The sequence below is a fragment of the Saimiri boliviensis genome, chromosome 7 (assembly GCF_048565385.1).
Source record: "Saimiri boliviensis isolate mSaiBol1 chromosome 7, mSaiBol1.pri, whole genome shotgun sequence".
NCBI lineage: Eukaryota > Metazoa > Chordata > Mammalia > Primates > Cebidae > Saimiri > Saimiri boliviensis.
The window spans coordinates 124,356,154-124,417,101 of NC_133455.1; the positions used below are offsets into that span (position 1 = coordinate 124,356,154).

A 60,948-nucleotide genomic window follows, 5' to 3' on the forward strand; every position below is an offset into this window, starting at 1 on the left:
TTCAAGAGCAGCCTGGCCAACATGATGAAACCCGTCTCTACTAAAAAATACAAAATTTAGCTGGGTGTAGTTGCACATGCCTGTAGTCCCAGCTACTTGGGAGGCTGAGGCAGGAGAATCGCTTGAACCCAGGAGGCAGAGGTTGCAGTGAGCCGAGATTGTGCCTCTGCCCTCCAGTCTGGGGAACAGAGCAAGACTCCATCTCAGAAAACCCCTCAAAACAAACAAACAACAACAACAACAAAAATAAACATAGGCATTATCTTTGGGAACTTGGACTTGGCAATGGATTCTTATATATGACACCAGAAAAAAACGAATAAATTAGACTTCATCAAATTAAAAACTTTTGTGCTTCAAATGATGCTGTCAAGAAAGTGAAAGGACAACTAAACTTTTCTGTAAACCTACAACTGCTCTAGAAAAATAAAGGGCATTACTTTTTTTAAATCCACAAAATGGAAGAAAATACAGCAAATCATATGCCTAACTAGGGACTTGCATTTTGAATATATAAATAACTCTTTAAAAATGAGCAAAGGATCTGCATAGCCATTTTTCAAAAGAAGATATCCGAATGGTCAACAGATACATGAAAAATGCTCAACATTCATTGATCATCTGGGAAATGCAAATCAAAACCACAATAGGATACCACTTCATACTCACTAGGATGGATATGTAGTAATTTTTTTTGAAAAGCAAAATAACAATTGTTGGTGATGATTTAGCGAATTTAGAACCCTAATACATTGCCGGTGGGAATGTAAAACAGTTCCTCTGAAAGTTAAAGGTAGGGTTACCGTATGACCCAGAAAGTCCACTCCTAGGAAGATAGATAGGGTTACCGTATGACCCAGAAATTCCACTCCTAGGTAGATAATGCAAGAGAAATAAGAACATGTCCACATAAAAATTTGTACATAAATGCTCATAGCAACATTATTTATAAAGGCCAAATGGTAGAAACAACCCAATTTTCTATCAAGTGATGAGTGGGTCAATAAAATGTGGCATATCCATACAACAGAATATTATTTGACAATGAAACAGAATGAAATCTTGATACTTGATGTAATACGCATGACACTTTAAAACATCACGATAAGTGAAAAAAGCCAGTCACAAAAGACCACATAGTATATGATTCCATTTATATGAAACATCCAGAATAGGCGAATCTATAGAGACAGAGAGTAGTTATTGCTTAGGGCTAGTGGGAAATGAGGAGGGCGTTTTGGGGGAGCTTTTGTGGGTGAAGGCTAGAGGGGTTTCTTTTGGAGGTAATGAAAATGTTCTAAGACTGTGGTGATGGTTGTACAACTCTTCACATACACTGAAAACACTGAACTTCATACTTTGAATGGGCAAATTGCATGGTGTGTGAATTACATCTCAGTAAAGCTGACAGCAAAAAAATACACGTTACGGCAGGGTGATAAGTGCTATGAGGAAGAATAAAACAGCAGCACAGGATAGGTGAGGTATATTATTTAGATAGAGTGATTAGGGAGAGCTTCTCCAAAGATGTGACATTCAAGTGGAGACCAGAAAGAAGTGAGGGAGCAAGTGATACAAACACATTGGAGGAAGAGTGCTCCAGGCTGAAGATACAAGTGTAAAAGGGGTTGGAGCCACAGAGAGTTTTCCCTGTTCAGGAATTCCCCAAAGGTTAGTGTGGCTAAAGCCGAGAAGGAGAGAGAAGTGTTAGCCAAGGAGGTCTCAGAGAAAGGCACTAGCCCAATTACATGAGGATAGTATGGGCCCAGGCTGAGAGTTTAGACTTGATATTTAGTGCAATGGGGTGGTGTCTTTGACTCGGCCAAATGATATATGTGGATTTATGTTTGTTTTTTTTTTAATCATTCTGCTTGTGGGTGGAGATTTGTCTTCTGGGGGTAGAGTGAGTGGTAATGTGGGTAAACCAGCTCTTTAGAGGGGAATAAGGCCTTGGTTTGTAATGTCTGCTAATTCCTGTGGTGTAAATGCTCCTAACATGGCCAATTTCAAACTACCAACAATTCAACCATGGTCTCTTCAAAGTCCTGAAAATACAAGCAGTCAGCTCTTGTGAGCCATCATGAGTCAGCTGCAGCACACTGCTGGCAGGAGACTAATCAAGAGACTTCCAGAGCAGCAGTAACGTGGTGAGAAAAAGTAATCAGATTTGGGGTATATTTTTAAAGCTTCCTCCTATTACGCATGAGGGTAAGTGATGTTCTTGCTTTATCTCACTTTTTCCTTGTACTAGTCCAGAGCCACCTTTTGCCTATAGAATATCTTCGTGCAAATCAGAACAAAGTGCTCCTTCCTCTAGGAGCAAGGAGCCTTGAACAGGGACACAATGGTGTAGGGTATGCAACGTGGGCCCCATTTTGCAGCCTCACGCTCGCCAGCTGCCCTGTGCAGGGCACAGCCTGTCAGATCCTAAAGTGGCAGCCCTGTAATAATGCTGGTGAAGATGCCACTGTGGCTCCCTTTTTAATGGATGAGAAGTTGGAAGCCCATATTAGTTAAGTAACTTTTCTGCAGTGGAGGAGATGTGATTTCAACCCAAGGGGCTCCATCTCGAAGTCTTCGATAGTTTTTCTTAAAACCCCTTTGAGATATTTCTTGTCAGTACCTCAGATGCATGCCAGCAGAGGCTCGGGTACTAAAGTTTATCTGCAAGCCTGAGCTGTCAGGTATGTCAGGCTGCAAGGGCAGGGAGGTGGAAAGGCAGAGAAAGAACGAAGAGACGCGGAGTCAAAGACTTTTATCTCTGGAGAGGTGGCAAGCCAAGGGGAAGAGAAAGGAACAAAACACCTTATGAAGTTCATGCTTAGTGAGAAGGATTTCAAATATCTTCACGTTAATTTAGGCAAAAAATTAGCATCACTTAAAAAAGAGCCTGAGAGAGGTTAAGGAGCATGCCCAGGGGCACACAGCTGATAGGTGGCATCTGGGGCAGTAGCCTGTGCTCTTTCCACATATCTCGATGGGCAGGAGAGCCCCACTCTTTTAGTGTCCACTCCTCCTCAGAAGATCATGGTCATGATTCTGGGAGCAATCAGGCCACTTCCTCCTGTATTTTAAGAACTTGACATCAAGGCAGTTGTATGGGGATCATTTTTATCATTCATTCAACAAACATAGATTGTGTATTATCTACCAGGCACCCCAGTTAGGCAATGGGGCTGTTGTGATGAATATGACGTTGTCTGTGACCTTATAAATTATGCAACACTCCTCTTTATGTTTCCTTTTACGATCTGGAGCTCACTTCCTCTTTGCTCACTCCCAGTCTATCCATGACTTGAAGGGAATCCAGGACGCTCACGTGGTTTGACCTTTCCCTAAGCAGCTGTGGGAAATGGAATCTGGACACAAGGAAGGGGTTAAAAATGGCAATTTCCCTTTCCTGTGCCCAAAACACGGCTTTGCTCTTTCCTCTGCCAACCTCTGAGCTGACGAATTTGGGACTGCCACCTGCAGCATTTCTGGACAGCATTAGGTCAGCCCTCCAACTGTACCCATTTATACATTCCTGGTCTTCCTGTTTCCGACCAGGGAGTGAGAACCTGTCTTGTGGGGATGTAGGGCACTTCCCTCGCACAGGGCCCCTTCTTGGCTTTGGGAAGGACCAGAGGATTAGGCTGGAAGTTTTTTTTTCATGGAAATGGAATTCAAATTGGAACCTTATGTCTGGTTTCTCTGGGCTGCAGAGCAGGGCTACAGCATGGCCTACATGCGCCAGACCTGGCCTCCTGAAGATCTGCTGACTCTCTGAGTAGACAAGCACGTGCTTTCTCCCCAAGGGAGAGGCTGCATGTACATCCTTTTCCTGTCAGAATGTTCTTCAGGTGAGGAGATACTTTGATACAATGCCCATGTACATCTGCATGAATATGTGTGTGTGTGTGCGTGTGCGTGTGCGTGTGTGTGTGTGTTAGTTCTGCATTCAGGAAAGCAGATGGATAGGTTAGCACTGGGCTGCTCTGAGCTCTCACACTGTATTCACTACCTAGGAGGCTGCTCATTATAGCTGCTTGGCTGGGTTTGAATCTCCACTCTGTGACTTACTATTTGAGTGACTTCCTGAGGGAACCAGTTATCTACCGCTGCATAACAAGATACCCAACACACAGTGGCTTAAAACAATAATTGATTATTATTATATTTCACAATTCTGTGATTCAGGAATTAAGTCGCAGTGGGACTGTTATGTATCGCTTTGTGATGTCTGAAGCCTCACGTGGGATGGACCGAATGGCTGAACACTGAAAGAGCTGGGGGCTGTTTGGGGACACTCTCTTTGTCTTCCTACATACATGCATGTGTATATCAGTCAGGGTTCTCTACAGGGACAGGATGTGTGTATATATATATATACACACACACACATATATATGTGTGTATATATATATATATATATATATATATATACAGGAATTTATTAAGTAGTATTAATTCACATGATCACAAGGTCCCATGATAGGCTGTCTGTATGATGAGGAGCAAGGAAGGCAGTCTGAGGTCCAAAGGTGAAGAATTTGGAATCTGTGTTCAAGGGCAGGAAGCATCCAGCACAGGAGAAAGATGTAGGCTGGCAGGCTGAGCCAGTCTAGCCTTTTCACATTTTTCTGCCTGCTTTGTATTCTAGCTGCGCTGGCACCTGATTAGATGGTGCCCACCCAGAGGTGGGTCTGCCTCTCCCAGCCCACTGATTCAAGTGTTCATCTCCTTTGGCAACACCCTCACAGACACACCCAGGATCAATGCTTTGCATCCTTCATTCCAATGAAGTAGACACTCGGTGTTAACCATCATGACGTGGAAGGGGTGATACGTGTCTGTGTGTGCGTATGTACATATGATGAGACAGACAATCGTTGGGGGCAGAGGCCGTGACTCTTTTGTTTCTCACTCTATACCCAGGGCCCAACACTGCACCTGGTCCACAGAAGATGCTTAAGGCATATTTATTAAATCAATGAACAGATTGCTCTCAAGTCTGCAGTATGTATGGTCAAAAGAAAGAAGGCAGTTATGACAAGAAAGAGTGAGGGTAAGAGAGGAAGCCCTCTCAAAGAGCCTTCTTTTTATTCTCTCCACATGCATAAATGTTGCTCAAGTCATCTCTGAAATAAGTGGAGAATTCCGTGTATTTTGCAGTTAATAAAGCCTGAGGCACTCAGGGCTCACAGATTCTTACCTACAAACTAGGATAATATAAAAGGCCTACATGAATTGATACAGGCTTCTCTGATTAATAGGTTCTGGGAATAAACGGTAGATACAGAGTCCTTTGAGATTTCTAGATGCCAAATCAGTTGGAAATGTCCTCCACTGTAATTTTTACCTCTCCATATTTTGGCTGTTAGTATAAGATCCTTCAGCTTCTGCCATCCTTCATTTTATCCTCAGAAATGGCACTTCCCAATATAGAAGGGTACAGGAATACTTTAGAATAGAGGGAAATGAGGAGAAATAGCACCGAAATGATGAGTGTGTTTGCGGCCTCCGTCTCTATGCCTCTGTGCTGTGTAGAATGCAGCTGGTAGCACATTTCCTCCCCCGCGCCCCCTCTGAGAATCAGGCCCGGCTCTGCGGGAGGGGTGCGTAAAGCCCACTCCTGGCCCGAAAGAAGGGCCTGGTTGTGATGTCTGCTGTCGCAGTGTCAGGCCAGACGGGAGCTAGGGGAAAACTGCCGTCATCAGGGAGGTGCTGCCACCGTTGTTCTTCGGAAAATGTGATTCTTTCTACCAAGCAATAGGCGGATGCCCAGAGACCCTCGGAATTGTGTATGCCTAGAATTTGGAGCACACATCCAGGCTCTGAGGCGTCTAGAACTAGGATTAAAACTTACATTGCACCTTAGTCCTCTTGTCTAAGCCCTTCTCGGTGCAAGAGGGGACACTGAGGCCCAGGGAAAATGTGTTGACACAGGTGAATCAGCAGCGCAGCCAGGCCCGTGAGTCAGGCTTTTGACTCCAACGTTAGTGTTCAAGGCTCCAGATGCGAACATCCCTTGTAAACTGTGAAGCACTCCAGAAGGAAGATCACTATTTATGTTGTTACATTCCTGTGTCCCTTGGTCATTTGGATGGGAAATGTAAATGAACAGGAGGTGGGGGTACATTTGAGAATCTCCCTCTCTTCAGAACAGCCATCACCTCATCCTCTTCTTCCCGAAACCTCTCCCACCCCACCCTCCACAAACTGATCCTCCCCTTCCCTGGACTCCGGCTGCTGCCCTGTTTCTGAAACCTGGGTTTGGCTGGAAACAACACTCAAATAAAAGAAAGGAGGATGCAGGGGTGGGGGAGAAGGTGGACTGCGAGGGGCTCAGGCCAGGCTTTCCCCTGCAAGAAGAAATGGATGACATGGATGTGCTCCAAAGAAGGGCAAGACGGGTCCCCTTCACCTTCTGCCTCACGTCACTCCTGGCCCCAATCCCCAAATGTCCCAGGAGGTCTATACGGAGTCCGTGTTCTCAGCCCATGGCAGCATCCTCACCCTCTCTGTTGTCAGGAGCCTGGCAGCCTCTGTAAATTGTGTCTGGGAGGAAATGAGACCCTTCTTACACAGGGCCATTTCCAGGCTTCCTGAACCACTGAGAGTGCTGGAGGAGGGGATGAATATTTTATAAAAGGCCATAAAACATAATTTGTTCCTTTGAGTGAATTAGAGACTGTAGTTAAAAAAAGAGAGAAGTTACCATCAGTGGACCAGGAGTTTTGCATTATTTAGCCCCAGCTATTTCATTACATCTGTAAAGCAGGAGAACCAGAACATTAAAATCACACCCTTTGCTCCTCAGGAAGGGAAACAGAATCTTAGAGACCCAAATGCCTGCAACATAGACTCACTAGGCAAGGAGCAGCGGCTCTCTGCCTGGAATGTGCTCACAGGGGTGACATAAATGCTTTGGATGGAAGCAGGCAACCAGCCTGTCCAGCTCACCACACTGCTCCCATCTAACTGCATCAAAGGGGGAAAGTTGAGACAGTGGACCTAGCAGGGTGTTCTTTTCCTGTTAGTATCTTCCCTAAGCTCCCCTTTCCTCCTCTCCTGAAGCAACTCCCTTTCCTTCTTCCAGACTGGAAGAGGAATTTGAGTCCGCAATAGAAAACAGCCTAAAAGCGGACATCAGATATCCCTGCTCTCCAGTCTCCGCATCCCATCAGGAATAGTGCCTTACAAGGAATGTCTTTGAAACCTTGCCTTCCCATCTTCTTCTGGGGACCTGTACTATTCAACAGATATTTAGTCTTCTCTAATTTCTTATCTTTTTCAACCACAGGCTTTTCCAAATTTCTGACTCTGGGAGAAAACTAATTTTTTTTTTTTTGATGCAAAGCAATTTAATTTCCTTTGCCTTAAGGTCTCCATCACAAACCATATCCTAGTCTTGGCCATTCTTAATAATAAAGTCCTTTAGTTTGTTTTCAGAACTAAAAATACCTTTTACCCCATGGATTCCACATCTACCAAAATAAGCAATAGATACGAATTTTAAAACTATGATTTCCTTAGCTGTGCCAGAGGTTCAAATCAATCTCTTGGGGAATTGTATTCAAAGAACTTGTGCTTCCTTCCAGTGGTAGAAGAGGCAGGCAAATATTTTCCCCATTTTTACAGAACATGCCCTGAAAGTCATGGCTTTTTTATTCTTCCATGGACTGGCGTTTGGTATTCCTTCCCTTTGTGCCTGCTATTTGGGGCAATTTCTGCAATTAGACATGGCTTTGTGTGTCTTTTTCAGCTCTCCTTCCATCACCCCACTCCTCCCCACTTCTCCACTTCTCTCTCTCTCTCTCTCTCTCTCACATTCTCTCTCTCTCTCTCTCTCTCTCTCTCTCTCTCACACACACACACACACACACACACACACACACGTGCAGCTGCACAGAATTTGCTTTTATTCCACCAGCGCCTTGAGAAGGATGGTGTTGCAGCTGAAAGGAGATCCTTTTGGACCTGTGTCATTCCTTATATCACTTGCGTAGTAACTGGTGCTCTCTGCACAGAAGCCACCTGGTCCTTTGTCTCTTCTTCCTGGTTGCTTGATCCTCCCTCTCTCCCTCATTGTTACTCATCAACTCACATTTATCAGGCACCTGCTTTGTGAAGGTTATTGTGCAAGGCCAGGCGAAGAAGGTATAATAACAGGGTCCTTGTTCTCAGGCTGCTTGGGGTCCATGAGAAACTTGTGATTCTCTCTGACCTGCCGCTTTGTCCTGGGAGAATTTGCTACTTATAACCTTCGGGGTAGAGTCCTGCTGAACATGAAATTAAGAGATCTGGATTTCAGTCATTATAGCCATTAAGACCATGGAAAAGTTATTTGCTCACTTTATACTCCTTTTCTGGCATCAGCAAAATTATGCAGTTGGTTGAGATGATTTTCACCCTCTCTCCTAATTCTTAATTTCTGTGATCTTATGTTCTTGTGTTCTATAACATACAAGTGCCTCAGAATGTGAGGCTTGGTGAGAAATGGGGTTTCGTGGTTAAATCCATTTGGGAAACATTGGGTTAAATAACGTTAAGGGATGTATCAGAGGCTTTACTATTCTAATGTCTATTGTGAACCTCTGAGACAAAGTGTAAGATTCTTAAGCTCATTTTATCGGGGTGGGTGTGTATACAAATCAAATCAATTTTTCATCAGACTAATTAATTTTCCTTCTGAGTTAAAGAATTTACATCTCTAGGCAGCTGGTTCTTTCATCGGGAATGGAACTACAGGGTGGAGCACTCTGTGTAAGTATCTATTAACATGGTGAGAACTAGAATTGTGTAGAATACAGTTTGGGAAGATGAAGAAAGAGCTTCCCACACGGGCTCTGGACTCAAGAATGTGCATTTTTTTGAAGTGTCTCACCATATCACCCAGGCTAGAGTACAGTGGCATGATCGTAGTCTTACTGCAGCCTCCAACCCCTCGACCAAAGCCATCCTCCTGCCTCAGTTTCCCATGCTGGGACTACAGGCATGTGTCACCATGCCTGGGTAACTTAAAACAAAATTTTTGTAGAATGGTTGCATTTGAAGCCTGCTCAGGTACTCACTGGCTCTGTGAGCTGGTAATTAAACTTCCTGTCCTTCTGTTCTCGTTTTTAAAAGGAGGCTAGGAAAATCTTCTACCTCACACCTCTTAGGAAAGTGCTTGGAATGCTGTATGCATTCACAAAATGCTTATCATTAGCTATTACTATCTTTAGTCAATATTTATTGAAAAGTTAATAAAGAAGGAAAATTACAACATTTTATCATGAACACTTAGCCACTGCCCATGACCCCTTTGGAGATGCAGATAGGACACCAGAGAGATAGCAGGTTGCTATCATTTCAGTGGTAGAGTTAGCTGAGAAAATGGACAAAAGTTCACACCAGTTCAATATAAACCAAGTGAAGATCTCTACAGAAAGCTGTGATAGGAGGAGAAGTAAGCAACAGGAAGAATGAAAAAGTTGGACAAAGGCTTTTGAACTTAATTTCATGATCCATGTTCAATTCTCTTTTCACAGCCATACTGTTGTATTTATCTTCCAAGTAGGAATGCAGGCAGGCATACTGGTCAGGAGAGACAGGGTTAGGCTACAGCAGCAAACAGTCCACAGAGCTTAGTGGGTTACAGCAAAGGACTATTTAATTCTCAGACTACATAGCCATTAATGGCATTCTTAGGGTTCTGCTCTATGTCTTTCTTTTTTCTTTTTGAGACGGAATCTCACTCTGTCACTCGGGCTGGAGTGTAATGGTGCAATCTCGGCTCACTACAACCTCTGCCTTCTGGGTTCAAGCAATTCTCCTGTCTCAGCCTCCCAAGGAGCTGGGATTACAGGCACCTGCCAGCATGCCTGGCTAACTTTTTGTATTTTTCGTAGAGATGGAGTTTCACTATGCTGGATTGTCTCTAACTCTTGACCTCGTGATCTGCCCGCCTCAGCCTCCCAAAGTGCTGGGATTACAGGTGTGAGCCACCCTGCCCAGCGTCTGTGTCTTTCAATCTGGGTTGTAGGCTGATGGTGTTACTACCTTCCCAAGTGCTATGGATCATTTCGGCGGAAGAAAAGAGCACTGGCAATTAAATGCTGCAGGCCAGATATGACACACAGCACAACTTATCAGCTGGGACCAGTCACGTGACCTTCACCCAACCATATGAAAACCAAGAAGGCTGCAATCTTACCATGCACCCTGAAGGTGAAAAGGCTGGAAATGTCTGTCAAATAGCAGCAATGGCTATCATTGTCTGGCATTAGGGTCACAAAATGTTTGTCTCCTCCAGGCAAAATACACTTAGGTACTCCCGAAAGAAGACAGCCTAAAAGTGCTACCCAGTCCTGGTGTCAAGCTGAAATGCTAGGGTCTCTTGTGGTGTGTAACAGTGTAGTTTTCACATTAGTGAGCCACATTTCTAATGTCCACATCAGCTGTGAATGTGGATAGTTTCCATGCTGAGACTTAAGCTCCAAAAAGATAAGTAATCTTTTCTCTCCTACAAGACAAGAAACGATTCATTCGAAGTGGGATAACTGCAATCGATATTCCCATTCAGGAATGGGGAAGACGGGCGAAGCACGGCAGGCACTGGTCTGTAACGATGCTGAAATCCTGTGAAACAGAATTCGACCCTCATTCGGCTGCCTGGGAGGAGATCCCAGCCCAGGGTTCTCTGCCCATGACTTCTCCCTCTGGAAGGTCTTCTTTCTGTTGCTTTCCTTGTTCCTATCAGAGATGGAAATTGCAGATGATATTGAGCAGGTTTATTGGACAGCTTCTTGTCCATAATAATTTAGGGGTTCAACGGTACTTTACATCTTGAAAAGTCATGAATGGTTTTGTCCAGGTCACAGTTTCTTTGGCAGGATGACTGTCTTAAAATCTTCTTCCTTAAGGACCTAGAAATAGAAATTCCATTTGACCCAGCAATCCCATTACTGGGTATATATCCAAAGGATTATAAATCATTCTACTATAAGGACACACGCACACGAATGTTCATTGCAGCACTGTTTACAATAGCAAAGACCTGGAACCAACCCAAATGCCCATCGATGATAGACTGGACAGGGAAAATGTGGCACATATACACCATGGAATATTATGCAGCCATCAAAAAAGATGAGTTCGTGTCCTTTGTGGGGACATGGATGAACCTGGAAACCATCATTCTCAGCAAACTGACACAAGAGCAGAGAATCAAACACCGCATGTTCTCACTCATAGGCGGATGTTGAACAATGAGAACACGTGGACACAGGGAGGGGAGCACTACACACTGGGGTCTGTTGGGGGAAAATGGGGGAAGAACAGGGGGGTGGGGAGGTGGGGAGAGATAGCATGGGGAGAAATGTCAGATATAGGTGAAGGGGAGGAAGGCAGCGAATCACACTGCCATGTGTGTACCTATGCAGCAATCTTGCATGTTCTTCACATGTACCCCAAAACCTAAAATGCAATAAAAAAGTCTTCCTAGGCTTTTTCTATGTGTTTAAGGCAGAACTACATGCTAGTAACCAGTAACCACACCCATGGTTACAGTTATCCCACAGTTATCCTATTCTAAATGAGCCTCTGTATGTTGTGCTATGGGATAGAGTCAGATAATTTGTCTTTTTTGTTTCTAAGTCTCTGAATTACAGAAATCCATATTCAAAACTGATGTAGAGACTAGAACATGTCACTCTTAAATATAAAAACATAAAAACTACAGGCTGGGTGCAGTGGCTCACACCGGTAATCCCAGCACTTTGGGAGGCCAAGGCAGGCGGATCACGAGGCCAGAAGTTCAAGATCAGCCTGGCCAATATGGTGAAACCCCATCTCTACTAATAATACAAAAAAAAATAGCCAGGCGTGGTGGCGCGTGCCTGTAATCCCAGCTACTCAGGAGGCTGAGGCAGGAGAATAGCTTGAACCTGGGAGGCAGAGGTTGCAGTGAGCTGAGATGGCGCCATTGCACTCCAGCCTGAGTGACAGAGGGAGACTACATCTCAAAACAACAACAACAACAACAAAAACAGTGACAAAACTACTGTACTAGTAGAGAACCTAGCATTTCAGCTTGATACTGAAACTGGGCAGGACTTTGGGGTTATCTTCCTTAGGGAATAAGTAAGTGTATTTTGCCTGTGGGAGCCATGGTTCTTCTCAATGTGAAACGAACAGCAGTAACTTGGATCTATATATCATCTGTGGGATGTTATAGCTTTAGACTTATTTTTTTCTCTCTCTTACCTGAGCCAATTTGCCCAGTTCATTAATTTTGGAAACAATAACTTCAATTAAACTTTTGCCCTAAGATGATTTATTCCATTCAGAGGAACTGATGATGGACATGACTGCCCTATGCTTGATTTGTTTCATGGCATGAGCGGAAGTACTCATCAATTTATCTTGTATAAAGAGCTTTTAAGTTTTGTTTACTTCTTTGTGGAATGAGAAGCAGCTGACTCTGTCTACCCTGAAAATCCCCACCTTTCTGAACTCTCTCCTGTCCATTTCATCTCTGCTTGCTAATTGGCCAGATCTTTTCTGAACTCATCAATATCTTGTACCACACTGTCACATGCAGCCAACAGTGGCCACCATACAATATAACAAGCTGTTTTTCAACCTTCTTCCTAGATACGCAAGATTTTAGGCATATCATCTGCCTTCTAAGTTATCACAGGTGACAGGTTTCCAAATTTTTTCCATTTGTAACATGGATTGCCTGCAATGGCCTCCTACAAAGTTTCTTCAATGTCTGTCATCCGGCCACAGAACCAATGTCACAAGTTTTAAGCTTTTACTTTCAGTAGCTACTTACTTCAGTTTGGATGGGCTTGATTCTGCTATGGGAACAAATCGATCCCCGAATAACCAGAGGATTAGAGCAATAAGGGTTTGTTTCTCACTCATGCTACTATTGCTTCAGCTGGAGGCCAAGCTTCCTGCCACCCACCTGGAACACACCTCAGTCTGACAGAGCAGCCACCATCTTGAATAAAGCTGGTCATTGTGACTGGCATGAAAAAAGCTCTGGGGGCTTTCCCATGAGGAATTAAATATTTTGGTTTAGAAGTGACACGCATCACATCTGCTTATAACTCACTGTCCAGAACTACTTGCCTGGTACCACACAGCCACTAATGAGTGAGAGAGTAAAATTCTCCCTGTTCCTGAAAAGTAGAGAGCTGGAGACATTTGGAAAACAGCATTAATGATTATCACAGGAAGGGAATTGGATGAAGATGCAGACTGCAAACTTAGGATACTAACAAGCTCTCTTGGGAGACTCCCCGGAGGATAAGGAGTTCGTTACAGATTTATTTCTTGGCATGGATAGTAATTTCCTGAGGCTGTTGATTGGTGTGGTACAGACGTCTAATGCGTTTCTTTTCTAATATACAGCTTCACTCAAGTGAAAGCTGGGAGATTTTTCTCTAGTGAATTATGGAACATCATCATCACCACCACTACTTTGTAATCGACATCATCATCCTCATTAAAAATTGGACAAAGCAGCTAATTATAAATAGTGCTTCTGTAGAGCATATGTGTTCGCATTTGTCCCCCCAACTCCATCCACGTGCTTACAGGGGAAGCCCAGGAGGAGGGAAATGGCCACAGTGCATCCAGAGACTAAATTAACATAAGGGAACTTCAGGCCGAAGTGTTGTGCTCTCAGGTGTCAGCAGGGCACATCAATTAGTTTCTGGAACCAGTGGGTGCTACTGCAGAAAATTAACCCTCAAAGTTCAAGATATCTGATTTCTTTTTAACGTAACACTCAGATGACCAAATTTGTGTGTGTGTGTGTGTGTGTGTGTGTGTGTGTGTGTGCGCGCGCGTGCGCGCGCGCAGAGGGAGGGAAACAAAAGGAAAATAGCAAAAATTGGCTGCAAAGTATAGAATTACCCAAACATCCATTTTTCTCCCTTTTTTTCATCAGGATTCAAAGCTGTCTTCTCACTCCAGCAGAAAAAGTAGGAGGAGGTTAAGAAGCGTCAACAAGACCCAGGCCCTGGGGAAAAGGGTGAACGAGGGAACCAGAAGAAGGGGTTTGGGCCGGGCGGAATGCTGTGTGTGGACAGAGGGGCTTCTATGTTCTTCCAGTTCTTCCACGAAGAACTGAAGGGTGAGGGCAGAGCCTCATCCAGAGTGAGACAGTGAGAAGAGGGACACGGGGTCAGACTCAGCACCCCTGCTTCTCACTGGCTCTGAGTGATTTGGATTCCACAATGGAAAGCTCAAGAGTGGGGTGGGTTGTCCTAGGGAGGGTGTGTGTGTGTGCTTGTGCACAAGCGTTACGTTGCTGTGTCCTCTCAGGAAGAGGTAAGGGAGCTGATCACTCGCCACCCCATCCTCACAGCCAGAGCCCTGTGGGTGACAGGGCCAGGAGGAGAACCATTCCCAGAGTTACACAGAGAAAGAGGAAAACTTCAGGGATCCTATTACCAGAGTGATGACAGTGCAGGCGTGTGCGCAGGTGTGTACACACACACACACACACACACACACACACACACACACTTAGAGCAAAGTAAAAATGTAAAACCTGGCAGATAGATCATTCATGATCACTTATATGCCTGGAACAGGTATATTTTAGAGCCTGCGGGAGAGGTCAGAATACAAATGGTTATCACATGATGCGTCATGTTATCTGTGCTCATCTTGTCGGGCGTGTACATCCATCCTTAGGTGCTTCTTCCCATGGATGCCCCCGACATGCTTCTGACCTGCTGTAGATCATGTGTGCCACTGGAAGACCATCGTGGCCCCAGGAGGATGGCGCCCTTGGGGTCTAGTCGCGGCTGTTGGTTTCCGGGGCCTCCCTGTCTCTTGGCTTTCCTTTGACCTCACTTACAACCCCTCAGCCTCCTTTGCCAGTTGCCCTTTCTCCTGACCTTGATCGGTAGATTGAGGACTGCTGTGAGGGACTCGGTTCTGGTCATTTCTCTTCATTGTCCGTATTCTGTTTCTCCAAAAGAACTTACTGCCATGAATTTATATCTTTCTAGATGTTTTAAATTCATAAATCGTAAATTTCTTGTTCATATTCCAGACCTGAATAAATAACTACCTCCTTGATGTCTGCATTTGCATGTGTAATTTGCCTCTCCAATTTAATACATCTAAAGGTGAGGTCTTGACACATCCCAACTTGTTTAACCCCTTGTCCTCTCTTTCTTAGTAAAGGGCAACACCTACCTACCTAGTTGCTCGAACCTGGCATTGGCTGCTTATTTCTCATGTTCTATCGGTGACCAATTCCTGCTGATTCCATATTCTAAACGTACCTCCTCAGTTCCTCTCACCTCCTCTCCACTCTTCCTTTCTCTGGCCCAAGTCAACGTCGTCTTTTCTTCAGACGACTGCAATTTTCTGATCTTTCTATTTCTTCTTCTACCTCTTCATAATTCATTCCCCTCACAGCCTCCAAGTAAATCACATCACATTTCTCCTCTGCTTGAAAACCATCATTGGCTTCATACCACCCTTAAGATAAAAACTGAACACCTCACCCTATAAGATGGTACCCTAGCTAATTCTTCAGTCTTTTTTTTTTTTTTTAATTCTTCAGTCTTAATCTTGCACCTCCCTTTTCCTTGCCCGTTCTACACCCAGCACAGGACCTTCTTTACGACCTTGAACATCCACGACCTTTCTAGCTCAGGGCTTTTGCACTTGGCAGTCCAGAATGCTCTTCTGTGCTTTTGGCACTGTGGCTTGCTTTATTTATTTATTTATTTATTTGACAGAGTCTTGCTCTGTCACCCAGGCTGGAGTGCAGTGGCACAATCTTGGGTCACTGCAACCTTCACCTCCCAGGTTAAAACAATTCTCCTGCCTCAACCTCCTGAGTAGCTAGGATTACAGGAACCTGCCACGATACCCAGAAAATTTCTGTATTATTAGTAGAGACAGAGTTTCGGCATGTTGGCCAAGTGGGTCTTGAATTCCTAACCTCAGGCGATCCACCTGCTTCCGCCTCCCAAAGTGCTGTGATTACAGGCGTGAGCCACTGTGCCAGGCTCCATTCTCCTCTTTTGATTGTCAGTTGAAATACCACCTCTTCAGAGGGAACTTTTCCAGTCACCCTTGCAAAATTGAGTCCCCAGGTTCATTTCTGACATGGTATCCCATTTATCCTCCTCAAAGCATTTACTGCAATTTGGAAATATCTTCCTTATTGTCTACTGTAAACATTTTCTGTCTAGAATGTAATTTATTTATTGCATGAAAATGTATGATTATCAAAGCAGATATTTTGTGTAGATCACTGCTAAATTCTCAGCACCTGACACCATGCTGGCACCCAGTAGCTGCTCAATAAATACTTTTAAAGTAAATGAATGACCGCTATGACCATGGTAAACATCTGAGTCTAGATAAATCCACAAAAAATAACATCAAAATCTGTGCTGGTATGAAACTGGTGCTTGGTGAATGCTGGGGAAGCAATCACCTGCCTCTGGAAGCCACTTGGCAGTGTCTATGGATAGAGTTGTGTCTTCCTTCACCTGGAAACTGGCATTTCTGAAGGTGTGATTGTACTCAACAGACACTTGGGAGAAGTGATCTAGGCATAGGGTTTTTCTTAAACTAAGAAATGAGTCTATTTCACAAAACAACTAAAAACAGAACTCTGATTCATGAATTTGCTCATGGCTTTTCCTTCTCAGGGGAACCTCCCCGGGCACAGTGAAACCTCTCTTGGGGCACAACCTCATGCTTGATGTGAAGGTAACCATGGAACATCAGCTCTGCCCGTAGGGTGGCAGGCAGCCCAGCCAGGCTTAACCCACGGGATACTCAAATGGAGGAGGTTCTTGACACCTTATCAGGGCGTGTACTCTTCTGCAGAATGCAGATGCCAGCCCATGCTTTGCCAGGGTTGGTTTTGAAGACTTATTGACCTAGTTGACAATCTCGTGAATAAGACTGGCAATGATGAAAACAAACCTACAGACGAATCATTCGTTACACATTCTGAAAACAAAACCAGAAAGAATCGTGGGTTAGTCAGTGTATGACTCATAAAATCATGAGAGGTGACTGGATGAAGGTAAAGAGTATCTTCTATATTGTATTTGTTGTTGGTTTCTTTTTCTTTTATTTCAAACTTTTTTTTTTTAAAACAGAGCAACTTTTGTGTGGCGTCTAAATTGCTTATTGACATAGCCTGTGAGTGAGAAAACTCCTCTGGATGACTCCGTGTACTTGCGTTCTCTCACTTCACTGAGACACGCAAGGTGAGAGAATGGAGTGGAGATGCATGAGACGGGCAAGCTGGCTGCTTTCCTGTTGTGATGTGGCTTGGAGGAAAAAGAACAAATGCCCCTTACTCAAGCTGTAACTCCCAGCCGGGCAGCATCAGAGGCCCAAGAAGCCACTCCCCACAAATTAATTAACTCCTTGGTTTAGGAACTAGGGACCTTCCTGAGGCTCTGCGTGCCTAGCTAGGCTTAACTTTCACCTCATTGTGAACTTTTCTTTATTTTAAAACTAAAACTCATGCCCAGAGGTGTAGATTTCAGATGCTGATGACACATATGTTGTATGAAGCAGCGTGTTAAACCACCACATATGCGCCAGAAAAACCTCACCCCTACATGCCCTGACTTCCCCTTACTGCAGATCCCCACAAAGGAAACCCACACCTTGACTTTGGAGAGCAGCCCACTTCCTTTCTTGGTGTTTGCTTTCTCACATCCATAAGCTTTCATAAAAAATCTTCTCTTTGCTGCTTTATGCTGTGATCTCTTTTGATTTTTATCCTGGGGGATCAAAAAAGTCCACAGGGTATTGGTACCAGAAATCAGCTGTACAAGCATAGAAGGGGAGCAGAGGCTGTTGCCTGGCTCAACTGGCCAGGAGAAAGACTGAAGAATGAGCACGCAGTGAGTTCTAAAGCCAGCATCTTTCTTACCCACTCAACCCCTGACCCCTTCCCGACACATCCAGGAGCCCTGGTTCTCTCTTTTCTCCAGCCCTCTGACAGTGAATGCTGCTGAGAACCACTGCGGTTTTAAAATACTCCGTGCAGTACAAAGAACCCTCAGAGGCAACTTGCGGTTTAAGGGCACCTTTGTGTGTCATTCTCATCACTAACCTCAACGAATGCATACTAATGATCTAATAATATGCACCAGAAGCTACACAAAAACACCTTGTAGTTGTCAGCCAATTTATTTTGGCTACAGCCAGCCAGAAAAGAGGAAACCGAGGCACAGAGAAGCAAATGTCAACCCTACCTGGAACTGTCAGTCTGAAAAGATCAGTTGAGTCTTCCCCTACCAGACCCCAACTTGTCTGGTCTGGTGAAGAAAGACAGAAATGAATGGAAAACCATTCTTATTCCCTTCTTGCTGGAGAGTTCGGGAGAGTCAACTGGTCCCTAACAACAAGTGCTGCCCTACTCAAATACTGCCAAAGGGATCTTTGTTGTAACGTGGCCTACCAGCAGAGGACATCTTTCTGGCAGGTATTCAATGCCCAGTAAATGTAGCTATTATTTTTTCAATCAACACTCTTACATACCCCTTTTCCACTCGCCCTCTTCTCCCTTTTTGGGGGTTGCCCAATAAGCAGAAATTCCAGATGCATCCCCTGGGGGTGGCTGGAAGCAAAGGATCCCCAGGGTGCCCTGTGTCCTGGGCTGCAGTGTCTCTGAGGTGCTTCCATCTTCTGGCTCCTTCCTCACTGGAGCTGTTGCCTCAGGCTCCCAGGACTCCGCCTGGAAAACTTCTGATGGGAAAGGAATTCATCGACTTGCCACCCTTTCTCTACCATCCCTTTGCAATTCTCGGAGAATTGCAGCCTCACCCTCCTAGGCTTGCAAAGGTAGAGGGAGAATTTTATTGGAATTTAAATTGGAAGCTCTCAAGACATCTCAAAAATACTTCCTCTATTTTTTTTTTTTTTTCCTGTAGATGCTGGAGAGGTTGGCAAACGGGTCTTCCTAAAGACAGAATATATGATTTAATGTTTTCTTTAGATTTCTGGATGAGTGGATGCACAGTGCTCTGTATCGTGTGGTGGGGCGGGGTGTGTCTTCTTATTGATGAAATACACTGCGCAGGTCAACTCGGTAAACCGAAATGAGAAAAGCCAATTGCGGGGGTGGAGGGGGTGTGGTATTAGGGTGCCGGCGCTTGTGGAGGGGGGCGTGAATGTGAACGTGTGAAAGGGAGAGGCGTGCCAGGAGAGCGCGGGAAAGCTTACTGGTGAGGCAAGTGTGCGTCTATTTCCATGGCGCCCTGGCTCGCGGCAGCCCCTGGCTGGGCGAGGGGTGTGATGTGGGAGTGGGGTGGGAGGGGGCAGCAGGCGGGGCCTGCCACGTCACTTGGAGAGTGTGTGTTGGGAAGGAAGGGCAGAGCGGAGAGCCGAGCCGCTGCAGCTGCGGCGGCGGCAGCGAAGCCTTGAGCCGCGGGGAGGTGGGTCCCCGCGCCAGGGCGCCGGGGCAGCCCAGGGCCCTGTGCGAGGCCTGCGGCGCGGCTCCCCGGGAGGAGGTGGCGTCTGTGGCGGCCGGAACTGCGACCTTGGCCGGACCCAGCCCAGCGGTGGACGCAGGGCGGAGGCCGAGCACAGCCAGGAGTCTTTGCCGAGCCGGAGGGAGGCGCATCTGGCGCTTCGGTACCAACGGGAGCCGGGGGTCCTGAGCGGCTGGAGGAGCGCAGCGGGGACTGGGAATAGCTAGACCGGCTGGAGGGCGGACCCCTGCGTTCCGGAGCTGGGTCTCAGGCACCTCTGGGGGCGAAGCCACGCGTCTTTTCGGGCAGCCAGTTTGACTCGCGCCTGTGTGCGGTTCCGGGCATCCCAGTAAGCTCTAGCTCCGGGGCGCGGGTGACGGGAAGCACAGAGCCAAATCCCTGCGCCCAGGTCACCTCCCCCCAGACCCAGCCTTGCGGGGACGGGGCTTCAGGGCTCACGGACCCGACAGCCAGGTCAGACCGCGAACCGGGAGGAGCGCGAGCCCCACCCTAAAGAGAGGGCGCAGCCGGGAGCTGGGGAGCGGGTGCCGCACTCCAGAGGTGGTGTCGTGGGCGCCGTCCTAGCGGCGGGGAGCGCACCACCGAGGGGACATGAGATCGGAGAAATCCCTTACACTGGCGGCGCCGGGGGAGGTCCGCGGGCAGGAGGGGGAGCAGCAGGATGCGGGAGACTTCCCGGAGGCCGGCGCGGGCGGGGGCTGCTGTAGTAGCGAGCGGCTGGTGATCAATATCTCCGGGCTGCGCTTTGAGACACAATTGCGCACCCTGTCGCTGTTTCCCGACACGCTGCTCGGAGACCCTGGCCGCCGGGTCCGCTTCTTCGACCCCCTGAGGAACGAGTACTTCTTCGACCGCAACCGGCCCAGCTTCGACGCCATCCTCTACTACTACCAGTCGGGGGGCCGCCTGCGGAGGCCGGTCAACGTGCCCCTGGACATTTTCCTGGAGGAGATCCGCTTCTACCAGCTCGGGGACGAGGCTCTGGCGGCCTTCCGGGAGGACGAGGGCTGCCTGCCCGAGGGTGGCGAGGACGAGAAGCCGCTGCCCTCCCAGCCCTTCCAGCGCCAGGTGTGGCTGCTCTTCGAGTACCCGGAGAGCTCGGGGCCCGCCAGGGGCATCGCCATCGTCTCCGTGTTGGTCATTCTCATCTCCATCGTCATCTTTTGCCTGGAGACCTTGCCCCAGTTCCGTGTAGATGGTCGAGGTGGAGGGAACGGTGGTGATGTGAGCCGCGTCTCCCCAGTTTCCAGGGGGAGTCAGGAGGAAGAAGAGGATGAAGAGGATTCCTACACATTTCATCATGGCATCACCCCTGGGGAAATGGGGACCGGGGGCTCGTCCTCACTCAGTACTCTTGGGGGCTCCTTCTTTACAGACCCCTTCTTTCTGGTGGAGACCCTGTGCATTGTCTGGTTCACTTTTGAGCTCCTGGTGCGTTTCTCCGCCTGCCCCAGCAAGCCGGCCTTCTTCCGAAACATCATGAACATCATTGACTTGGTGGCCATCTTTCCCTACTTCATCACCCTGGGCACTGAGCTGGTGCAGCAGCAGGAGCAGCAGTCAGCCAGCGGGGGAGGCAGCCAGAATGGGCAGCAGGCCATGTCCCTGGCCATCCTCAGAGTCATCCGCCTGGTCCGGGTGTTCCGCATCTTCAAGCTCTCCCGCCACTCCAAGGGGCTGCAGATCCTGGGCAAGACCTTGCAGGCCTCCATGAGGGAGCTGGGGCTGCTCATCTTCTTCCTCTTCATCGGGGTCATCCTCTTCTCCAGTGCCGTCTACTTCGCGGAGGCTGACGATGACGATTCACTCTTTCCCAGCATCCCGGATGCTTTCTGGTGGGCGGTGGTTACAATGACCACTGTAGGGTACGGGGACATGTACCCTATGACTGTGGGGGGCAAGATCGTGGGCTCGCTGTGTGCCATCGCCGGGGTCCTCACCATCGCCCTGCCCGTGCCGGTCATCGTCTCCAACTTCAACTACTTCTACCACCGGGAGACGGAGCAGGAGGAGCAAGGCCAGTATACCCACGTCACTTGTGGGCAGCCTGCGCCCGACATGAAGGCAACTGACAACGGACTTGGCAAGAGTGACTTCCCCGAGCCTAACCGGGAACGGAGACCCAGCTACCTTCCTACTCCACACCGGGCCTATGCAGAGAAAAGAATGCTCACCGAGGTCTGACCCATGCGGGCAGGGCCTGCAGGACGGGAGCACTGAGCTAACAGTCTCTTAGGCTTCCTTCTTCTTTTCACTACTCCAGCTTCAGTTGACTTCTTGACTCTGTCCCCTACATCCACTACCTGGCATCCAGGACCAAATACCTGGACTATCAACCTTGTTGCTTCATCCCTGCAGCATTCAAGGTTAATCCGTCTAAGTGACATTTTTGAAATTCCAACGGTGCCACCCAATCATGCCCATCTTCTGTCACATAGATGAGATATACATTCAGGTCTGACCTTCCCTCAAGACTGATTTTTCATGTCTGGGACTTGTAATATCTCTAGAACAGCAATGTCAACAGGATGGAAGCCGGCCATACCTGAGTCTTTGTTCTCTCCTTAGTGTCCTTTGCTTTGGGTCATGTGTGTTTCCTAGCTTCAGGCCACTTGGTAACTGGAAGAAGCTGGAGGACAGAAGCGGTACTCACCTTGCTGTTATCCCAGTGCTCCATAACACCCGCTGGGCATCCTGCAGATGACCCTTGGTAGAGTCTTTATTTGCATAGCCTCAAAATACGTTTTTCATTTCTAAACTTGGATGGAATTAGAGAAAATACAATCAAATTTTACCACTTGGAGGACACAGGGGTTAGCCCAGGACCAAAGGGGCCAATGGATTTTCCAAGGTGTGCCCCAGCCCAAGAGGCACTAGTGTCTGGTCAATGTTGGGTCCTCCCCACTCTGATCTCCTGACTCTCCAGCTTCCAGGAAGGTTACTTCTCAGAGCTACACCCTCTTTTTGTGCAAGTACCTTCCTGAGCAGAAGAACTGGAGAAAGGGAAGCAGAGTCAGGAGGAGGGTCTGAATAGAGTCAAGCAACTGGCTTGACCACAATCTGAAGCAAGGTGCCACTTAAACAGATACTGTTTTCTCAAAAGGGCAGAGGAATCCTGTTGCAGATGGCAGCCTTTCCCCCAAGTTTTCTCTAGCCCTGTACCTTGCTTCCTGGGAATAGGATTTAGGATTGCTGTTGAAGGCTTCCTCAAGCAAACTCCAGCTTAAAGCCCCAGACATTGGGTAGCAGCATGGGTTTCTTTCCATTTTGTGGGCATCAAATACGTGGTTTAGAATAAGGAACAAGCATTACTCCTTTGCCAACAGCCTCACTCTAAGAGGCTTTTTTGCTGAGTCAAGCAAACACTTGCCTGCTCTGCCCCTTGGAGCTGCATTTGACCTGCTCTCACTGGTAAGGTGACGTGGTGGCGTTCCCACTTGATCTAAGCCATTTTCTCTCATTTTGAGACCACTGCCATCTGTCCACCTGCCCACCTCCACTCTTTTCTCTCTCAATAACATTGCCATTTGTTTTTTGCCTTTGATAAACTGTGATGTACTGTTCTGAGATCTTTTGGGTGCAGTTCTGAAACTGAAAGGACTGTTAACATGCTTTTAATTTTATATCTATGCTTTCAGACTCTGATGATAATTTTTTTAAAAAAATTATTTTCTCGAAGAGCAACTTACAATAGGACAGCCTTACGAGGGTTTGCTTGAGAGGCAGTGTGGCTTCTATGAGTGCCAGATCTAAATCTCGATCTTGCCCCAGCTTTACAGGGTAACTTGGGTCCACAGTCCCTCTTTGTGCCTCAGTTTACCCACCCATTAAATGGGAACATTACTGTCTTCCCCTCCCTACCTCACGGGGCATGCTTGGGAAGCTGGGGACATTGCTATGCAAATGTGTGAATCTTAGTCACGGATTTGATTTTTAGTTCTCCCTGTACCCCACAGGCAAGGCCTTCCTCCTGAGTTCCTGCCTGGGATCCCAAGCCTAAGAATAGGCATTAGGGAGCATTAGCTCCCTAAATCCCTCCTTGGCCTCTTGGACTGAGTTCCTCAGCCTTTCTTCTTACCCTTCAGACAGGAGGGTTCTCTTTAGATGTATTCAGGGGGATCCTTCCATGGCTGGAGGTCACCTTGACTGGGTACTTGGCTTCTCCATGCCTGAAATACAGCAGAAGACACAGGTGTTTATGATGCAAAAACCTGCTCTGAGGTCAGAAAGTGCGAGTTTTCCAAAACCTCTCTCATTCCTGCTGGCTATCTGGGGGAAGAGGAGAAGAGCCCATTCCAGAGGCAGAAGGGAAGCCCCTAGCCGAGGGTAAAGGTTGGGACATATATGCATGTATCTCTGTATATGTGTATGCAATCATCCTCATCACCATCCCTGAGAAAACATTTCTTTTTCAAGTCAGAGCACGCCTGAAAGGGTTTGTGGAGAGCCCAGCTCACCAGGGACTCTGGTTGCCGTAGCAACCTTCCAGACTGTTCTCTCTATCTTCTGCTTTGGGCATCCAGGGAGACCAGGGGACTACATCTTCCCAGCTTCTCAAATGGGAGCACCTCCCACATAGTGGTTTAGGGGCTGGGAGTGCCGGGACAGGGATGTGGGACTTTTGGAAAATGAGGAGGAAGCCCCAAAGCTTCCTGTCTGGACTTTCCTTCCTAGTTTCCCCACCCAGTCACTGAAGCTGCCTCGTCTTACTCCTGATTCTTCAGAAATTGAATGTTAAGCAACTGCCCAGTTAAACCAACATCAATATTAATTTTTTCGGGCTGCCGAGGGAAGTCCTTCGAGGGGACAACTTATCCTTGGAGTGGCAGCCAGGCTGGGCCACACCAGGAGTGGTAACAGTCTTAGGTATCATGGAGTTCCCGTCTCCGCACACACAGGCTCTTCTCACCTCCACGAGAGACGAAGAATTGCAATTTCTTCTTCCCCGGGAGCAGTCTTTCTAGCTCCTGGGAGGAATCTCAAAGATCTTTCTTCTTAAGACATCGAAGAAAAACTGAGAGGCTATAGCTCGACCTAGTTTCTGGGAAGAATTTTATCAAGTGATGCTTCTCTGACCCTGAGCCTCTTTATTTGGATTTTGTATCCTGAGCACCAAGAGAATATGCACCCTGTGTTGCCTGGACAGCTGGGGGGGTGATTCACAGACACCAGGAAAGGAAGGGTCCAAGCCGTTGCCACACTTGACTCAAGCCGGCAAGAGCTCCCAGAGGACTTCCTGGAACTGCCAGCCTCAGCCTGAGACACGGGATATTCATCCCCAAGAAGCGAGGAGGGATAGCTGGCCGCCTTTGCAGGTGAGGTAGGTTCTACTGGAGGGGAATTTCATTTTTGGCTCAATCCTGCAGGCAAAATTAGAATGGGGTGGGGAGAGAGAGAAGGTGGGGGAGCACGCATCTGGAGAGATGCAAGTTTTTCTTTCCCCTTCCCTCAGGGGCTACCTCAATTTTTCTGTGTACTTTTCTTTGACTCTATCAGCTTCAGTTTCCTTTTCCTCTGTTTCTGTCCCCTTGATGCTGTTGGCCTCTTTAAAACGTCGCTCTTTATCTGTGCATTTCCCCCTTACCTTCTTTTCATTCTTACTGTCTCTGCCCCCTTCTCTAGCTTTCTTCCTTCTGGTTTACCCCTTTGTTTTACTCTCTTCTTCCTTCTGTGTGTGTCTTCCTGCCTATCTTTCTCCCTCTCTGCACCTTGTTAGCGGCTGGGAACACCTAGAAGGTTAGCGTCAACCTTGAACTTGCACGTTGAACTCTAGGACAGCCGTGCTCGCTAAGGTCTGTCTACAGCAGGAGGATTCTGCTTTTTCCTGACTTCTCACTGCCATTCTTTCCTGCCATGCTCACCTCTTGAGGGCAAGTCCTACACCTGCCAAGCAAGATGAGACTGCCGTGGGCTTAGAAAAATGTCTCTCAGAAATGTCCTGAACCTGCAAGGATAAATGAGAGAAGGCAGGCTGGGAGGGAAAGAATGACCCTGAGAAGTCTCAGATGAATCCTCTGCTGAGTAGCCCTGGACCACCTCAGGATCCCTAACCTCAGAAGGCTGGCAGAGAGGTCAAAGACAGAGGAACAGTATAAACAGTCAAATAAACAGAGAAAAGCGGGCTTAGGAGGCAGGCATAAGGTGGGAGTTAGCATGGAAAAAGCCTTAGCTCAGAGATGGCCTTAGAACTGGCCTTAATTCACTTGAAGGTTTTGTTAGCATCTGGCTGTCTCTCTCAGGTACTGAAGGCAGAACAAAAGGAAAGGACATAAATCTCAGTGGTGCAAGGTGCAGGAAATACTCCTTGACAGGAGGATTACGATTCACCAGCCAGTCCCCAGAGAGAATTGATGGACCCCTTGCTAGAAGTCTTAGAGCTTGGGCTAGCTCCCACCTGCAGCAGGACATCGGGACCGCCTGGGGGGCCCCTAGGGGGTTGAAGGTTGTGCTATTACTATTGGCCCCAGGTAACTTTTAGGGGGTAATAGAAATGCTCTAAACAGGATTGTGATAATAATCATACAACGCTAAAAATTGAATCCCCAAATCATTGAATTGTGGGGAAAAAAAAAGAGAAAGCAATGAATCTAATAATCTGGGAGTTTTGTATCTGGGCTAGGAGAACGGGTTGGTTTTATAAATCTAGAAGTTTAGCATGTCTAAAAATGGACCAGACAATATCTAGAATAGAATGACAGTTTTTTTCTTCTGCCACATGGGGATCCTTTCGAGCTCACATGCAGCTGATCCTTGCTATCCACGCACAATACCATGAACTGGTGTGTGTGTGCGTGTGTGCACGCGTGTGTACACATGTGTGTGCACGTGTGTGTGTGTGTGCACGCGTGCTTCATTTTGACATCAAATTGTTGCGAGGTTTACATGCTTTTTTCATTTGTTTCCTCTAAAGATATGGCATGCCATTTTTTTTTAAGTAAGTGCAGGGCATAATTAGCATACATTGAACTATAATATATATGTTGAACATTATTCCTTATTCATTATACGGTCTTTAGCTTGCCCAAGGAACTTACATTTTGTTGGCAAAAACAAAACAAAACAAAAAACTCCAAGAAAAGTTCCCATAAACCCAAAACCCCACTAAATCCCTGCACTTATAAACTCAGAATTCCTTAATAGCGTAGGGGCCAAGGTTTTATTTATTTATTGACTCTGGTTATTATTTTATTTTTGAATTTTACTGTTTTGTGGGTACATAAAGGTTTTATTTTCCCTGCCCCCTCCCCACACACCCCTACAGTGGTCACTGATGCTTAACTGCCCTACGAGGGGGTCTCAGAGGTCTCTGGTGCTTTGGGTAAACAAAGGAAGTGGGAGGGAACAGCCTGCATTTGTCTTACTGAGCCTTTCAATGCTTCTCTCCCAGACTGCTCTCCTCTTGGCCATCTTCACCTCGTGTCCCGCCCCCCGCATCCCTCCCTTCCCTCCCCTTGCTGCTTTCCTCAGATGCACCAGCCAGTCCTGCGGCTTATCATTCCTGCTGTCCGCTGGCTGAGCCCTCGCTTGCGGCATTCCGTCTGCCTGCAACTCGACATACGTTCCAAGATAGATTCCCAGAGAGCGTGGTCCTCCCAGGACAATCTGGCTGGAGCTGCCATCCCAGCTCACATGGGTTTTGACTGCATGTTATTGCCGTGGGAAGGAAAGTGTGCTCCAATCTTCCTTGTCACGGTCACTTAGAGGAGGAAAAGAAATGCATTTACTAGGTGGTAGGAGTTCCTCTCTGCCTCACTTCCTATTTTGCCTCGGGTTGCTAGCTCATGGCAGAATAAGGTCTGGAGCTTGGCAATTGGCCGGGAGAGGGATCTTCCCAGACACTGGCCGTGGGGAAGAAAGACAGACGGGCTCTTAGCGTCTCATCTTGCCAGGTCTCCTGATGAACCACTTTTCTGTTCTGGGCTTGAGGTCTCTTCGGGGTTTGTCATGTTTTTCACATCCCTTTGCTCGGAACTGGAGAGAGTATTTCACCCTGCCCCTTGGTCTTCACTGGGTACCTTAAAGGGGGGAGTGGAAACCTATCAACGGCCGCCTTTGAAGGGTTATCAACGGGGCTGTGGGGTTTGAGGCACATAGTAACAACAGGAGAGTGACTTCCTAATTTTCAGAACAAAAGAGGAAAGGTTTTGCTGCCCTACAGAAAGCATCATTCACACTGATCTAACCTTGGCTATCACTGGACCTGTCTGGGGCCTAACCCTGCTGGGATTTATTAAGAAAAAATATATTTTTTAAACCCAACTCCAATCTCATCATTGTTACCCTAAAGAGAATTCCTCATTCCTCGGTCACGAGACTCAGCAGATATACTTTGCCTCCTCCTAGAAAACCTTTTGGAATCTTAAGCAGCTTCTGCTGCAGGCTGCAAGGAACGCAGACAGACCCTGGCTCTTTGGTGAGAGCAAAGCCGACATTTCAAAAGGAAATTGCAGCCACGCAGTCTGCTGGCGCTGCTATTTTTGACATGCTTGCTGTTCTCTCAGGGCTTGACAACCGCTGTCTCCAGGAGACAGACAAACCTGCTCTTGGCAGCAGAGACACTGCTTTGAAAAAGAGCATAGGAAGACAGCCCTGCAGTTGGGAGGGGCGGGGAGGACGTGCTGCTGGAAGTGAGGTACCTGGTAGCGGGGCCGCAGATCTGAGGCTGCAGGATTTATCCTCACCCAGGGAATCCTGACCCTGCATTGCATCCTTCCCAGTGGGAGTAGTCCTAGCAAGAATAAGAATAGCATCGTTCATTTACACAGCATTTTCAAACACGTTCAGTGTTTTCAGACATCTTGCTATTTAACAAAGGGGTCAAGAGCCCAGTTGCTGGAACCAGATCGTCGCGGTTCAAATCCCTCCTTTGATGGGTGACATTGGGCAAGTTATGAAAGTGTTCTGTGCCTCAGTTTCCGTCTCTGTCAAATGGGGGGTTGTGACAGGACCAATCTCAGAGCTATTTTGAGGATTAAATGAATTAACATATGTACAGTGTTTAAATGTATAATGTCAGCTGTTATTATCATCCTACAGCAATGAACTGAGGTAGGCTAGACTTTGTTTTTTCTTTGGCAGATAAGAAAATTGAAGCTCAGAGGGATTGTGGTATGTTTAAGGGCACACAGTAATGTGTGGTTCATCCTCTTCTGGGGAGGTGGAACAGAATGGAATGCAGCGAGGGTCTAATTGCTATAGGGCAAGAAGAGAGAATGAAGCCATAGCTCCTAAATGTATATATAGGCTTCTGTTTATGTGCCAGCTTGTCTCTGATGGAACAGCAGTAGGCATCTTGTGTTTTTACCCCCATGGGTCTCTGAAAGCACACACACACATGCATATACATACATATATATATACACACATACGTCTATACACAAATACACATACACACATATACACACACGCAAAACCACATAGACACACACATATATACACACACAAACATCTATATACATATGCACACATATACACACATATATGCACACACAAACACACACATATACACATGTATGCATAGGCACACATATACACACATATGCATGCTTATGCATACATCCACATGTATACACACACATATATGGTGCTATATATTAGATATGTATGTAGCGCATATATGTGGAATATCTTTCTATGGAGCCCTTCCTTACCACCATCACTGATCTCTCTCTCCTATTTTAACATTTTCAGTGGTTGACACTCACTAGAGTTTTCCTCACGTACCTGCTCATGCCTTCTTCCTTGGGACGAACGCAGGGTCTTATAGTTAGCAGGAGGGCAGAAGCCATGAGCCAGACCCTGACCCGGAGTTTTCCTGCACTGTTCCAGTGGCTTTCAAACTTCCACTGCCCTGGTCCTCATCCTCAGCATCCGGTCTGTTCCCTAGTCACCTTCAGGTCCCCCTTTGCGGGAGGGGGCACCCTTTAACCTTCCGTGGGAGTGTTTCAGCTTTCCTGCCCTCTTTTAAGCTGGAGGAGACAGGAGGCCCTAGAGTTGGAGGAAACCAGCTTTCCTTCCCTCGTGGGTCTCCCTTTGCCTCCACTCCACCTAAAGAGCATTTATGACGCCTCTTGTTCGGGGTCTTGGTGCGGGCCAGATTGCTGTCTTCAGCCTCAGCTCACTGCCGTAGCCACTATGGCTTCTTACAAAGGTCCCATCCCAGGGCAAGGTGACGTGGCTGCCCTCATGTTTGAGGATTCTGAGCATGCTGGCTTGCTTGCCTTTGGAGTTGGAGAATTGGTCTGAATCATGTTTATTAGCTGTACCTCATTTAACCTCTCCAAGCTTCAGTTTCATCATCTGCAAAATAAGGAAGCTAACATCACTTGCCTTACACAGTTGCTGTGAGGCTCAGAAGAGGCAGCCAGTGAAAAGCTTTAGCAGGAAATAAACTCTCAGCAAAGCGTGGCTCTTCCCTCTGCCAATCAGCAGAGGGGCCCTTAGAGACACCAAATACCCACCTGAGAGTGGGGCCGAAACTATCTGCCTGTCAGAGAAAGGCAGGGCCCTGCTGACTGCAGTTTTGTTCTCTGAAACAAACATTCAAATGAAATATGACATAAAAAACAGACTCAGGATAGCTAGCTATTTTTACCAGAAGGCTCTTTGCCTAGAGGATTCACAGCAGAATTTCTTTAAATAATTGCACTTACGATGTGATTTAATATACAGAAATATAATCTGAATATATCTTGAAAGAATAGGATGGTTACACTGGTAATATGTATATATTTTAACAAAGTTTGTTTCCAGCCAAACTAGAATGAGAATTCTCACTTAACCCGTCCCTGGAGCCCTAGAGCATTGCAGAGGGTGGTGTTGAGGGTCACAGATGGAGGGGGCAGTGAATGCCTCTTTATGAAGGAGGATGCTGATGCGGAGAAGTGAAATAATTTGCCCAAGATCACACAGGAAATTAGGGGCAGAGCTGTGCCTGGGACCCAGGTTTCCTGACTCCAACTCTAGCATATTTTTCCATGGGAAATGGAACTGTAAGGATTATCCAAACACACTGCACACACACACACACACACACACACACACACGTAAAAAAAAAAAACAAAAAACTACATATTCGTTTTCAATCCAATCAAACTCCTTAGCAGAGCAAACCCCTTAGCAGAGCTGCCCATAGACGATGGAATTAAGTGAATTTTAATTTTGCCTTTCCCTCCCCTGAGTTTCCAGGGCACAGAGGCAGTGGGCCTAGCTAGAGATGCCCAGAATCAGATGACCCGCTTCTGGATTTTTAAGGAAGTACTAATGACAGAGGACTAGTGCAGGCCACAGGTATTTAGCACTGGACAATGGGGAACTCATGTACAGGCTCTAGCCTTAACAGCCAAGCCATGGGCTTCCAATCTCACTGATCAAGGGATTCCTTAACCTCTTACGGCTTATTTTTTCTATTAAATTGAGTGACTGGACAGAAGGAAACTGTCATAGATTGGAAATCTGGAAGGCAAGGGGTTATCTGAATCTTCTGTATTTTATAGAAGAAGGAAGGGATGCAGAGGGTTAGCATCTTACCCAGGAGCGCTGACTTCTGATGCCTTGGTAGGCAGAAAGCAGCTTCGAGAGTCTTCCCTGCACCTTGTTGCCCTGCTAGAGAAAGAGGAGTTACTGTCAGTTACAGAGCTCTTTTACAAATCACAGGACCAGGGTCAGGAGGAAGAACGTTTCCAGAAGCCTTGGTTGTTGAGCCATAAATCAGCCAGGCACTCCCTGGCTGCTTTAAGGCAATTTGGCATTGCTGGAAAGAGAAAAAAGGTCTCGTATGGTGGGGAAAATAGCCGTGTTCCCGGCAGAGACTGCTTTCTGTGCTTCAGGGGAAGGATCGCGTCCACCCAGGAGAGCACACATGTGTGCACACACAGGCGCCCAGGCACATCCTCCCCAACCAGACCTTCTACTCACTTGGAAGTGTGTGTGTGTGTTTTGTTTTTCTTTTTTCTGCATCTGCAGTCTCCTGGTTTATGGTTTTATGTGCCTCCAGCAATTCCAAATTGCAATCACAGAGCACCTAAAACGGCAGGTTTCTCCTTATAAGAGGTCTTCCGTTGTCACACGTGGCTTGTGAACCACATGGGACACAACATTAAGAAATATTGGAAGATTTCACACACAGACCTGAATTTTTGGTTTCTCTTAAAAGTAAAGGTGTGAGCTCGTTGATCCTGCATATTTGGTTTCCATCCACTATCAGCAAAAGCTCAGGCATAGTGGCTCCCTGCAGAAGGACATGGGCCCTCTTTGCCCAGTGCCCACGACTTCTTAGTCCCTGCCTCTGAGGCTGGGTCATCTGTCACTTTTTTTTTTTGATGGAGTTTCACTCTTGTCACCCAGGCTGGAGTGCAATGGCATCATCTCAGCTCACCACAACCTTTGTCTCCCAGGTTCAAGTGATTCTCCTGCCTCAACCTCCTGAGTAGCTGGGATTACAGGTGCCCACCACCATGCCTGACTAATTTTTTTGTGTTTTTAGTAGAGACGAGATTTCATCATGTTGGCCAGGCTGGTTTCAAACTCCTGACCTCAAGGGATCCGCCTGCCTCAGCCTCCCAAAGTGCTGGGATGACAGGCGGGAGCCACCGTGCCTGTCCTGTCTGTCAGTTTTAATTGTGCCACCAGCCATGTTTTCTTGTAGGTGGGAGACATTTCTCTCTATGTACATTTCTACCAAAGCTTAGAAAAGGAAAGACAGAAAGAGCATCAGGTTTAGGGAAAACAATACCTAGCTTATGTCACCTGGTAATCCCCGGGGACACTGGTGCTTTCAGGCCCACTCAGAGCCTTCCTGTGGGATTTCGTCTAAGTGACTCAGAGTCGACTATCTGACTTAGAAGTAGCAGGTCAGATGGAGATGGGAGTATGTGTGTTTGCTGGAAGAAACAGAAATGAGAGCAGAAATGAAGGCTGCTTGCCGGGAGGAGCTACCCTTGAGAGACGAAATTGTGAGGCTGCACAGAGCAGAAGGCACTGGAGAGTAAGGAGGGCATGCTGCGTTCTGTGTCCAGTTAAGCAGGCAGGGGAAGGTGTGATGCAGTTCACAGCTCCATCTGGAACGATGAAAATGAGAAACCAGGCAGACTTCCACGTTCAGAGATGTGCCCAATTAGAGACCTGCCTTCTGTTTCTGTGATGTCAGACTTTGGAGCACCACTCCACTCCCGCTGGCTAGGACTGAGCTGGCGTCAGTGCGGGGGTTCACAGGTGGCATCATGTGGCTTTTCTGATAACGACTACCCACCCAGCCACGGGCTATGCATCTGTGTGGTTGCTTCTGCAATGTCGTGAGGCCCACGGCTATCCCCGTATTCGATCTTGCCTCTCCTGGGTTATTCCCAGTTGGTTTCATCTCTCAGGTGGAATCTCCTGACTTTGAAGTTTATTGGCCAAAAGCTAAATGGCCACAGATTTGGAGCCATGTCCAACATTATTTCCTTGGGAGGGAGATAAGGAAGGCCACCACACTCAGCGAATGTTTGTATTTTTAGTACAGTCAGGGTTTTATCATGTTGACCAGGATGGTCTTGATCTCTTGACCTCGTGATCTACCTGCCTCGACCTCCCAAAGTTTTGGGATTACAGGCATGAGCCACCGTGCCTGGCCAAGGCTTTCCCTTTTTTAAGCTTTATATTTGCCCTTTCCAAGAGGGCAGGAAATGTTCGATCAGGTTAGGATTAAATAAAATCCATCAAGAGCCTTACATTTGAATGCCTGCAGCCTCAGTTTTTCCAACAGACATAATTCCAAAAAGTTGTTGTTGTTTTGTGTATATATGATACAATTATTTTCCCATCAGAGGTGCTTTTTAAGAGAAGTGGGCCCTTTCACATTAAAAAAATTACACAATATAGTTAAACTTAAAAGAGAGCATGTAGTCAATAACAAATGAATTTAAACTAGCTTATAGTGTACTTCATGCAATCATAATTCCTTCCTCCAGCAGAAGGAAGAGAATGCTGTGGCACTGGAAATGATGAAGATTACTGATTAGACTTGAAAGGAAATAAACAGCTGAGGAACTAGGAGATATTTTTCAAAGTGTATGTTCAAAAGTGGGAACTCTGGCTGGGTGCGGTGGCTCATGCCTGTAATCCCAGCACTTTGGGAGCCTGAAGTGGGAGGATCACTTGACATCAGGAGTTTGATATGAGCCTGGCCAACATGGTGAAACCTTGTCTCTACTAAAAATACAAAAATTAGCCAGGTGTGGTGACGGGCTCCTGTAATCCCCACTCAGGAGACATAGGCATGATTGCTTGAACCCAGGAGGTGGAGGCTGCAGTGGGCCGAGATTGCACTACTGCACTCCAGCCTGGGTGACAGAGCGAGATTCTGTCTCAAAAAAAGACATAAAAATAAAAAAGGGAGAATTCCAAGAAACTCGATTATAATCTCTCTTTTTCTTACTGCACGCAGTAAGTGATACAATTGCAGGTGGGCAGCACTGCATTTCCCACACCTGTAGCTATGTCAGGTGAGGCAGGACAGGCGACACAAGGACATGGTTCTGAGCCTCTTGATCTCTCTGTGAACAGGGCAGGCAGAGGGTGATATCTGTCCACCCTGAGGGAGGCAGCTCCCAGCGCTGCTCCCCACTGGTGTGTACCTGTGTGACCCAGGGAAGAGTTCAGAACCTCTCTGAGCCTTGGTTTTCTCCTCTGTAAAACTGGGCCATTAATAGACATCCCTCATAGTGGCCAGTGAATCAGTGGAATTAAAGCAGATAATGCTAACAGGCCTGGTGTGCGGCAAGCATTCAGTAAAAGTTGGTTATCATTTCATGGTCTGTTTCTTATTTGCCCACTTTGACAGAGTACTCTCGCATAGGCGGGGCCTCTTGTCAAAACGTTAGGTACAGTTAAAACCACTCAAAGCTCCCATAAATCAGTCTTTGGGGAAATATGTCTATCTATGTAATAGTTTCTCTTGTTTTGTGGATTTGGACTTTCTGATCCAACAGTGACCATGACTCAGCTATTCAACTATCAATCACTTGGTCATAACAGAGGTGACGCATGTAAAGGGGCTTACTACCCTCTTAGAGTGAAACTGTTGCCTTGCTAAAAAAGCCAGCAGAAGAGAATATCCAGGGGTTTTCTTATATTCCTAAAGAAAGAACATAAGCAATGAGGTGACTTACCCATTGAGAATCCCTGAGATCAGCAAGAACTTCCAGAAAACTTGGGAATTCACAGAGAGGTTGAATGAGTCAGTGTGGAAGGGCCAGTGGCTCAGCTCTTCCCTTGGCTGACCTGTGGGCTCCCGTAAGCGGGGGAATGAGCTGGGAAGGAACGCACAAGGGTGCGGGTAGAATGCTTCCTCCTCATGCGAGGTTAGTGCTTTTCCTTGCAGTTATGCTACAAATCAGTGGGAAACAGACTCGGTATTGTATTTGCTTTACCTTCAACATTTCAGGAATGTATTTAATTTGCAAGCCAGTCAGCTGAACTCACTATAAATAGGGAATATGGACAAATGACATGGAATAATTGAGGAGGAAGAGAATTCTAAAAGTCATGGAACTCACTGCCTTGCTGTGCATTAGAAACATTTCCAGATTATTCCAGGCCTATTCTGAAAAATGCCCAGAGAAGGAGAATCCATAATATAGACTCCTTCAAGCTGCTTGTGTTTGCACACCCTTTGTCCTGATGTTTTCCTCCTTTCTCAGCTACACAGCTCCTGCTGTACATTCCGCTCTCTTCCTCCCGTTTTGTCTTCTGCTGCAATGGATACTCAAGTGACCGTATTACCTAGAATAACTCACGCCAGAGTTCCTCAGGTGTGATCTGCAGACCATCAGTCCTGCACAACTTTCCATGGAGAAATAATTCACAGGCGCTATGCTTCCAAAATGCTGCCTCTTGGAGATGCACAGTGCATTATGAACATGAAAGGCTCTGAGAAGTCCTGCACCACATAAACCGATTTCACTTCTTTAACCCAGTGCTTTTCAACTTATTTTTACCACAGAATCTCTATCCCCCTTTTATAGTAATAATATCTGCTCCCAGACCCCTAAAACTCATCCAACAAATACATTTTGAAAAACTCAAAGAGATCTGAAGCTTGTTGCAATGGATTTGAGTAACGGAGCCTCAGCCGTTAAAGGGTTTTTTTTTTTTTTTTTTTTTTTTCAGATGGACCATTTTGTGGCTTCTTGTAAACCTTAAAGTTCTTCATACCCCTCTTGAGTTGTGCAGAACCAGAAATGGTGTTTTGATAAGGCTCTGAATAATGTGATAAAAGACGTCCTCTTCCCTATAGTCCTTGTAAGTCTTCTTAAATAGAAGTCTTTGAGAAAGTAACAGTAAGAGTTGGTCTTATTTGTTAGATTGAGAGCTATCTTGCTAGAAAATGTCTACAGATCTCACGCACTCTTCCAGGCGAACGAGGGTATCTGCATGGCTTGTCTTATGGTGAAACAGTCCGATTCCTAAGCACATCCTTAACCAAACCAAAAACTGTAACGTGCGTTTCTTTTTACCATCACTTTTCTGACTGAATCAAGCCTTTTGATGAAAACATTCACGATAACCTTTTCTGACTACCCTATTTATGAAATCTTCCTCACAATCTGAGAAAGATGCAAATACCAGTAGCGAGTTGTTTTTCTCAGTATTCTTTTCCATCTTCCTAAACACCGTTTGCAAGTGTGACATTTGTCCTTTCTCCCGAAGTATTTTTGGTGTTGACACATCACAGTTGGACCTGGTTCCTCTGGTGCTTGGATTTCAGTCTCCCAGAAAGCTGTTTTCTGCTAGGTTTTTTGTTTTGTTTTGTTTTGTTTTGTTTTGGCGGGGGCAGGGGGTGGACCTGAGTGCTGCTGATGGCTCTTAACTCTGACCCTCCTCGGCTCATCCCAGCAAGGCCTGATGCATGCTCTCTGCTCCTCATCAACGGGTCCAGGCTGAAATTCATTTTTCCATGGTGTCCCTTCTGTGCTCAGAGGCAAATGCAGAAAGGATGTATTTGCTCCTGTCCTGTTGTTGCCTTTGCAGTCATTTCTTTTCTGTACATCTTGAGCCATGAGGAAAAGTTTCTGGTATTAAAGCCACTAAAAGTCAGAACAAATGGACTGTGGGGTGGTGAAGATTGCATCCCATTCTGGGTCTGCTGCTAACCTGCTGTGCGACCCTCCGAGTGTCACCTGCCTGGCACTCAGCAAACGGTGGCCCTCAGTATTGTTGTCCCATCAGTCTTCACTGTAAAGTGAGGTCACTGGATTTGACAGCTGGGTTTCTGCTTGAAAATTCTGCTGATACCTAAGTGTACTCATCAGATGTGCAGCTGGCTCCCTGAAAACTTGGCAGACTCTATCGCTTGGCTTTTGCCACTGGAGTGATCTTTGAAAAAGAGAGTTGGAGTTACTAGATTTTCAACTTTATATAGAGTCACTGAATTTCAGAGCTCATATGCTTCAGTCTATTATTTTACAAAGATCAGAACTTACATTTAAAAATATACTGAGCAGGTTATAGCAAAGTTTTGAAAGTGATGCAATAATTTTTATCTAGTATCAAGCATGATAAACATCTTTCTCCTTTCTTTCTCTCTCTATCCCTTCCTCCCTCCTTCCTTCCCCCTCCTCTCTCCTCCCTCCTCCCTCTCTTTCCTTCCCTACCTATTTTCCTCCCTCCTCCACTCTCTCCTCCCTCCCTCCTCCCCTCTCCCATCCCTTCCCTCCCTCTTCCCTTCCCTTCTCGCTTCCCTCCCTCCCTCTCTTTCCTCCCTGCTTCCCTCCTTCCCTCCCTCCCTCCCTTTCTTCCTTCCTTCCTTCTCTCTCTTCCTCCCTTCTCTCCCTCCCTCCCCCTTTCTCCCTCCCTTTCTTCCTTTCTTCTTTCCTTTCTTTCTCTCTCCCTTCCCTCCCTCATTTCTTCCTATTTTTCTTAGATGAAGTCTATCCTAGTTATTGAGCGATTTCAGGTCCTTCTTTATTTTAGTGTTGCAAAATAAACATTCCCTGGTTTTGGCTGTGTCAAGCACCTTGGCATTATGATTGGAAAAATGTTGGGCATGAAAAGACATTGCTATATTAAGGAGAAGCAGGGGAACTCAGCCCAGCAGGGATGCGAACCAGTGTTCCCTGGGTCTCAGGCTCCACACTTGTGGAAGGAATCTGTAGAAAGGACATAGGAAAGAAAGGTTGATGTTACTCTCTGGTATCCTCAGACAAAGTAGAAGCTGGCTTTTTCCATTTCTGGGAGAGAGCAGTGAGAAGCCCCAAAGGCAGGCATTGGATTGTAGTGCCTGAGTTACCTCCCTGTGCCCCAGAGTGGCTCTGGGATAGAAAGGTCCCTGAAAAAGTGACTAACTCTGCCCTTGCAGTTCTGCGCTGGGAAGCTTCCGAGCCAGGGCCTAGCCCTGCATAGCACTACCAAGGTCCTGCTGCTTTCTGGTGTGTGCTCATCATTCTCATCCCTCTCAGCTTCCCTTCCTGCTCTTAGCCCAGCCTCATGAAGCCTCACAATCCCTGGGCAGGGACAGGAAACCTGTGTGGGCTCCTAATGTGCTGTTTGACCTTGAGCAGGCTGCTTCAATTGAACGCTTTATTTTCAGACTCTAAAAGGAATATCTGCTCATTACGGAAAATTACTCCAATTTAGAAAAGTATAAGGAAGAAAATAAAAATCCCATAATCCCACAACCAGAGACACTCTGTGTTGGACCTCTGTTGTATTCCCCCCACCAGACTAACTTTGTCTGTGTCTGCTATCTGTATATCTATAGAGACCATTCAGTATTTCATTTGAAAAGCTTCATATTATGGCTCTAGTTTTCTCATGCAATTACTACATAGCCATCATATAGATGCAGCATTAGTTTGGTAACCCACTTCCCATTGGACATTCAGGTTGCTTCTTATGAATGGTGCTACAATGAACACCGGTAGTGTAGATACTTGTTCACATTTACGACTCCTTCCTTGGCTATAGTCCCAAAAGAGTCAAGAGATGTGAACGAAGTGAGCAATTAATTTCCTAGGTATCACCTTTCTCACCTAGAGTAAAGCAACAGAAGCCACAATAACAGATAGCAGCAGACACTCACGTAGCATCTTGTGTGCGAGGCAGGTCCGTCAGCGCTTATGTGTACCAAAGCATTTCATTGTCCCAGTGGTCCCGTTTTTTATCTCCTTTCACAAAAGTAGCTTGCTCAGAGTCACGCACATCCAGTAAGTGGGGTGGTGGGATTTCAACGTAGGCAGTCGGGCTCCAGAGTCGTGCTCTTATCTGCTAAGCTAGTAGTGCCTCTGTGGGATGAAAGAGCTAAAATGAAGAATCCCTGGGGTCCTGTCACTCGGGAGCATCGCTAATGTAGCATGGAATACTGCAGATAGTGCTCAACGGAGTAACACAGTTGCCTGATAAGAGTTCACCGGCTCCTGTCATGTTCTTCATCCTCTCATTTGTGTTTGGCGAGTTTGGGGTCTCCGTGTTTGTGAGTGCATATGCATGGGCATGCATGGGTTTGTATAATTTCATGAATGGAACAGAGTCAGCGGGGTGTGAAGCAAGAAAGCCTGAACAATCTATTGACGAAACAATGAAGCACTCGTAATTGATGCTGTTAGTTTTAGATAACTCATGGTTTCCTCTTTATCTTAAGGTTCCCAGGCACCTTGGCTGGGAGATGTGTCATTTTATAATTGGAGTGTCACCCTGGTGGAGCAGGAATCGGAGGGGATTTGGCCATCTACTGTAACCCCCCCGCCCCAAGCATGTCTGTATTTATTGTCTGAGGAGGGTGCTTCTTCCCCTCCTTGAGCTGACCTGCCTGCGCTGTCCAGAAGCATTGCTGGGTATGATTATCCAGGAGAGAAGAAGCTAATTGACAGACTTTTCACCGGCATAACATGTCCACATTGCTCTTATTGTTTGCTAAATATAGAGATTTTCGAGGACCCTTTGAAATTTTGACTCAGTAGGTCTGGGAGAAGCCTGAGGAAACAAAACATATATATATATTTTAAACATGTGCTCTGAGTGATCATCTTCAGGGAGTCTGGGGAAGTCTTAGGTACTTAGGTAGTGGGTCTCAACCTTCACAGGATATCAGCATCACCAGATACTTTTAAAAAATACCACTTCCTGTCCTTCCGGACACCTGGCCAATGGGAGCTTAACAGAACCAGGTAAGGGCTGACTGCCTGCCCTAATGCGAATAATTGATCTAGAGTGGTTTCCAAGTTCAGGATTTAAAAAAAAAAAAGACAACCACGTCTCTAGAGGTTCTTATGCACAGCCATAGCTGGGTACTCACCTCCAGCCTAAGAACCCCTGGTGATAGCAATATTGCACCTCCACATTCAATTGCACTTCACATTTTACAACTCTCTTTCACGATGGAACATCATAACAATTCACTAAGGTCGGTAAAGCAGGCGTTATTATATTGTCCTTGGCCCAGAGAGGTTGATTGAACTCCCGAGGCTGCACAGCTTCTCCCCCAGTCAGCAGCAGCCGTTCTCTACTTGGTTTGTGGCCAGTCCTGCCAATTCTTTTGGGAAGGGGCAGCCACCTCTCCCTGAAACTCTCTCCGGATGAAGTCAGTTGCTTCTCCTAGTGCTGACGCTCTCCAGGCCCTTTCTTCCCCTTCTCAGCCACATCCTTTCTCCTGCAGCCACTCTTCCTTCTCAGAGGGCCTCTCTCTGCAAGGTGCAGTTGCGTTTCCCTCCCGCGCTCCATCCCACCTAACAGTCAGGTCTTGGCACCGAGGGATAGACAGCTTGGGGCCTGGACAGTCCACATCCTCCTCAGTGGTCTGAGGACACAGACCTGCTGCCCCAGCTTCAGCCCCTTCGATGCTGTCCTGCAGAAAGCACTGTGCGCCGTGCACAGCAGGAGCTCGGAAAGTCCCATCCCAAACACTGCTGCTCCCAGCCACAGCCTCACACCCCCATCCCAGATTCTCACGCCCGCCACCAAAGCTTCCCTCACCCCTTGCCTCCCACTCCGACAACCTGAAGCCCACCTGAGTCCTTCCCGGGAGGCCGCTGTGTGGGGCCGGAGCCCTCTGCAGTGGTGAGTCCCACTCCGGACACCTGGCCAATGGGAGCTTAACAAGGTGGCCTGCGACACAGAACCAGGTAACGGCATCCGCCCCTGCCGCCATCCTCCACCCTGCAACCAACTGCGGGCTCAAATCTCTCCCGATTCAAACCGAGGACTTTTGTTTCTCTGTACTGTTTCTCTCCTTGTCCAGACTTTTTCCTTCACCCAGGCTGTATCCTGGCGAGGCTCCCGGCGACTGCAGACTTTCTGTGTCAGAATCCTGCAGCCTCTGTCCCTGGGCTGCTTTGGGTGGAGTGGGAGGCGGCGGGAGGAGGCGGGGTTTGCCTTGCAGGCGATGCAGACAGTGGCGCTGCTCCCAGGGAAGAGTTCCAAATGCTGATTCTCCGCATTCCCTTTACCTGCCTACCTATTCAGCAGCCTTACAACTGAGACGGAGCCACCCCCTAGCAGACTTCTGCAGAATATTCACTTCCTTTCTCAGGATTCACTTTCCTCTTTCAGGGCCAGCCTACCATGGGTTGTTGGTTTTGTGGGTTGAGGTGTGTGTGTGCGTGTGTGTGTGTGTGTGTGTGCGCGCGGGGGGGGGTGTCAGCAGGGTCCTCAGTGACTTTCTGTCTGTCAGCACTGTCTTTCAGGAAAGGTAAGCTCTCTGCCAACAAGGCTGGTCCCCACTGTGCCTCCTCCTCTTATACAACAACCCTAGGTGGCTTTCCTGCCAGGTGAGAGGATTTGGAAGGAAGGTGGTGGAGGATGTGACTGACTAGCTCTCCTTTCTTCGAGATTTAGCGTTGGTGCAGTCCCTTCCGCTGCAATGCTGTTGACTAAGACTTGGTAATGAGGAAACAGACTCTGCTTCTTGGTGGGAGGAGCTTCAAGGTCCCATTGCCAAGGGCAGGTGGAGCATTTTTGTAGTGGGTCTGCCACAGCCAATGATGCTAGGGCTGGAAGGAGTCTGTTCTCAGGACTTGCTTGGCGTTTTGCCTCATGCTCACAGATGGCAGCAGCAGTTCTAAGCATCATGTCCTCACACAACAGTGTGTGCAGGCAGGAAGGGTTGAGTCTAAGGATGGGGAAAACTTCCCCAGCTGTCTCCTCTGAGCCTGTCCTTAGGCTCTGGTTAGGGCAGGGCTGGCCCAACCAAAACAGACAAAAGGCTAGGAATACCATGATTAACTTAGAGTTACCTCTAGGCTGGGAGGGACTTGTCTTCTTCTTCTCCTTCTTCATCTTCCTTTTTTTTCTTTTTTTTGAGACAGGGTCTTGCTCTGTCACCCAGGCTAGAGTGAAGTGATGTGATCATGACTCTCTGTAGCCTTAATGTCTCTGGCCCAAGTGATCTTCTCACCTCAGCCTCCTGAATAGCTGGGGCTACAGGCACACCCACCATGTCTGACTAATACATTTTTATTTTTATATTTTTTGTAGAGACAGGGTCTTGCTGTGTTTCCCAGGTTGGTCTCAAACTCCTGAAGGCAAGCAGGTCTCCCACCTTGGCCTCTCAGAGTGCTGAGATTACAGGCATGAGCCACTGTTCCCAGCCAAGCTGTCTTCTTTGAACTGTTGGCTTCCAGAAACCTGAACAAAATTGGGGTTCTGAGACCACAAAGGCAGGAGTGGGGGGGTGACAGCTGAGTTGGGAAACAGTAGGGTGTGGAAGAAGAACCTTATGCAGTGTCTTGTACCCACTTATTTTTTCAGATAGACATTTATGTTAAGCCTATATGTGTGAGCACTAGAGAATTAAAGGTGCGGGAAACTTGAATCTTCTAAGAAGGTCACATCTAGATGGCAGAGACAAGTCAACAGCTGACTGTAGTACAATGGTGGTAAGTGGTAGGAGCAGGGGCTTGGGGGTTAGGGGCAGAATTTTAGGGCTTACATGAGGGCCCAGATCCTCCCCTACTGTTCATGCCCTATAACCAGTGGGGTCTGAGAGTAAAGACAATGTGAACAGCAAGGCATCACTTTATTAGTATCCAAAGCAAGAGTCAGCTACCTGCAATTCAGGGCTCTCCAGTAAAAGACTGAGCTGAAATCCACACCTGAGACTGCAGGCCAACGTGGAGGTCTCTTACTCTCATCTACCTTGGAGGCAAAATCTATGACAAGCTCTTTTAGAGGCGACTTTCAGGAGGGAGCGAGGGAGAACAATATCCAAAAGTGGTTCTAAGCCCTCTTATTCAGCTGATTTCATGGACGGAGAATCATACAGACAGAAAGGAAAGGGGCCTGGTCTGACCCAAGGGACCAGGGACTGATAAGCCAGCTGGTTATGAGGACCAACTTAAGGCACAGTAACTCTGGCAACCAGTAAAACCTAGTCCAACAATGTCTTGGGCTCATCTATTGGGATGAGGAATTTAGCCTTCTTGGAGCCTTGTAGTGGGGAAGCTAATAAATGCAAGTGTAACTGAGTACTCCCAAAAAAGATAATGATTTTTTTTTTAAATTATTTTTTTCTTTCATTTTTTTTTCTCCGTTTTCCCCTATTCCCCGCTTCCTACTTAGCCCTTTAGAAATGTGATTCTAACCTCTACCTCCCCTTCAGCAGACACTCCCTACAGGGCAATTTCATCTAACTATGTGCTTAGAAACTCCGGAGTGGAACTCTCCCACCAGGAGACTTCCTCACGGGACAACAGTCAATCTCCAACCTAAAGCCTCCTGCTATGAAACTCTCTCCCATCTGGAGAGTTTTGGCTACCTTTGCAACCTCCTTCTGCCCACAAAGACACCAACTCAGCTGCCTCATAGATAAGGCACCAAAGCCATACGTGTGCCCCCACGTATGGGGGGGCTACTTCCTCTCTTGCATGCCATTCATGCTAGACCCCCTTTAAAAAGCAACTGCTTTCCAAAAGCAAAGTGGTACCCTTAAGGCATGAAGCCTGTACTTCTTCCCCTAAGCTAGCTATGGAATAAAAAGTCACTGTGTTTTTTTCTGAGATGGAGTTTCACTCTTGTTGCCCAGCTGGAGTGCAATAGCACAGTCTCGGCCCACTGCAACCTCTGCCTCCTCGGTTCAAGTCATTCTCCTGCCTCAGCCCCCTGAGTAGCTGGGATTACAGGTGCCACTGCCTGGCTCATTTCTTTTTTTTTTTGTATTTTTGGTCAAGATGGGGTTTCACCGCGTTGGCCAAGCTGGTGTCAAACTCCTGACCTCAGGTGATCCATCTGCCTTGGCATCCCCAAATGCTAGGATTATAGGTGTGAGCCACCACACCTGGTCAAAAGTCACTATCTTTATACAAGACCTCACTCTTGTTAATTGGATTGGACTCTGCTGGCAGCGAGGAGATCAGGTGGACTCTGCAGTAAGTGATGCTGTGAAGGCATGTAGTGGGTGGTCTGGGTAAGTGTTTCTTGGCACTGGAGGGACTCAGGGAGGGTTTCCCAGAGGAATTAACACTTCAGTGGGGTCTTGGAAAATGACTTGGAGTTTTCATTGTTAAAAACAAAATTCTTAATAGAAGAAATGGCTTGACCAAAAGCGTGGGGCTCAAGAATGGGATGCTGTGTTCAAGGAAATAGGAGCTTGGGATATACAGAGTGAGAGAAAGGATTCAGGAAAGGCTAGAAAAGTAGGTTGGACTCAGGATTGTGAAGAGTCCTGAAGCTGCTTAGACGTGGGATTCATTCTGAAGGCCATGGGAGCAAGCGGGAGTTTTAGATCAAAGTGACATGCTCAGGTCACATTTTGGAATGATGCCTCTGACTGAAGCAAGATGAGAGTGGGAGAGACTAGTATTGAGGGGACCCAGTGGGCATAGTATCTGATGTAGCCAGTTGCCGGGAAACATGGCTGGGCAGCTCACCCAAGAAATATTTTATCACTGACATTGCTTATAATTGCTAATTGTGATATTATGGAATATATATTTGGTCTTCATCCTGTTTCCTGGCATAGGAATCTCCAAAGTGATGTTTTTTTGTATGTCGGTGAGTTTACTGATGGCTGGTAACCCCTGGATAGTTTCAGAACATTGGGTGGTCACTGAAAAGACCAAGGCAGGATTATAGGGCTGGAACTTTCAATCCTGCCCCCCAAGGGGTGAGGGGCTGAAGGTCAAGGCTATCATCAACGGCCAGTGGTTAAATCAATCATGCCTATGTAATGAAGCCTCCATAAAAACTCCAAAAAGGGCTGGTTTCAAAGAGCTTTCAGATAACTGAACATATTGAGGTTCCTAGAAGGTGGCACACCCCAGGAGGGCATAGAAGCTCTATACCCCTTCTCCACACCTTGCCCTGTGCATCTCCTCATCACTATCCTTTGTAATAAACCCATAAGTGTAAGTGAGTTTCCTGAGTTTCTGCTAGTCATACTAGCAAATTAAGCAAACCCAAGGAGTGGGTCATGGGAACTCCATTGCATAAAACCAGTTCCTCAGAAGCACAGGCAAAACAACCTGGGGCTTATAACTGGCACTGGAAGTTGGGGGCAGTCTTGTGGAGCTGAGCCCTCAACCTGTGGGATCTGATGCTGTCTCCAGGGAGTCAGCATCAGAATTGAATTGGAGGACACCAGCTGGTGTCTGCTGCAATTGCTTGCATGCTGCTGGAGAGGAATCCCCCACAGATTTTATCACAGAAGTCTGTGCTGATTGTTGTGGTGAGAGAGAAGAGAAAGAAGTGTGTGATTTTTCTGCTCACAGACACATATGGAAATAAAAAGCCGTCGCTTTTGGCCAGTTTTGTTGTTTTAATATCCTCTGTGGACAATACACCCCTTATTGCCTGTGTGGGTGCAGATCGCTCTCCACCCACTCCTTGTTGCTCCACCTATGGGAAGCTTTTATGGAAATCCAAGCAGAGGAGACTACAGTCACTTACTGAGCATCTGCTGGAAGTGCATGGATAGACTGCCTGAAGGTGGGCTCTGCAGTTCAGAGGCAGTTTGAAGAGAGCCTTTGTATTTGGGTGCTGCTGCGCTAAGCTGCAGAGACTGCTCTCCAAGCATTCCACTCTGAGAGAGTAGAAAATAAGCACACCCTCTAAGAGGGCATAAGGTGGGGAGGGATGGGGTGGTTATCATCATCTGACCGACTTCAGCTGCAGGGTCTCATAGGTTCCACCTCCGTGGCCATGACCACAGTGGCATCCCCTTGATCCTCTCCAGGAACCTAAGAATCCTTCCTCAGACTGCTTGGAGGGGGTGGTAAGGAACAGTGTCTCCTTTGTTCTTGGAATGTCCTTCATAAAAATGACAGGGCTGCCCGGGAATCAAGTTGAGTGGACATATTTGACAAATAGATTTTTTCAGAAACAAGCCTAAAGCTTTGCCTGCAGCCTCTGTTGCTCCTGGCTTGTCTAGGCAGCCCTACTCCTTGCCTTTGATGCTAGGAGGTGGTAACATGGCACCTTCCACACACTGGAGGCCACCAGTGAGTTTACAGGGTGGTAATATTTGTGGAGCAGAAACCAAAGACAGCTGCTTTCCTTGACCTGTTATTACTTTTCAAGTGCAGCCTACATGAAATGGGATATGATGGTCCAATTTACCCAGTCGCCTCTGAAAAATGAGAAACTTTATGTCTATTTGCTGTTGACCTGCTGCCTGATTTTGAATAGAGCACATAACCTGTCTGCCATAACTACATACCATACACTGGGAGTCTTCAATCACACAGACTTATTTTTTAACTGCTGTGGAGGCTAGAAATCCATGATCAAGGTGTCAGCAAATCGGTTTCTGATGAGGGCTCTCTTCATGGCTTGCAGACGGCTGCCTTCTCACTGAGGATGCACATGACCTTTCCTCTGTGCACAGAGTGAGAAAGAGCTCCAGTGTCTCTCCCCTTTTTATGAGGTCACCAATCCCATGGGACCAGGGCCTCACCCTTATGATCTCATGTAACCTTAACTACTTCCTTAGAGGCCCATCTTCAAATACAGGCATCCTGAGGTGTAGGGCTTCAGCATATGAGTTTTGGGGAAATACAAACATTGGTTCATAATGCATATCCTTAAAGATGTTCTCCTGTTCTGACTGCTTTCAAGGGCTCTCAAGGAGTTCAGAGGTAATATGCATAAAAAAGCAGGCAAACTCTGCTTATGCATAGCATAGTAAAGTTTGTGCATTGAACTCAAAAGCTTAAGGAAGACCTGGTTTAAAGATTCATAATCTTAATAGGTTGAATGCAATTGACCTGTGAACAACATGGGTTTAAACTGCATGAGTCCACTTATGCATGGGTTTCTTCTTCTTTTGCCACCTCTGGACAGCAAGACCAACCCTTCCTCTTCCTCCCTCTTCTCCTAAGCCTACTCAGTGTGAAAACAACGAGAATGAAGACCTTTATGATGATCCACTTCCACTTTATAACTAGTAAATATATTTTCTCTTATGATTTTCTTAGCATTTTTTCTCTAGCTTGCTTTATCGTAAGAATATAGTACATAATACATGTAATATATGAAGTAGTGTTAAATGACTTTTTATGTTATCAGCAAGGCTTCTGGTCAACAGTAGGTTATTAATTAAGTTCTGGGGGAGTCAAAAGTTATATGCAAATTTTCAATTGCTCAGGGGTTGGCACCACGAATTCCCAAGTTGTTCAAAGTCAACTGTATTTATTTATCAAAGCAAGGAATTTTCTAAATAATGATTCAGGACACTAAAGCCACCTTGTGGAAACATAAAATGTGCCCATTGACGTGTATGTATACTTACATAGAAAAAAGACTGGAAAAATATTAATGATAATAGTCACAGCTAGCAGTTACAGAAGACTGTGCCTTATATCAGCATTATCCTAAATCTCCTCATCATGGAGTAGCTTCAGTTATAATTTCCATTTATCAGAGAAGACCACCCAGCAACTGGCCTAAGACCAAGTTTGTGTGACTCCAAAGGCAAAGTGCTTTTTTTTTTTTTGTGGGAAGAAGGGACGTGCACAACTTTTTGTTTCTTTTTTTTATAGTTTTCTGAAGTCAGTGAATTGCTCATAATGAGTATTTTTTAGGAAGAGAAAAAACTATCGTGAAAAATTATAATGGATGGCTATGGCAAGAGGCAAACAGGGAAAAGAAATCATCAGCTCTGTATGAGAGTGTTTATTCACCCCTGAATATTCTGAATATTCACCCTTGAATATTCTAGTTGGAGAAGGAAGCTATTAATTTGGACATAAAGTGGTATTTTGTTTGCATTTCATTGATGATTATGACATACATATCCTCTTAAAGATAATGTGACCCTTGAGAGTATCTGGACAATTTTCCTGTAAGTAACAACCCCATTAAAAAGTGGGCAAAAGTCATGAACAGACACTTTTCCCAAAGAAGACATGCATGTGGTCAATAAGCATATTAAAAAGCTCAATATCACTGATCATTAGAGAAATGCAAATCAAACCTACAATGAGATACTATTTCACACCAGCCAGAGTGGCTACTACTAAAAAGCATAAACTGTAGACCTAACTTGTTGCATGCTGCTTCTGCACCTCCTGGGAGTGAATGCAGAGGGCTTTGGTGACAAATCTGAGGGAAGCAGAAAATCTTACCAAGCTCAAGGTTTTAAGGGATGACACATTCCACATCAATCACAGAAATGGCAGAATGCTTGGGAAACAGCTATTGAGCCTAACTCCAATGAGATTGAGATGGTCAGTGGTATGCACTGTATCAGCAAGAGGGATGGTTCAGATTCTGGTCCCAGACTTCCCTGCTGATGTGGCATAGCCCAAGCTCTGGGGAGTGGAGCCCATTTAAGGATATGTCCCCCAATAGCTAGCTATTGCCAGAGACTGATTTGGGGCAGAGGATAGGGTGTTTTTAAAGTGTACACGAGGAAGATTCTCAATTGTTCAAACGTATTATATTGCAAACATAAAACGTTTAGGACTCCCATGATGATTGCAGCTTGTGTCTGAAGGGGAGCTTATTTAAAGGAAGACAACCTGTTAGTCTTACCCCTTAGAAGGAACTTTAAAGAATATTTGGTTGATCATGTAGTCCTGGATAAGCAGGAAGAAAAAGAAAGGACGAATTTAAACTTATTTTACTCAACAAAGGACATTAACACTGGATTATCAGGCCGTGCCTAATTGTACAAGGAGTATAAGGAAGTGGTGCTCAACATTAGATGTTCACATTGAGAATACACTAACGCTCTCATCTTCTGCTAAATTTGGAATCTTGTGCATTAGCTGACAGATGAGCATTCTCATGGTGGCCCTGCCAGTCAGCCTGTATCATCCTCTTTTCTGTATAATCATGCCGTATATATAATAATTTGGCAATTTTATTGCATTTTTGTCCTTATTTTGTAAAAATGAGAAGAAAATAAAGACATCTACAATACAAAGCATAGGTGTTGAAACTTAATAGAGTTGAGGCAAGATGAAAATTGTTAGATTTGCCTAACGTGCTCTATCAGATGTTCACTGGAATCCTGCCAATTGAATATGTATTGAGGTGCAAAGGAAGGTAACGTATTTAAAGATCATGTGTGAAATGCTGGAAATACACCATCAATGATTATGTCTAAGAGGCAAAGCGTGAAAGAGGGTTTTGTACCATGTTAGCTTGCCAGCACAGAAACCTCATACAACACATGATCTTTTGCACACTTTCTGTCAGTAATTTCCATTTCCAGAAATTATACCTAAAAATGGGATTGACAATACAGAGAAAAGAGAGGGAAACAGGGTTTCAAAGAAAAAAAACATGTGATCTCCAAGTTGTAGAATTTTAGGGTAGGGATGAGGCAGAAGAATAAATGTTATTTGAACCAAAGCAACATGTACTGGTTGTTGCTGTAGTAAAGCATAGTGCTTTAAACAAATTCTTCAGCCTGTATGTACTGAGGTCCTCCTGTCTTCTCGGTGCTGGGGATATAGTGATAAATGAAACAAATGATTTCTTCCTTTATGGAGCTTACATGTGTGTGTGCTGAGGAGGAGGAGGAGCTGAAGGAGATGTTAATTCATTAAGCCCAAATGTAAAATTTTACCTGTGCACGTGTTACTAGAAACAGATACCCACAAAACTGCTGTGAAAGTCCAAATTAAGGACATTTAAGTTAAGGACATTTTAGCTGATACTTGAATGATTAACTGAAGTTAAATAGTCAGAGAAGGTAGAAACTGTATTCTAGGCAGAGGGGACAGTATATCCAAAGGCCTTATGAGGAGAGAAACAGGGTAAGTATGAGGACGGTGAGCTTGGAGCTAGGTCCATAGATTAAGAGTTTTATCTTCAGCCTTGGAGACATGGGATGCATGCCTTAGTTGGGTTTCATGTGGTGGGATCATGAAATGGTTTGGTAGTTCTCACACTGCTATAAAGAACCACCTGAGACTTGATCATTTATAAGGAAAAGAGGTTTGATTGACTCACAGTTCCACAGGCTGTACAGGAAACATGACTGAGGAGGCTTCAGGAAACTTACAATCCTGGTGAAAGGGTGAAGGAGAAGCAAACTTGTCTTCACGTGGTGGTGGGAGAGAGAGAGAGAGAGCAAAGGGGAAGTGCTACACACTTTCAAACAACCAGATCTCATGAGAACTCATTCAGTATCATGAACAGCAAGGGGGAAATCCACCCCCATGATCCAATCACCTCCCACCAGTTCCCTCTCCCAACACTGGGGATTACAATTCAACATGAGATTTGAATGGGGACACAGCCAAACCATATCAGGTGGGGTAATATGATCAGAATCGTGGGTGAAAGTATTGGTCTGGCCACAGTGAAATGGGTTGGAGGGACTGGGTGGGTGTGGGTGGACCAATCATAAAACTGCTGTCAGTGACCAGGTGAAAGGTGGTACTAGGGAAATAGGGACAGAGATGGAAAGAGGGGAAAGGATTTGAGAGCTTTGGGAGGCTGAAGACTTAGGGACTTGGGAATAAACTAGAGACAGAAAGGGAGGAAGAGGATGACTTCTAGGCCTTAATAATATAAAATAGTAGATAATTCAATAGTCACTTCATTTTGGTATTGGAATGAAATATGATTTGGGTGGAGGGCGAAACAGTGATCATGTTTTTAAAAAATACTTTACTTTTTATTAAAGTAATATATGCACCTAATTTGAAAAGCCAAACAATAGTTGTGTTAGGCCATTCTTACATTACCATAAGGAAATACCTGGGAGTGGATAATTTATAAGAAAAGAGGTTTAATTGGCTCATGGTTCTGTAGCCTGTACAGGAAGCATGGAGGTATCTGCTTCTGGGGAGGCTTCAGGGAGCTTTTACTAATGGTAGAAGCCAGAGCAGGAGCAGGCAGTTCACATGGTGAAACCAGAGGCAAGAGAGCAAGGCGGCCAGTGCCACATACTTTTAAACAACCAGATCTCATGAGAAATCACTCGCTATCTCAGGGCGGCACCAAGGGAATGGTGCTAAACCATTGATGAGAAACCCACCCCCGTTACCCAGTCACCTCCCACCAGGCCCCACCTCTAACAGTGGGGATTACATTTGACATAACGTTTGGGTGGAAACACAGATCTAAAACCATGTCAATAGTATAAGACTTCCAAGGAAAACGAGCTTGCCCACGTCTCTCTTTTTCTTACCATGAAGCCAAGTCCATAGGGGGATGACATTCGATTATTTTGTTTGTTTTCCGGGATTGACTTTTATTTTTTCCCAATAAATGTGTATGTTGCTCTTTCTTGATTTACTTTTTCACTTAACAAATATTTCTAAAGCGCCTACTATGTACCAGTCACTCTGTTCTAACTGTAGATCCATCAGTGAACAAATTATGGATACATGTAACAAACAGGATTCCCTGTCCTCATGATGCTTTCATTCTAGTGGGAAGAATAAGCAAATGTTTAAATAAAATCTTACTATAACCATCTCATTATAATGAGGTGGTGCTCTTTACAGGGATGATTGTAAATAATATGGAGAAAAGGAAATGACAGCAGAGGTAACGTAGGGGGTGTCAGGGAAGAAGTGCAATGCTAAATAAGGGAGTGGGAGAAGGGGGTGACCTTACTGAGAAGACAGCAACTGAGCATAGAACCTGAAGGATGGGAGGAATGGACTCTAGATATTGGGGGAAGGGCATGCGAAGCAAAGGGAACAGCATATGCAAAGGCCCTGAGGTTGGAGGACATGGGGTAACTGAGGAACAGAACAGCAAAGGGGCCTTTACTGCTGGAGGAAGGTGAATGAGGAGGAGAGTCATTTGGGTGGGGTAAGTCAGGGTGACACAGATTGTGTAGGGCCTTTGGGCTACTGTAAGTGCTGTGACTGTGCATGATGGGCATTATCTCTTGCTTTCTCTGCCTCCCCCTTAAGTTTTTTGGTTAAATCAGTGTTCAGTGTTTCTGTCATTATCACTATCAAAGACTATTTTCTGCATTGCCAAGCGGTATATTATACTGTTTATTTAATCTCTTGTAAACAGTTTGTTAATAATTGCCTCATTTTCTTCACCTGCTTAATTTTTAGTGTTCCTGTTTATAATTGTCTCCAGATTTGCCAATGGAGTTGGAAGAACCCTCCAAACATGGTTTTTCATGGGATCAGATGCATCAGGCTCTGATCATTCGTTTCCTTTCCCCCTGGAACCTTTCATTCTGGAGCCTTCCCTCCCCACTGTCTCGCCTGCATTCTCACTGCCCTGTACAGCTGGTGTCCTGGGAATTCCTTTTCCTCCTCTTCTACATTGGGTCTTTGTTTTTCCAGACTATATGTTTTCTTCTTTCTTGGTTTATTTCTTCTCTGGATGGGGCAAACCCTTCAGTAGGGTAAGAAACGGTAAATAGAAAGCACAGTTTTGAACTTGCATGCCTAAAAGTGCCTTCATCCAGTTCTTAAACTCCATTAATTACTGGATGGATGTTAAATTCCAGAATGAGTGTCATGGTTTCTTAGAATTTTGAAAGCATTGCTCCGCTGCTTCTTAACTTCCACCCTTGCTGTGAGAAGTCGGTGCATTTCTGATTTCTTTGTAGGTGAACTTTTCTCCCTCTGGAGGTGGTTAAGGTTTTCTCTGCATGGGTACTTTGCAATCGTGGTTACGTGCATTGCTGTGGATGTGTTGGACATCAGGCATAGGGTTCCTAGAAAAAGCAGGATGCCTGTTAAATCTGAATTTCAGATACACTAGGAGTAATTTTTGCAATGTTTGGGACATACTTATACTAAAAGATTACTCACTATATAAAATTTCCTTTTTGTTTGTTTTTGCTAAATCTGGCAACCTCAGAACTCAGGCTTTTCAGTCTAAAGACTAGGTTTGGAGACATTTTCATGTGTCATTTCTTTTCTTTTAAATTAAAATATTAGTCTAAGCACAGGAAGGTAAAATATTTCAATAAGGCTTACAAAAACAATAATAATCCCCTGCCCCACCCTTCCTCACCCCTATCTTGCATTCTTCCGAAACAACTTCTTTGAATTCTTTAGCTGTTTCTTCTAGATTTGCCACTGGATTTCTCAGTACAGGTTGCGGATCCTTCATCTCAAATATGGGGACCAGACATGTTTCAGATTTTAGAGATTTTTGGGATTTTGGAATATTTGCATATACATAATGAGATATCTTGGGGATGGTACCCAAGTCTAAACCAAAATTCATTTATGTTTCATATACACTTTATACACATAGCCCGAAGGTAGTTTTAAAATACCTTTGCGCATGAAACCACGTTTGTGTAAGTTGAATCACCGGAAAGCCTAGGGCACTATTTCATGTTGGCACCAACACGTTTCAGAGTTTGGATTTTGGATTTTGCGATTAGGGATGCGAGACCTGTGACACACTCGCATTGCTTTTTAATTTTTATTTTTTAAGTCTTAAGAAAATTGACTTACGGAAGATAAGGATTTAGCTTTCTTACACCAACCACCGTTACTCTCCACAATATAGTCACACACCCTTCTCAGCCTGCTGAAGTATAAATGACATATTTTAGTAAATATTCATATTTGATAAATAGTTCAGTGTTCACCCTACTTTATTATGATGGTGCCAGTAGTATTCTTCCTCAAGCCACTTAATGTGCAGTATTGTAATTCTGTTTTCTTTCTTGTACTACTTCTTGTTTTCTTCTGGAGCTACTGAATATCTTTTTCATTGTTTAGTTTTCTATATACCTATCGCTGATACCCAAACGGAGAGTGCGGTTCAGCAAACTTCCCGCCAGAAATGTAAATCCCCGCCTACATGCAGATGCATGCAGATTAAGGCTTTTCCTTAATCACATGTATGTGTGAAGAGTAATGAGTTTTCTGTTCATTTTCCTTTGAAACAACCAAAGAAACTTTGACCATTTGCCTAAGTTGCCACCTTTCACCTGATGGCCACTGGAATTTCACATAGAGATTTTTGCTCTTTTTTCCACCACTTTGCAAGAGCTATTGGCACGCTGACGAAGGCAGTAGAAAGCTCCCCAGACAATGTCCTTGTGAGTCTGATGCCAGAGGGTCTGTGACAGTCACCAAACTGCTGCCCCGAACACCAGGCTTTACAGTTAAATTTGTGCTTTAGTGACATCACAATTTACTCCATGTTACGGACCTTTGGGTTTGCTCCCAAATTACTGAAATGACACATATGAAGTCTTTCCCTTCTGCAGAAGTCTGCTGCATGGGCACAATCATGATACCAACTGGAGTTTATGGAAACCTTATTTATCTTTTTCAAAGCAGTTTCACGGACACCTTAATGTTGCTGCTCCTGTTTCACGTGCAGAAACAGAAATGACAATGATTGTTGGTTTGTTTGTTTAGCCAGGCTCTTTCTCACCTTCATCTTGACTTCTGGGGCCACTCTGTCCTCCTGCTCCAGGATGGTCTAGGCCTGTTGCTTCACCACTGTCCTGGAAAACCCCTTTACCATTGCCCAGGGATTTCCCTCCTCCTCTCTGCTATAAGTAGTTGCTTTGATGAGGATATAACATGTGAGGTTGAAGACCACCTCCATTGTCTTCTAGCTTCCAGTGATGCTTTTGGTAAAATCTGATATCCTAATTTCTAAATTTCATGATGCTATACCTTGATGTAAGTCTATCTTAATCCATTGTCCTGGGTGTTCAGTGGATGCTCTGGGTCTGGAAATGCATCGTTTCAATTCTTGAACATTTAAAAAACTGTTTCTTTTATCATTTTCTTTCATTCTTTTTGCCTATTCTCTTTTTCATTAACTCTGTTATTAGACTTTGGATCCCCTGGGCTGGTTCTCAAATTTCCTTATTTTTTTTCTCTATACTTTTCCTTTGTAGTCTATTCTACTTTCTGGGAGAGTTCCTCAACTTTATTTTCTAGCTCTTCTATTGAAGCTTCTACTTGGGTTGTCATATTTTTAATTTCCAAAGAATTATTTTTTTCTTCTTGGGTGGTTTCTTTTCTTTCTTTCTATTTTTTTTAATAGAAGACTATTCTTGTTTCATGGTTAAAATATTCTATCTTATTTATTTGAGGATTTTTAATGTATGTGAAGTTTTTTTCTTGCTTCTGGAATTTTCTGTTTTCTCTGAGTTTCTGTCTTTGGTTTTGACCTTTCAGAGACTTTCCTGAGATGTTTGTAATTTGAGGATCTCTGTTCATTTTCATGAGTGAAGTACTAAGAAGCTTACTGGAATCTCTGTGTCTTTGGGGCTTGTGGAACGGTGAGCTCACTGCAGAGTGATGAAGCTGGGGTCAGGCTGTCTCACTGGGGGCCTCCAGCGTCTACAGGCTTTTTTTCTTGGAATCCTTTGGTTTCTCCAGGAAAAAATTCTCCAGCTCCCTGTTTGATATTATCCTGGGAGCAGAGCAGGGGAAATGGCCAACTGTCTCACAATTCAGCATCTGACCTCCCCTCACACTTAACTCCTTGCTTTCAGTACGGTTCCTCCAGAGCCTTATGCGATGCCAGCTTTCCTTGAGTCTAGGTCCTTCTGGTCTAGTTTCTCCGGAACAAATTTTACATCTTTTGACAAGGAGGTGGGCTGGGTAACTGCTTGGCTTTGTGGAATCGCAAAGGAGACCTGAAAAGGTGTGTCTAACTGCATCCAGTTTTTAGCCCTGCCCTCCAGCCCTGCTTCGGTTGTATCTGACACCCTCAACTCCTCAGCCTTTATGAGTTCCTGGGGGTAAGTCAATTGTATCTCATTGGCATCAGCAGGGACCCAGGCTTTAAGTCTTGCCCCTCTCCCAAGTCAAATGGTATTCCTCCAGGGGCTTTCCATCATCTGCAAATTGGCTTTTATTTATTTTTTATTTGTTTTGTTTTGTTTTGTTTTGTTTTGTTTTGTTTTGTTTTGTTTTGACGGAGTTTCGCTCTTGTTACCCAGGCTGGAGTGCAATGGCGCGATCTCGGCTCACCGCGACCTCCGCCTCCTGGGTTCAGGCAATTCTCCTGCCTCAGCCTCCTGAGTAGCTGGGATTACAGGCACGAGCCACCATGCCCAGCTAATTTTTTGTATTTTTAGTAGAGACGGGGTTTCACCATGTTGACCAGGACGGTCTCGATCTCTTGACCTTGTGATCCACCCTCCTCGGCCTCCCAAAGTGCTGGGATTACAGGCTTGAGCCACTGCGCCCGGCCTTGCAAATTGGCTTTTAACTATTTCATCCACTGTTCTGATTTGTAGTGATTTATATTCTGATTGTCTTTGTAATTTACCTCCTCTGTCTTCTGTAAAAATTTCCTTTACTGTTATTTTCTAGGGTTCCAGGAGAGAGCAAAAAAACAAAAACAAAAACAAAACAAAACAAACAAACAAACAAACAAACAAAACCATCCAACTTTTTAATCTGCCTTTTTAAACTCTAAATCAGATGGACTTCTCCAGTGGTTTTCTTTGGACTCATATAAAAGTTACGGTGCATTCCCTAAGAACATACTGTAGGTGGAGCCATAGAGCAGTCCAGGGAGAAAGCTCCAGACGTGTAATTTACATTCCCAGCAGGAGAATTGAGTCTAATGACCCTTAGCATTTGGGACGCGTGTTCAGGCACCTGACACAACTCCACACTTATGAATGCAGAAGTGCTTGTGCAGGCTTTTCCTTAATCACACGTATGTGCGAAGAGTAATGAGTTTTCTGTTCATTTTCCTTTGAAACGACCAAAGAAACTTTGACCATTTGCTAAGGGGCCACCTGTCACCTGATGGCCACCGGCATTTCACATAGAGATTTTTGCTCTTTTTTCCACCACTTTGCAAGAGCTATTGCACGCTGACGAAGCCAGTAGAAAGCTCCCCGGACAATGTCCTTGTGAGTCTGATGCCAGAGGGTCTATGACAGTCACCAGGCAAACTACTGCCCCGAACACCAGGCTTTACAGTTAAATTTGTGCTTTAGTGACATCACAATTTACTCCATGTTACGGACCTTTGGGTTTGCTCCCAAATTATTGAAATGACACATATGAAGTCTTTCCCTTCTGCAGAAGTCTGCTGCATGGGCACAATCATGATACCAACTGGAGTTTACGGAAACCTTATTTACCTTTTTCAAAGCAGTTTCATGGACACCTTAATGTTGCTGCTCCTGTTTCACGTGCAGAAACAGAAGTGACGATGATTGCTGGTTTGTTTGTTTAGCCAGACGTTAGCTTGCTCTTGGAGCACTTTGTGGTAGTCACAGAGACACATGCATTGTGTCAGGGATGACAGCGAGAGGAGTTCAACTTTGCCCAGGCCACGGGAGAGGCAGATGTTAAACACAGGACTTTGGGCAGCACATCTCACAGGCTTTGCAATAGCAAATCACTGCATACCTACTGTGTGGGTAAAGGCAGCAGGAGTACAGAGAAGAAAGAGAGAGATCAGTCATGCAGGGAGCAGCCAGAGGGGTTCTTGGGGGCGGGGGTTCAGCCTGACCTAGAGGGACTGGACTCCGCATTGTGGGAAGGAGACTCGAGAACATTCTGGCAGGGTAGGGGTGGGGTAAGGAGGAGCCAGGTGGTGGCAGGAACTCTTTCAGGGAGGGCGGAACCCGCCTGTTGCTGGTGCAGGTTGAGTGTCTGAGAGGGGCCCCTGGGACCATGTGGACAGTGGGGGTGTCCAGGAGCAGTGAGAGCAGCTGGTAGATCGAATGAGACTGTGCTTTCTGGGGCCTAGCAGTCAGGCACACGGCTTGGACTTGACTCTAGAGGGCCCTGGGGCCATTAAAGGTGGAGAATTAATGGCAGCAGCATTAAAGACAACATGGGCAGAAATGGCTTCAGGCTGCACCAGCTCACAGTCACTGATTAGTTGCTGGGGTTCACTGGGTGGCAGTGGGAGGTATGGTTTAAGCAGATCAGAGAGCCTAGTGATGGGGGCCTGGTAGGAGAGCATGAAGCAAACGCCAGCGGGGTGAGGAAGGACCCTGGTGTTCCCAGGTTTCTGGGTTCCATCCCTCACATGACGTACCCTTGTATCCCTAACTACATGCCCTTTTGTTCTGGTTCATCCCTGGCAGGAAAAATGCTGGCAGGTGCTTCAAGCAAGGACACCTACGCACAGAATTCTGACAGCGGCTGGACCCTCAACTTCTTCAGAAGACTGACTGGGTGATCTGGCCTGACACCCATCTGGTGGCCTCCCATGAGCAGCAACCAGGCCAGAAAGAGCTGAGACCAGACCCGCTGTCCCTAAAGACAGGGCTTACAATGTCGGGGTGAAGCTGTAGGGGGAGGGTGAAAGCTGGTGATGTGGGCAGAGACCCGCTGTAGGGTGGTCATGGGATTCTGGGAGGTGCATGGCTATGCTGCAGATCCACCCAGGACAAGGGTGGCTGTGGAAGAATGACAAATAAATACACGGCAAAGTCTCAGAGGCTGTGCATTATGCCATGAGAAAACAGACGGCCAAGTGAGGCAGACAGGCTAGTGGTCTCCCCAGGAGCAGGCAGGTTTCCATGATTCAGAGCACCTGCTGCTTTCCGGCATCCTCACTGCACAGGAGGATGTGATGGCCACCCTCAACTCACCAGGAAGAGGGCTTGATCACCCTCTGCGGTGACCCGGGCCACAGATAGGGGACATTCTGCAAGAAGGCAAGATGCATAACCCATGATCTAAGAGTTATTCTGCCTCTGATATGCATATGCCTGGGCAAATATCAAGGGCAGAGTTTTTTGTTTTTTGTTTTCTTTTAATGTGGACTTCCCAGAGGCCAGACGATGCTGTGTGTAGGGTCTCCCAGGTACGGGAAGGACATTCTTTCTGTTCACCCACATTGTTCTTGTAGCTGATGGGTGTTCTCTCTCGGCCTGTCCTCAGTGGAAGGGGATAACGTTACTTCTCAACAATCAAACAAGTCCTGTACTCTTCCAGGATCTCTGGTTGGGGACATTCCCACGGCTAGTCACTCATTCCAGTATCTTTTCCTCTTTGTGACAAAACGAAGGATCAGGATGATTTTCCTAAACAGGAAAGAAAATTAGGAAACCGGGGGTTCCAGGTTGCTTTAATGCTCACACCCCCCTAGATTGTCCTGAGTGCTGGGGCTTCGTTACCAGGCTGCAGAAGACAGCAGGGTCCATAGCCTTAGCCATGTGTCTAAAAGGGCACCTGATACAGAACTGTCAATCGTCAAATGTGTGGTGAACGAATGAGTGAGGAAGTAAGTGAAGGAAGTGTTGGGTCTGGTTAATACATACAGTTAAAATACTTACATACAAATAATCAGGGGCTCACACATTGTTTACTTCAAGTGAAGGTGGTTGTCAAACATCCCTGAAAAACACACAAGCACACACACACACACAAACATACACACCCTTTTCCCTGCCAGCCTTCTCTAAACAAACCCAATGACTCTACTAGAAAACCCCAATCAATTTCCTACTAAATAAACCCGACAATTCTGACATCTCCTGTGAGGGTCTGTTTCCGAAACTGTGTCAAACATTGATTTGTTCATGCAACAAGTGTTTGCTGAGTGCCTGTGTTCTGAGCACTTTTCCAGGTGCCGGAGATTCACTAATGAAAAACAGCAACAAGAGCCCATGCCCCGACGAAGGCTAGGTTCTGGTTGGGGAGAAAGGCACATAATATGATAAATAATTAAAATATATTGTATGCTAGGTGAGTATAGGCAACAGAGAAGAATCAAGCAAGGGGGTTGGAGAGTACAGCAGGAGTGTGTGTATGTTTGTGTTGGGATGGGGAGCGGACAGCAGCTTAAAGCAGGGGAGACTGGGGAAGTAGGACTTACAAGGTAATGTTTGCATAAGGAGCAGAATGAGGCCAAGGGGAGCCAGGGGGATGTGCGGTGCAGGGGAGGGTCGGAAACGTCCTCGGAGGAGGAGCAAGTGCAAAGGCCCTGAGGTGGGTGCATGGCTGGCATGTTCTAGGAACAGCAAGGAGGGCACCGTGGCTTGCAGGAGGCAGTGAGGCAGCAGGACTTCACTCGTACTCTGAGTTGGAGGGGAATCCATTCCTCTTGGGTTCTGAACAGAGATGGGATATGACCGGATGTAAATTGCAACCAAATTACTAGTTAGGAGGCTGTTTGAATAATCCAGGAGAGAGCCCGAGGCTGGTTTGGACCAGGCTGCTGCAGTGCAGGTGGTGAGATGCGGACAGCTCTGGATCATTTGGCAGAGCATGCTGGCAGGAGGAGCTGGGCGTGGAGTGGGCATGAGAGAAGGTGAAGGCCAAGAGGACTCAAAGGTGGTGAACTTGAGTGGTGGGTGGAAGAAGGGAAAGGCAGCCAAGCCAGCAACTGGTCCTGGAGGCTAGATCCCCATCTCTGGATGCTGCTTGAGGCTGGTTGCTGCCCCTCCCAGAAGCTCCCAGAGGCTGGCCTGCGGGGCCATCGTAGCCAGCAAAACAGGCTCTGATGCCAGCTTGATCCTCCTCCACATTTCCTAACAGGTCTAGTGGGGCCTGACTCCATGTCCCAGCCTCCACCTTTCTCTCAAGGAAGCCAGTGGGAGGGGGCGCTGCCGTTGCTCTGCCCTGCTTGTCTTCCTGACCCCACGTCAGGGTGGGAGGCATCTGAGCGTCTGTGATACATTCTCAGTCTCTCACCCTTCCTGCCCTTCACACACCCACCCCAATTTTATTTACTACCTTCTTCACATTCCTATTCTCCACACTCACACTGGAGCAGGCCAGGTCTGCTTCTTGGCTGGCCATGTGACAGAGCACCCATAAGAAAGTAGCTAGAGAACCCCATGTGCTCTCGGGCCAGGGAAGTGCCATCAAGTCTATGGCGACAGAGCAGTAGAGACAGATTATCTGGAAGGTGCTCCTCCCACCTAGCCACTCCTAGGAAAGTTGGGGACATGACTGGCACTGACTCTGGCTGGCAAGTGACATTTGGTGGAAGCTACTCCAAAATGGGAAGCAGGAGACCAAATACTCTGGGGTAGAGGTGGTGGGGAAGGGAAAGCTGGTTGCATGGAGGGCCTCAGCAGAAGGACCTGAAACCATTCTGGAGCAAAGAAGAAAATCCAGTGGGAGGCTGAGAACACCTCCATCATAGCTCCTGAGGAGGGGCCAGGGTGGTCTCTTCCAGAGTGGACAGATAATGGAGGATGACCACCCAG

General features: G+C 46.2%; 1 protein-coding gene and 1 long non-coding RNA gene across 3 annotated transcripts; one reads left to right on the top strand and one right to left on the bottom strand.

Annotated features, from left to right (window-relative positions):
* Positions 1 to 9,619: 9,619 nt before the first annotated feature.
* Positions 9,620 to 40,928, bottom strand: LOC120360782 (uncharacterized). The gene is made up of 7 exons (XR_012518621.1): positions 40,462 to 40,928; positions 37,474 to 39,428; positions 31,008 to 36,833; positions 29,202 to 29,777; positions 28,115 to 28,206; positions 22,132 to 27,174; positions 9,620 to 10,892 (listed from the first exon to the last, which is right to left on the bottom strand). It is a non-coding gene; the product is annotated as an uncharacterized LOC120360782 (long non-coding RNA).
* Positions 19,201 to 59,264, top strand: KCNA6 (potassium voltage-gated channel subfamily A member 6). 2 transcript variants are annotated; one of them, XM_010330026.3, is made up of 2 exons: positions 19,201 to 24,798; positions 57,871 to 59,264. In XM_010330026.3, exon 1 carries the CDS (start codon positions 20,070 to 20,072, stop codon positions 21,660 to 21,662), a length of 1,593 nt encoding a protein of 530 aa, XP_010328328.1. In that variant the 5' UTR covers positions 19,201 to 20,069; the 3' UTR covers positions 21,663 to 24,798; positions 57,871 to 59,264. The 2 variants fall into 2 exon arrangements, with proteins under 2 accessions (XP_010328328.1, XP_003942229.1); XM_003942180.4 differs by having other exon boundaries at positions 19,201 to 24,793.
* Positions 59,265 to 60,948: the final 1,684 nt, after the last annotated feature.

Coding starts and splice junctions, on each gene's coding strand:
- KCNA6 (XM_010330026.3), top strand. CDS start 20,070: ATGAGATCGGAGAAATCCCTTACACTGGCGGCGCCGGGGGAGGTCCGC.